The following is a 63,037-nucleotide window of genomic DNA, read 5'->3' on the forward strand; positions in this document are numbered from 1 at the left end:
CATGGTTTTTGGATTCTAGGTGTTCAAATCATATGTGTGGAGACAATGCTATGTTTTATGAGTTAAATAAAGAGTTTAGGCAGCTGGTGAAACTTGGGAACAATACACAAATGACAGTACTCGGGAAAGGAAAAGTCAAGCTGTATTTGGATGGCATACATCATGTTGTCACTGATGTGTTTTATGTACCTGAATTGAAGAATAATCTTCTAAGTGTAGGGCAGTTACAAGAAAAAGGTTTGGCGATTCTTATCAAATCAAGGACGTGCAAAATCTATCATCCTATGAGAGGTATGATTATTCAAACCATGATGACAATTAATAGAATGTTTGTATTAATGGCAAGGGCTCAAGTCAAAGACGTTTCCTGTTTTCATGCACTTGCACAAAATCTTTCACATCTATGACATTGCAGATATGGTCATCTTAGTCATAAAGGACTAAGAACCTTGTTGTCGCACGTCACCCGCGCAACGTCTGTTGGTGATTTTTCATTTGTTTGATTGTTCTTTGGTTCTTGAGAGTCACCATCTAGTATTTGGTTCAGGGCTACTAGGAAACCCGGGTATGCTAGTCTTGTCAAAGATTCACGGGTAAGGGACTAGTTGTGGTTAGGGAAGGTATTAGCACCCCTAACGCACCCTACCTAAGATAAGTTGTTTCATGGCTTGATGTGTTAAAGAAGTTTTAAAAATTTTATCTTTTCATTGGATATTAGGAATACGACTTACATGTAAGTTCATAATCCTTAACCGTGAGCAAATCAAACATTAAATTCTTCTTTTATCTTTGCGACTTTATCATAAAAAAAAAACATCCATAAAAAAAATACACACATATCTCTTTTTTATTAATTTTTTTACACCCACATTTACATGTTACAAATCCACAAAATTTAAAATAAAACAAACAGTACATTAAACAAACCAAAAAATTACAAACATAGCCCTAAAACAATCTGGAATTACAGGGAAGGCCTTTTGCACCACCGGAACAGTGCGGTCACGTGTTGTCACAAGAAAATCCAAGAAACCGAGGGGATCTGGCACGACTTCCTCCCCTCTTCCTTTTCTCGCCGGCGGTGACCTGCAGAAACAACAAAATCGCAACAACCAGTTGATTTTAGTTTTTTCTTTCCTTGTTTTCATATTTGCTTCTCTCTTTACATATCTGTTTTTTTGTTTCCCCTTCTTTGTTTAAGCTGGCGGCCTGTATGACCAAGAAGCTGTCGGCGATTGTGCTTCTGTCGTGTCTGGCCGGTGGAGATGAAGGAGAAAGGAGTGTTGTCTGGGCGTTGGTTTCAGTTGGCTTTACGGCTGTGGAAATGGGAGAGGTTGCTGGCGGTGTTAAGGCGGAGGAAAGGACAGATCGGTAGGTGTTGGTGTGGCAGCTGGAAGAGGGAAGTCTGGTGCTGAGAAGGGAAACCGTAGGTCTGTGGCCGAAGGATGAGGGAAGATATGTCGGTTACGGGCTGGAAGGCGGTGTTCTCGGTGGCTGAGAGAAGGGGAGAGTGAGGGGGGACCAGAGCAGCTGAGGGTGGCTGTCAGCCAAGGAAAAGGAAAGGATATGGCCTTGGAAAAGGAAAGAGAGTGCAGGGGCTCTCTGGTTTTTTTTTTATGCAGGGAAGTTATGGTCGGGTCAGCTGGCGACTGGAGGAGGGGAGCGGCCAAGGAAGCCAAAAATGGAAGCAGGGGGGTTGGTCTGGGTTTCTTTTTGGCAGAGGGGAAGTGAGCGGCGGTTTGGGTGAGGGGGCAGAAAGGGTTATAGTTTTTAGGGTTATTTGTGGTTTAGGGTTTCTTTGTGATTCCCCTGAATTGTGCAACATTGCCCCCCCTCTATTTGTGTGTGTTGTGGAGACCTATTTATAGGCAAAATGTTGTTTGGTCTCCACAATTGGTCCCTCAACTCTTTTTTTTATTTTTTGTAAATTTTTATTTTTTCTTATTTTTTTGTATATTTTGAAAACGAGCAATATCAACGTCACCTCGATAAGGAAAATCAATAATTTTGAAAATAACATGTTAAAAGTTGAACGCGTTCGAAAGATCCTTGAAAATTAAATTCTTTTGGGATGACATTGAAAATGCTAAAAACGACGCAAATATATCAAGAACATATTTTTTGGTCTTCTTTATTATTATTTTTGAAATTTTTGGATTTTCAAAAACACGGGGTCAAAAATTGGGTAGCAACACTTGCAATACAAGAAAATGGTTCAAAGACTACCACCGCTTCTCTCATCAACTACAATGTGTACTGCTTGGATCGTTGGTAAGCAGCATAGAGATTTCATCCTAAGGAAAAGTTAGTGGCGTGCATCACAGAGGCTACAACTCATTCATACTGACATATATGGTCCAATCACACCAATCTCAAATAGCAAGAAAAGGTATTCCTTATGCTTCATTAATGACTATAACAGAAAAGCCTAGGTTTATTTTCTAGTAAAAAAATCAGAAGCTTTCCAGTATTTCTAGTATTTTAATAAGTTCGTTGAAAAGGAAACTAGACAGTTTATTAAGTGTTTAAGAACAGATAGAGGTGGTGAATTCAACTCTATAGAATTCAATGAGTTTTGTAAGCAAAATGAAATCAAGAGGCAGCTCACCACAGCCTACAGTCCTCAGCAAAATAGAGTGGCTAAGAGGAAGAATAAGATAGTGATAAACTTGGTGAAGTCCATGCTTTCAGGAAAGAAGATTCTCAAAACCTTCTAGCTTGAGGCAGTAAAATGGACTATATATATGTTGAATTGATGTTCCACTTTTATAGTGAAAGACATAGCTCTAGAAGAGGCATGGAATGGATTGAAGCCCTCAGTTGAACAATTTAGAGTGTTTGGATGTGTAGCACATGTCCATATACCGGGCAAGACAAACCAAACTGGAAAACAAGAGCTGATGTTGTGTACTGCTAGGAGTGAGTCAAGAATCCAAAGGTTACAAGTTCTATGATCTTGTTGCAAAGAGAATTGTAATTAGCAAGGACATAATTGTAATTAGCAATGCAGTGATGAATCTTATTGTTCCTGGTTTCAAGATTAGAAAAAATGGAGAAGGTAACAGAATTGATGAGACTTATTATAAGCAAATAGTAGGTAGTCTTATGTATATCACTGCTACAATGCCAGATATGATGTTTGTTATAAGCTTTATTAGCAGGTTCATGATCAGACTAATAGAATTTCACTTACAGATTGCTAAGAGAGCATTAAGATACTTGAAGGGCACTGTTGATTATGGAATATTTGATAAGAAGAACGGGGACAAACAATTGGTTCCATTTATTGATAGTGATTATGCAGGAGACTTAGAGGATAGAAAGAGCACATCTGGCTATATCTTTATGCTAAGTGAAGGAGCAGTTTCATGGTCCTCAAAGAAATAGCTTATAGTCACTCTTTCAACAACTAAAGCCGAATTTGTGGCAGCCGCAGTTTGTGTTTGCCAAGCAGTGTGGATGAGAAAGGTTCTGGAGAAGTTAAATCATGCACAAGATGATTACACTATTGTGATGTGTGATAACAATTCAATTATCAAGCTCTTAAAAATCCTATTATGCATGGACGCAGTATACAAATTGATGTGCGTTTCCATTTTCTACGTGATTTAACTCGAGACAAAGTTATTGAACTTGTGCACTGTGGTTCTCAAGATCAAGTGGCTGATTTGCTGACTAAACCGATTAAGCTTGAGGCATTTTTTAAACTTCGAGAACAACTGGGAGTCTATATGATGCCTGGAGTAAATTAATTACTTACATAACAATTAGTTTAAGGGAGAGAATGTTGAAAAGTACTAGTACCTGTTGGTCTATTACTGTAAAATAAGTCTGCTAAGTCTGTTGTTAGTTTGTTATTGCTTAATTGTCAAACTTATTTGCTCCATGAATCACGTAGCATCAGTTGAGATATAGTTGTTATTGTTACTCATTCAGTTATGATCTTGTAAGGCTATAAGATGCCAGACATAGTTGCTTTCAACAAAGAATTATTCATTTACTATTTATCTTCAGTTCTTGATCTTCTATTCTAGACACAAATAACAATGAAAACATATAGAATATGTTCATTTCAATATTAATTATGAATACAAGTTTTGTATAACATTAATTTGTTTTTGTACAAAGTTTAGAATTCAAATATTAGATGAAATAAGATTAAATAAAGATAATTATATCAATTGACTATATGTTTCAACAAGATTATGGAACAACATATTATTACGTTACAAAACTTGTTTGATTGCATATAAACGGATTATCAAAATCAAATAACCCCATGCTTTATGGAGGAATTGTTTTTTTTATTATTAACATGGGTGTCCGGGTTAACTTGCGCGTACCTAGACTAATCCCACGTGCCCTGAAGTTAACGATCATGTAAGCCTCCAGTGACTCTGAAAAGATTCAAACTCGTGACTATTGAGAAGCAAACTCAAGGTCTGACCAAATGAGTTACGGAGGAATTGTTAAATAATATAATTGGAAGAAGGGAAGAAAACTTGACAGAAAAATAAAAAACAAACAGACAAGTGTACATTGGCAATGATTTTGAAATTGATGGAGATAAACTTTGATTATGAGATTGGTACGTAGTAAAGTAATAAAGATCACAATGGATCATATATAAGCAGTCCACGCACGAACTAGTTCTTAATTATTACGAACTAGTACTTGTGATAGAAATAAGAAACTAGTTTGTAAATAACAAAATTATCATGAGACAAAGTGCTTCGATTATCTTTGTGGCCACAAGGAAACCACTACCGTAGTGTATCTCGTGATCTCCTCTCTAGTTTTCACCTTCATGAGCCATAGGTTTGGTTCCATGTACAATACTTGAGGACAAAAATTAAGATTCTCTCTTTTGAATGCCGTTCACTTTTGGAGATACAAATTTGGCATGGCATGACATGATAAGGATTAATTCATATCGTGTGCACGAGCAATCTTTAATAATTTAAAAACCTAGGAAGGAAAAGATAATTGGGTTTTCTACTCCAACTCTTTTAAAACAATTCTCTTTTATGATATTTCAAATTTTTTTTTATTAACGTGAATGTCCAAGTCAGCTTGCACGTATCTCGACTAATTCCACGAGCCCTGAAGTTAACGACCATGTAAGTCTCCAGTGACCATCATATTAGTAACCACAGGACTAGGACTTGAGATCACATGAGTAGCAAACCCCTTAATCCCAAACTTTTACCACTGGACCACCTACTAGTTGATTATGCTATTTCAAATCATTTCTTAAATAAACTCTTTATTAATATCAAGACTACTATTATCATTAAAAAAATGAAATTGTAAAAAGAAATTAATAAATGTTATGTTTTATAAAATGGGTGTATAAAATATTTATCAATATTAGATAATAAATATTGTATTTTTTACATTAAAAAATCCCATTATATCTAATATCAGATCAAAACTCAAGATAGTTCTCCAAATGAAGTTTTTTTTTTTTTTAGTTTAACGTGGGTGTCCGGGCCAGCTTGTGCGCACCTCGACTAATCCCACGGGCCCTGAAGTTAACGACCATGTAAGCCTCCAGTGGCCATCATATGAGCAACCACAGGGCTCGAACTTGAGACCACAGAGGGAGCAAACCTCTTGATCCCAAGCTTTTACCACTGGGCCACCACCTAGATGGTTCCAAATGAAGTTGATTGGACATGAATATACCATATTCCTAGGAAGTCAGAGTTTCAACCCAATCTCTCGTATTAGCAAAGTTTTTAAACCCGGTCCGGTGGCCGGCCCGGTCTAAGGCCCGGGTTCCGGGTTTTGACCGGGTCACCGGGTTTTGACCGGGTCGGCCGGGTCAATTTCTATTTTTAAAAAAATTCAAAACGGCGTCGTTTTAGTAAAAAAGAAAAAAGTCAACGGGTTACAACTGGGTTTTTGACCGGGTTTTGCCGGGTCAGCCGGGTCACACCGGGTCATGGCTTATGCAATTTTTTCATCAACCCGGCCCGATTCCAGCCCCGGGTCGGCCCGCCGGGCCGGGCCGGGTTTCAAAACACTGCATATTAGATTTTATTCCTTGTGAACAAATTTCCATACAGAAAAAAGAAATCATTCTTAAATTAAAAAAAAAAAAAGACAATTTCTTTCTGTTTATTGAAAGGTCCAAAGAATTTTAAACTACACAATGAAATAACCATTTATTAATACAAAATTATAACAATTAAGAAATTTTGAGCTGAGTTTTATCTCACTAAACAAAATTAAAGAATACAAAAGCATGTATAAGAGAAGAAAACATAGTAAATTGCAGATAGATTTTGAAAAGTGTTAAAGAAACCACCTGCGGAGAGGAACCGAGGGAGAGTGCAAAACCAGTCCCTACCACCACAGCCAGTGCTGTTCATCGCAGCCGTGCAACACACACACACACACACGTAAACCTATGTCTGATAAAACCTGGATTCAAGCAAGAACAACACTCCATAAAACCAAATCCCTAGCTGGGAAGGAGACCTCGTAAAAATAAAAATAAAGAACAGCAACCACTGAGTAAAAGTCTATATTTTCTGCGTGTCAGAGTCACTGTAGCCCTTCTTTTCAATTTTCGTATCCTATACAGTAAAGTATATGGCGTCACAATTACACTCCCACATAATCAATCAGCGCCACAGCTACTTCAGTATTTATCACTTTCAAAGATTTGTCCTTTTTAGCATCCGTCAATCTCCTGTTCAATTCTTTCTTTCTACTGGCATGCCAAGTACCCTCTTCTTTATCTTTTTCTTTTTTTCCTCTGGTCAAAGTTGAAGGCTACTCGGGAGTGTAGTTGGTGTTATTTTTTAAAATATTTTTTATGTTAAAATATATTAAAATGATATATTTTTTATTTTTTAAAAATTATTTTTAAAATCAATGCATCAAAACGATCCAAAATATATATACAAAATTAATTTTTAACAAAAAAAATTTTAATTTTAATTGAACGCTGTTTATACCGCGTTTCCAAACGTATTCTTGGATCAGCTTGGCTATATACATATATATTTAAAAAAGAAAAAACAATACCACTCGGTATCTCACTGTACATCAAAATATATTGTAACATTATAATGATTATTTAAAAAAAACCACTGAAATTAATATTAAGGGTAATAATATTATCTCTTCATGAAAATATATTAGTCATTTATAAATTAAAAAAAAACAAATTAGTTTTTTTATATTTTTAAAATGTAGTAAAATAACTAAATTATTTTAAAAAACAAATTTATTTAACTAAAAGCTAAGAGTTTTGTCACTTTCTAAAGTAAAGTAAGATGATTAGATAACCTTTTAAAGCAAATTTCTTTAGCTAGTGTCGGAGACTTTTTTGTAATTTCATTTTGGTTTTTTTTTTTTGGTTAAAATCAAGTTGATTAAAAGGCTATTTTTTATTTTAATAAATGTTAAATATTATTTAAGACCCAAAAGTGGCTAGCGCAAGCAAGCAAATGAGAGAAACTCGTGCTTTTCGGGTTACGTGTGAGGCATCTCCCTATAGCCAAATATCTCCTTTCACGATGGTGATGAGAGTGTCCCAACATTCTCTTCACAATGCCAAGGTGCATTTATACAGTGGAGCAACGATTGAGCTTCGATAAACTTTTTTTCTCTCTTCTCGTCCCTCTTTTCTCTTTCATCATATCGAGATCCGTGCCTGTCCTTTTAAAAATTTAATGTGTCATGTTAGTTTGTATTTGTATCAGTTTTGGTCCTTATTATATTATTGTAATTTGTTTCGCATTTAATGCTTTATGAAGTTGATTTTTTATTTTTTGATTTCATTCATCATCATTTTTTATTTCATTTATTTTCTTGTATCCAATTTGGTTTTTATTCTTTTTATAGTTATTTTTTGTTTTTTTAATCTATTTTGTTTTATTCATTTTTTTGTATTTGAATGATTGAGAGTTTTGCTTTGTAATATTTCCGTGTTAGCAATTTTGATCTCATAACTTAGGTCACGAGTTTCAAAAATTAGTCGAGTTAATTTAGGTTGACTCGAGTTTTTTTTAGTTTCGTCTTTCATTATTTTGTTTGCTTGAGTGTTGACCTTCACTGTTTTATTCCATTTATTTTGTATGAAGTTATCTTAATCTAATGCTCGAGCCGCGAATTCGACATGCTAACTCGAGTTAGGTTTTTTTATCCTTTCTAAAAATTCAATTTTTTTGAGTTTGTCATTGATCATTTAATTTGTTAGTGATTGAGCTTTAAATTTGTTTTTATTTTTCTCTTTATAAGTTTATCATATTCTTATTTAATTTTTATTTTATTATTGAATAAAATAATTGAGATCTTTAAAAAATATTTAGAAAGTATCTTTTTATAATATTGGTATGAGTTTATTTTTCTAGATTAGTCATTGTCATTTATTTTTATTTTTTTTTATAATTATATTATTAAATTATCCTAGTTTATTTAACCACTCATAACGTAGCGCGCGGCTGAATATTAGTGTGTGTGTGTGTGTGTGTGTGTGTAAGATGACAGAGATGGCCCTTTTGTCCACCTTCTTTCTTTGTTTTTTGTTTTCTTTCTCTCCCTTTTCTGGGATGTTGTCTTCGTTTTATATATTCTAGAGAGAACCATGCGTGAAGTGCTAGAAATAAGAGGATGAAGTTGCAGGATTCAAGGTTAGTCAGTGAAATTAACCTTGGATAACATGATCAGATTGTCTCTCCTATGTGCTATATATTTATATTTGTTTTTGAGAGGATCAGATCTCATTATATGATATATCTATCTGAGGCAAAATTCTTTTTCTACATCAGAATATCTCTTCAGCAGAATTTGGCCGTTTCCTCATTCAACACCCTCTTGCATTTTCGTTTCTTTCGCTTCTCTTTCAATGGAAGCGGTCAATGCAAACACGTGAATTTTAATATAAATCATGGTGAATGTTAATTTGTAGGTGCAGTTTGGAGCTAATTGTGCTCCATGGCAGCATCATTTCTTGGCAGAGAATGCAATAACGGGACGATCCTCTAGAGTCCAAGGTAAACCAACTAAACCTGGGCAGCCTGATTTGATTTTTCTCTTGCTTTCCGCATTTATTCATTTGATCTATATTCTCTCCACTGCAAATTCAGATGCTCAATCGTAGAAATATTTCCCAGAACGCAAAAAAGAAAAGACCATGAAAATGCCAAGGAGTAGAATCATCAGACAAATGAACATGAAAATGCATTTTATTACAAGCCATGCCATTGGGTGGCGTCGCTCTTAACGAACACCACTCCTTTTACTGCCCAGTAGCGTCCTGGAAACCCCAGTAGATGGGGAAAATGAAATGAATAGTGAGGAGAGGTGCTTTCTAGGGTAACCTCAAACGTTCTTCCTTGGGCTTTGATCTGGTAAAACAAGGCACGTTAGAACGGGGGTTGGTGCAAAATACTCAGTCAAAACGGGAGGTGGCATGAGGTTTTCATAGGTCCTAGGTTCAGAGGTTTTACATTTGCAGGACTTAAAGGATAAAGAAACGCTAGCATGCACCACGTGGCAAGTGGAATAAATCCACACAGTTGGCCCCCCCTCCCTCCCTCTGCTAAAAGATTTGTTTTGTTTCGAGAGGAGGAGGCAAAAAGGAAAATGCCCTTTCCAATCGCTTTAGGCCCATCATAGAATGGGAGCTCAAAATCTTTTGTGGGCCAATCTATCCTTAATGTCCAGCCCACCATTTTTGACTTTTGGGCCCATGAAAGAGGGACTTCTCCACTGCGCTCTGTTTCACAAGGACTTTTCCTGTCATAGTCCATGGGACTGTCCACTTAGAAATTTAATAGCTAATAGCCAAGGACCCACCATAATATGATGGATCTGATCTCATGAAACAATAAAAAACTTAACATTAGCTCAGACTTTTTTCGAAATTCAGGAGTTTTGCTTAACTGAAAAAACTACTCAGGCTTCAACATTCTTGTCCTTTTCTTTTCTTTTCTAACCTCTATATTTCTTATTTCTATCTTTATTTCTTGTGCTAATTTGTATCTGAACTTTTTTGTGCTAGCCTGTATATTCTAATACTAACCTTATTATTATAGTCATCATGCTAGTCGTTGTTGTTGTCGTCATCGCCGTTATATATTATCATCATAATCAATACGGTAGTTGTTGTTATTATTGTTGTTGTCATTATTATTATCTTCATTTTTTGTTATAAAAAAGTTAATTAATTTCCATGTAGTTCATTGAATTGCATTTCTAACTATTTGAATAAGAAGAAAAAGTTTCTCGATTTATTGGGCAATAATAATCTGGTTGCTGATATTTTTAAATGAGTTTTTAAGAAGAAGGCGATGCTAATCAAAGAACACCCATCTGCTAGGTTATTGGAAATTGCGTGGAGATCAATGGACATGAAAATTTAGATGAAACTTTGAAAGCTGACTGAGTGATGATTGAGGTACTTGTCTTTTCCTACGTATTAGCTTTCTTGTGAAGTTCGTCAACAATCAAATCTTAAAATGCCATTGATGCTTTTAGTCGTTGCATTTAATGTTAAGAATACCTGTTTCCAACCCTAGCGTTGCTTCAGAATCATCTATAAGCTCAATATCTAAATACTCTAATTTAATTTAAAAAATTAAGTATTTTATTGGTTTTCAGAATAAATTCTAGCATAATTCAATAAATATAAAAAATACAATATAGTAATTAAATAAAACTTTTAATTAATAACTATTTTTTTTCAAAATGAACAAATATAACCTACATGGCATTGGCAAAATTATGCACATAATGATTACAAGGTAAGAAGATATAATAATTAGTTTAGAAAGAACTTTTAAAAATTAGAATTTAACAATTAAATAAAAAAATTAATAACTAATTATCTCCGAGATGAATAAATATAACCTACAAGTCATTTGCAAAATTATGCACTCACAATACAATATCTCGCTCCTTATACAGGAATAGCTTTGACTGAATATTTTATGTACCGTGAACGATATACTTTAATTATTTATGATGATCTTTTCAAACAAGCGCAAGCTTATCGCTAAATGTCTCTTTTATTACGAAGACCGCCTGGACATGAAGCTTATCCAGGAGATGTTTTTTATTTGCATTCACGTCTTTTGAAAAGAACCGCTAAACTAAGTTCTTCTTTAGGTGAAGGAAGTATGACTGCTTTACCAATAGGTGAGACCCAATCGGGAGACGTTTCGGCTTATATTCCTACTAATGTAATTTCCATTCCGTCAATATTTAGAAAAACCTTTTTAAATATATTTTGAAGTTAATTATAATATAAGTTTTAAATTGCAAATTTTTAATACCCATGCACTATTTCTAATAATAATTAAATAGACATATATGATGATATTTGTTAATAAACTATTATGTATAAAAAAGGAATTAATGTCATTAATAAAAATCCTGCAGTCCATAACAGTTTCTAAATGAAAATGTAAACGATCAAGACGTAATGAAAATGTCAACTCTTAAAAATTAATATTTTTAATAATATAAATTTCATCGTACATGACCTCTTCCCATTTTGTTTCTTTAATGACATTTTTAAAAGTAATAGGTCACAATCTACGGATAAAGAAAAATGATAAAAGGAGTGGAGATAAAAAAAATTATTTAAAGGATAAAGAAAATTGATAAAAGGAGTGGAGATAAAAAAAATTATTTAAAGGATAAAGAAAATTGATAAAAGGAGTAGAGATAAAAAAATTATTTAAAGGATAAAGAGATAATTTTTGAGCTAGAAAATAGAAGCAAGTTTAAAACGTTACTTCTTTTGGAGAAAAAACAGAAAAAAAGGTGTAACAAATTGCTTTAGAAATGAAAAATCCAGAATGTTTTTTTATACTATTAGAAAGAAATTAACAGTATTTTCAATTTTCTACTTTCCATTAAGCCATAGCCATGCGTTGTTAAATTAATTGTTTTAATTTCTTACACATACTTATGTAGCTAGTGTTAATCAAATTACCATATTTTCCTTGCTCCTACTTTGATTTCCACCGTAAATCTATCCCGATCCTGTACTGCTGCGTTGCCATGTCTGTTAAGATATTAGTTTGTTTAGATATTAGTTGAAATTATAGTCTATGGAGGAATTTTTTATAAAAAAAAGATTTGTGTTTATAATTCTTGTTTAATTAATTGATTAAAATCCCTGTTAAATTATGATAGTATGAGCTTGTAATCTTTTCATAAATATCTTCATAAATATAAGGGCTATTATATTTTGAATTTAAAAAAGTGTTAAAAATCAATCAATAAGTACTAATTGAGATGTTAAATACTTGAGTATTTAGTACTTTGAACGATTAGTATCAAAGCAAAATGAGTAAGTGGATCGTTAAATTGATCAATTCTAGTTATCTCATAATCTCTTATTCATATAGGTTTTTTTCCAACACATTATAATCTTTATTTATTAGTTGGTGCTTTGATTATCTACTGGTTGTAGTGCGTCTTTCAAAGGCTTTGTTTTTTTATTTATTAGTTTCATAATTTAAATTTCTTAAAATATTTTATTTAACATCATCATTGCTCCATATCTAAAATTCAACTTTATAAAAATTTACATCATAACTTATAATAATTTTCTTGGTAGTATAATTTAAAAGGATAAAGAGAGAACTTAAGGAATGAAGGATAAAAAAAACATCACAACTAGTGAAAAGATAGAAAGTTATTTAAAGGATAAAGAGAACTTTTGAGATAGAAAATAAAAGCAAGTTTAAACATATTACTTCTTTTGGGAGAAAAAACAGAAAAAGAGTTGGAATAAATTGCTTTAGAAATGAAGAAACTTGATGTTGAGAGAATGGAGATAAATTTGGACTGTGAGGTAGGTAGGGGATCAAGAATGGGCAATGCTGAATAAGTCCTTCGAGAGACTCAAGGGTCAGATGCACAAATTAGAGAAACAAAGGAAATTAATGTTACATGGCGAGAGAGGAGATTTATGTTCAGATTTAGCAGCTAAATGTTTTTTGATAAATTAGAACTTGCCTTGGATGATATGGAAGTGGCAAAGATGCAATAATCCAATATGGAGTCAAGCCGATAGAAACTATCTACAATAAAATGTTTGAAGCAACAAAATACTGATTTGGTTTCATGTAGTAAATTAGATATTGCCAACAATGTGGGTGGATTCAACTCTCCTGCACTGAATTGATCTTCAGAAACTTCCCTAAGAATCCATTGACGAAGAGTGAGGAATTTGGGATGTCTGGCCATGAAGATACAAGTTTGACAGCTGAAAAACTGGATTCTTCCAATGGATACCGTGGGCAAAAGCTTAAGTTAGTACAAATTTTTGACAAGAGTCAACCTATTAGATATGTTCATAATTATGATTCAAAAGTGATACTTGAAGGAGATATTTCTAAAGTGATATCATGGAAGTTGCAAATGGAAGTTGCAAATGAAAGGTTGCATTGCCAATTGCTTATCTAGCACCATAGGTTGGAAGGAAACGATGAGTCGACAACTTATTTTTAGATAATTTCATCGATTGCAGTGAGGAAAAAGTTGGTGATATATTTATAAAGCCACCTAAATCGAAATCATGTGTAAAATTACTTGGTGTTTATAGTCTAGAAAACCTTCTCTAGAGAGTCCCTCGCTCCTAAACTAAGTATTTGAGAATATTTGATACATTAGTCTTAGAAAATAATATAAATCTTAATTTAAATAGAAATCATTGATAATAAAAAGAGAGATCATGTTTAGAAATCTTGTTTTACTATTTAGTTAGAATCTTGTTGTTTAAGTTTATGATCTTCTTGCACTCAGAATTTGTTGAGAATCAATTGATAAAAAGCTTTTTTGAAAGTTAAATAGTGTTTTCAACATGGTTGCAAGACTATTTACCAGCACAAACATGGAATCCATGCGGCACTTGTTCGTTTAATCCACTACTATACCACCGTCGAGCATCTCTGGCTAAAACTGTATAGATGAATCTTTCACCGACAACAGGTACGTAGCCTTCCTCGTCATGTATTTGGGGCATAGGAACTGAAGACTTAATCGAAAGTGTTTGTCCCCATCACGAAACACAGCTATCATGGTCCTCCCTAGAGAAAAGTAGGTCCCCAGCTAAACAAAAAGACTTGAAAATATCAAAATCATAAGTGGCACAGTGGATGTTAGATAGAGTTGAAGTAGAGTGTTAGAGATTGGACGACTGACCCAAAAGGCAGGCCTGTGGTGCAGTTAATTTTCTTGCAGAAATAATGAGTTACATTGCATATCCCCGCATAAAATGAAGGGGCAGTCATTTCATTCTATCCTCTGCACGCATTGTGTACTACTTTGCGTTCCCCTTTTCTTTTTATCTCTCTTTAGTTGGTCTGATAATTGAGTCGCTCTTTTTTGGTGTTTTCCACTTCTTCAAAAATGGTCCAACCACTTAAAGAAAAAAAGAGATATCTGTCAAGACATGGCTCCGAAATTCCAACTATGATTCCTGTCATTCATGGTGCAACTCAACCTTTGCCTCCACTCAGAAATGCTTTCTTCTTCTCTCTCCTAGGGTTTTCTTTTTTCTTTTTTTCTTTTTTTCCTGGAAGTGAGGTAGCAGAATGTGATTCCCCACCCAACACTCACTCTCTCCCTCTAGGGCTTCTTTTTTTATTCAAGAATTCCTCGAATCTAAACATGTTTGATCATATCTGCAGTCTCAGTACTGAAAATCCGAATCTTTTATCAGTTTAACACTCAAGGGTTTACAAGGCGCACGCAACCTCTCTCGCTCTCGCTCTCGCTCTCGCTCTGCCTCTGTATGGGTGGAAATCATTCTGCGATAAGGGTTAATTCTTAAGTCGAGTCATGTTTTGTTGGCTTGATCAATGCTTGCGTATTTGGGTTATGCCCATCGGATTCATCTGTTTTTTAAGGACATCTTGCAGCAGATCTGCTTTCCATATAAGTTAGGGTTTTGGCTAGGTACTGGGATTTCAGAGATTTAGCTTTTCTGGGAAATTTAAAGCCATGATGAAATGGTCGAGATCTGTACTGTAGGGTATTAATAATATCTATATATACAATGAACATTTCCAACTTCAAATCTGGGCTTAATTATGATTTCCCCCCTCCATTTTTTGGTTTAGGGCTACCTAGCTCCAGTTTCCTGCCCTATTTTCCTCTTCTTTATGGCTCACGGAGCTAGATAACGATAGAGATCCTCTCTCACAATAGCTGGAAACGGGTCGTTTTAACATCTGGGTATATACAGCTGCATATGTATGCCACTTGCTTCTATCTATCGTGTTTAAGCTTTGAGAAGCCTTTTAACAAGTTTTTTGTCAAGATCAGAAATCAAACGAAGCCTCATATTTTGCGGGAGAACCTCAATTAGGTGCCTTTTCTGCCATTTAGGTCTCGTCTCAGTCATGATCTAAGTCACAGCCAAGAGATAATAAGGATTGAAGAACTTAAAATACAAGGAATGGATGGAGGACTCATTTGGAAATGACACCCTAAATAATATTTTCTGATGGCTAGTAAATGGCAGAAAAACTATGTTTAGGCTGTTGTTGTTGGTGTGTTTTAAAAATATTTTTAATAAAAATTAAATATTAAAAATATTTATTTTAATATATTAATATTAAAAATAAATTTTTAAAAATAAAAAAATATTATTTTAATATATTTCTAAATAAATAACATTTTATCCAATCACCCCCATAATTAATTCATCTTTAATTGATTAACCTGAGTAACGTTTCTAGATATGGGTAATTCGGTATCTTTAGCTGCTTAACATGGTCAGATCACACCAATTAGTTTGTATGCTTTTTCTATATATTGCTGGGATCCAATTTTTTTTTTTAAAAATCCTTATTATCATTAAATCCAAAAATATAATCACTTTGAATTTTTATTTTCATAAAGATAAATTTTTTTCTATGTATCTTTTTTATTTATCTTAGCCAACACAATATATATTTTTAACTAGAAACATTATTTCAGTTTTAAAAAAATTATTATTATTATTAAAGCAAGTTAAATAAAGAACAAAATAATATGTCCATATTTTCTGTAATTCAAATCTAAAAAAAATCATAAATGTGATAAAATCATGTTTCAAATTTATTTAAATATTTTAATAATTCAATAGAATTTTCATAAACAATTTATTATTAATATTATCATTTTTAGAACAAATATATAATAATTAAAAAATATTAAAATTAAAATTAATAATAGTATTTAAGATTTATGTTAAAATTGAAGAATAAGTGAATCCAATAAATATTTTTTAGATTATAAAAAAAAACAAAAAAAAAAACTATCAATATGTGAATACCTGCATGTCTAGCCTTGTTATATATATTTTTTTTATTAAGGAGGTGGATGACTCTGCCCTCTATTTAAAAAAAAAGAAAAAAAAAGTGATAAATTATAGTTTGTCTGTTATAATTTAGAAAATAAGCACGCCTTTGAACTCTTAAACCCATGATTTTTCACTTGTCACGTATCTAATCGACTGGGCTAAGACTTCAATTTGTTCTCAAACAATTAAAAATATATATTAAGATGTTTTACTATTTATTCGAATAACAAAGCACTAAAAGTGACGTAGTTATTATAGTGTACTGTAGATTAATGTGCACTTAATTAGGTCTTAATTAGAGCTATTTTAGTAACTAGTGAAATGCCTTTGTTACAAGTGAGGTGGTTGGATTTCAATAGTATAATTGTTCATAAATAACCAAATTTTGATATACAATTTTGAAGATGTATACGCCACATAATTAAATTACTATTTGTCAATTTGTTTCAATAATTAAAGGACTTTTGTTAAGGGTTTATTTAATTAGAGAATTTCCTTACTTTTTTTTTTAATTTATATTGAATTTAGAAAATATATTTTCTTATCTTTTTCATAGTTACCTCTTATAAAATTTTCACTATTTTTCAAATAAAAAATAAAATACAATAAAATAAGAAATACAATATTGATTTTTTATTTATTACAAACACTTTTATCAATATAAAACATTAAAATTATTTTCTTTTACATTTTCCATATTTTTTAATGTAATAATTTTATTTGTTTATAATAAATCTTATATAAATTATTTTTATGAAGTAAATAAGTCGTGATTTAAATTTGTGCATGTTACGGGCACACAATGAAAGTCTTAAAAGCATTAATGAGTGGTGTGAATTAGGTGTTTAATTAAAGGTTTGATCATTTAATACTTCAAAATATTAAAAAAAATATTTAATATGAAAATGCACAACGTAAATGAGATAGAGATTAAGAAAGACACATCAGTTTATAGTGATTTAGAAAACTATCTACTCTACTCTTTAAACTATTATTCAATTATTAACTAACAACAAAGTTTTCTTTACGACGAGGTCTTATCAATACACTAATTATTTTATAGATTCAAGATTAAAAAACCTTTCACTCTCAATCTTTCTTATCAATACATTAATTATTTTATGGTTCAAGATTAAAAAACCTTTCACTCTCAATCTTTTTCAATAATCAAGTTCTTAACCTTTCAAATGGCCCACGATCCAAACTTTTTTAAATGATTCAAATGTTACTTACACTCTTATAATAAAATATCTTTCATAATAATTTATTATAGCTCATAAAAAAAAAATTACAATGAATTTAACTCAACCCTTTATGGAAAGTAATCTAGCACAAGAATATATAAAAAAGAATTGATACAAATAAAGCTCAAAGCTCGATGAGGATTATGAAAGTAATGAGAGCTTTTCATACTACACAGATTGCAAGCATTAAGTGTATTTTCACAAGAAATAAACAAGCACTTAGCCGTACTCTAACCAGACAATTTAGGAGATCATAATTTTGAATTTTTAAAGTTGCTTATAAATTATAAACGACCATATTTGAAAGAAAATGAGTTGTTTATGATAAGATACGGGACAAACTTATCTAAGCATTTTTCCTAGACAACTCATACTAAAAAGTGAATTATTTTTACAAATAAATAAAATAAAATATTTATTTATGAAAATAAAACAAAATAATAAAATTACCTTACATCAATTATTTTTTTAAATAAATAAAATTAATTAAATATTTAAATTTATAAATAAAATTATAATTTGAAAATAAATAAATTATCATTGAAAATAATTAATAAATAAAAGAAATTTTTAAATTTTTATAAATTATTTATTTTTAAAAATAATTTTATAAACGTATTGTAAATATATTTTTATTGATAATAATGAATATTTTATCTCATTATATAAAATGAAATTTAAGTTAATATTTCCAATTCTATCATGACATTATTTAATTTTCTTAAACATTTTACAATAAATACTTTTTGTAAGCCAAACGGTTATATAGAAAGAACTTGATGCAAGAGATTTTAGACTTATGATAATGGCTATAATTTTCAATCTGATTGTTTGATTGAGCACTACAAGATTTAACAGTTTTATCGATGAAATTTTTCCGTCAGCGTAAGACATATATTTCATCGGTAATTATTTTACCAACGAAATCACCGACAAAAATGATCCGTCGATGAATCTTTCATTGGTAATTTTTTTTTTCTGTTGGTAATAAAAAACAAATACCCGCTTCATTCCGTCGGTATATCCCTCGGCAATAATATTTGTTTTATTACCAACGGATTTACCGAGGGATATACGGTAATTATTTAAAAACATTTAAAAAAATTCAATTTTTAAAATTATAAAATAATTAAATTAACATAAATCAACACTGTATAATATATACTCAAAATGCTTGGAAAAAAGAATAAGAAAATCAACTCAAACAAATTTGCAACAAATAAATAAAACAAAAAAATAAATTCAACTAAAAAAATTCATATGAAAAAAATGAAGTTGCAATTGCTAAAAATTTAAAAATCTTACAAATAAATCAACTAAAAATTGATTTCATATGAAAAAACAAATCTCACAACAACATGTATACAATTATTAAGAACAAAAACAATTAAAAATAAAATAAAAAACAAATATAGTGAAAAAAATCATGAAAAAAGAACAAAAAAGAAAAATCTTACCTTAATGTAGTTGCAACTGAAGCTAAGGAGAGAAATTTTTTTTTGTAAAGCATATTAATTAAAAAAAAAACTAAAAGGATAAAAGAAGAAAGAAGAAGAAGACATACCCGAGCATGGAGGAAAAGAGAAGGAGATGAGGAGAAAAAAGAAGAGAAAGAAATAGATATTGATGCTTTTTACATATAGTGAAGAAGAAAAAGAAGAAGAAGAAGTAGTAGAAGAAGAATAATAAGAAATGAGTCTGTCTCTAGTGAAATAAGGGGATTCAGACTTTTTATTGGGGTGCGTTAGCGATGGATTTACCGACAGATAATTGAATATTAATATTTTTTAATTATTCCGTCGGTAATTCCATCAGTAATATTTAATTTAAATTTTCAATTTCGTAAAAAGTTTTCAGAAACCGCCAACAATTACCGATGATTTTTTAATCCGTCGGTGATTCCATCTGTAATATTTAAATGAAAATTTTAAATTGTTTGAATTTTTTCAAAAAACAGCCAAATAACACTGACGACTTTTCAATCCGTCGGTGATTTTGTCCGTAAATAACAAAAATTAACAGTGTAATTGGAAAGTGAACAGCTCTATAGCTCTTTGGAAAATACCGACGGAAAATTCCGTCGGTGATTCTCTTTGTAATTGACATGATGAACAGTGTTCACAGTTTACCGACGGAATTTATTCCATCGGTAATTTCGTTGGTAAAAATGACACGTCATCATTTTTTTTGCTTTGTTTTAATTTTTTTTCCCACTGTAATTCCCTCGGTATTTCCGTTTGTATTTATTGATTTTCTGGTAGTGGAGCTAAAATTTTGTAAGAAGATTCTAAAAACCTTATTTTATATTGAGTTAACTTTTTGTAACCTTCCAATATTGGTAAGACCCCCAAATTAGGCCCAAAAATTACTATTCATGATTGATCATATTTTTCTATTTAGTTTAGAATTCTTTTATCATTTTTCTGTTCTATTTAAGCAGCCTGTAATATCATGTTTTGATTATTGAGATTAAAATTCATAATATTTTTCTCTTATTGTAAGAATTGTGTACGACTAGGGTTTCTCAAGTGGTTTTCGTTTATCCCTTCCTATTAACCTTTCAACCTTAATTTGTTGTTGTCGTCGTCTTCATCATTTGGTATCAAAATCTAATATGCTAGTGTTTTATTGTTATGTGATGTTGAAAAACTATGTCTAGAAAAAAACACAAGACACAGTGTGTTCATGTAGAAGGTGATGAGAAGGTCCCATCTCGGGAATGAGACATCCAAGAGTGCAACGCTAACAAACTAAAAATTAAGGGTCTACAAAGACAAGTTTTGAAATTAACTCATTGGCTGTAAAGAGAGACTAATAGAGGCAAGTTGTAGAATTAACTCGTTAATTGGAAGAGAGAAACAGAATTGTGAGAAGAGTGAGCATGAATTCATAGCTAGTTTTGAGAACTCGTTTCAGAGGTATAAGTAGAGGACACAGCCTCTTGATCGGGATGAATGTGATATTGAAATTGTTTTTTTTTTTTTATGATTCCAGTTCTTTTATAGATTGGAATTAACTAGCAAAATTTAATGAGAAAGAAGCTCAAGATGTCATTGAGCTTAAGAGTTGTAAAAACCTAAAAATTTCTATAAATTGAGATCTATAAGTATTCTCTCATGAAATTGAAGATTTCTTTGATACTCCAAAAGAGTTCTTTGGAGCTAACATTGAAGATCACAAAATAGTAGACATTTCCATCACTAAAGAAACTAGTGGACCAACCTTCTGTTCTTCGCTAATAATCAAATGACCAAAATTGATGCTTAAAGAATTTCAAGGTGGTTTTGGTACGGTCAACACAGCTGTGTTGCCAAAAAATAACATCCTAATTGCTATCAACGACAATAACCTCATGCTAGTTTCTAAGTTTAATGCTTGACAATGAATTTTGTTTTGGCATGTGCATTTGATAATAAGAAATCCTATAAAGAGCTAACAAGAATTTTTTTTGTAGGTCTAGAGAGACTCCTATGTTAAATTTCTCTGTCCTAATGATTCAATAGAGTTAGCGTCTTAGTGGTTGACGAGTGCTAGTGAACCTCAAAACCAATTCCACTAATGAAGCAACATCTATTCGTGATGTATGAAAAAGTGATTGTTGGCAAACCACTATATGTTACACTTTCATCATGAAAGAAAGATAAAAGAGTTAGGAGGCAAGCTCAAATTCTTTAAATGCGACTAGTTACAGGTTCAACCTTTATTAGAAATCCACAAGATCAAAGCAAAAACAATATAAATTTGAGAACGCGTTCTGTCCAACAAGTGAAGACTAATACATAGGATTTTGGTCAAGCATGCAATTTTATGATAATAGGCATAATGTTCAATCCGCCCATTGAATTGAGATAAAGTTTTTTAGGAGATTGTAGAAGCCTTGCTTTCCATATGGTTAAATTCTCATATGTTCCTATTTAATTTTTTTTTTTCATGTTCGATTTAGGATGCTTTTAACTTGTATTATTCAAGCAGCCTAGGAGAACTGTAATTTTGCATTATCCAATGAAGGCTATTACTATAAAAATTTATTGTATGAACATAATGTGACATTATTATACCAATAGAAAACTTAATAAAACATTTTTACTAGTAGAAATAAACTATATCAAAATTCTGACGATGTTTTTTATCAAACAAAAGCAAAACTGGTGTATAATGTTTTATATATCTCAAGACTTATCCATGTTATGTCCTATAACAACTCAACCAGCAAAAAAAAAAAACCAAAAGGATAAAAAAACTTTAGGTGGGACAGTGCTAGTTACTCGAAGAACAGCTATCTAAAAAGCAAAGATTGTTGCATGATACTACGTAGACAAAACAAATGAAAGAAATTCTATGTGTTTATCAAAAAAGTAAAAAGAAAAAGAAAAGAGAATAAGAAAGAAACTTCCATTTGCGTGATAGCCTATAGTAAGGCACTTCTACCAAAGAAGATTAATTTAAATAAAAAATAAATAAAAAGGAGTATCCTATGATCTTACTAGCTCGTTTTATTTTCATTAATTTCTTAAGTTATTATGAAAAATCATATTGGGCGGCTGCATTTGTCTTCTTCTTATTGAATATTGAATTTCATGTGATAAGTTGCTTTCATGTTGTGAATATAATTGCTCAATGCAAAGAATTTTCACCAGGACCATAAAAAGAAAGAAAGAAAAAGTTTAATTTTAGCTAACTCTTTTGATATGTCCATTTTATACCTAACTTAAATCATGAGAATTGCATCCACATGAGTAAATATTCTTTTTTTTTTTAGGTTTATATATATTAAGAATAAGAATTGTAGTGTATTGTCTCTTTAACAATCTAAAATGAAAGAAATTCTATATGTATATCTTTATAAGAATTGCATCCACATGTGTTGTTTTAGTATATTATTTCTTTTACACTTTAAATATTACCCTCTTTCTAATTGTTTCAATATAAAGGGAAAATATGCATTGTAATGTCAACATTTAGTTATAAAGTTGCTAACTCATAATATGATGACTGACTTAGTACATAAAAGTCATGTGCTTTCTGACATATGGTGCAAAAAGTTCTCCTTTTCCCCGCTTTCTTCTCCTATTTCAATTTTTGTTTTTCCTTTACGGTATATATGGTCGCTTGACCTATAGCTTTAACATTTGTAAAAGCACAACGTACATCTGGTGTTTTCCTTTCTGAACTGTTTTCAGCAACATAGATATAGTTCATGTAATCTATAACAAGAAAATGAAGTATTGTTCGTGTTTTGCATCTTGGCAAGATTCACACAAATTGGAAGACGCATTTCTTTAAAATTGTCTTGAAATCTTAATCACACTTTTGCAATACAAGCAAATCAATACGATTATATTCATCTAATTCTTGATCTTTTGTTTTTCCTCTTTGTTTTTTGTTCGAAATGTCATCATTAAAAAGCTCAAGATGATGTTTCCACCAAACTTCTTGACTATAAGCCAACAATCATGTTGAAGATGACTTGTTACTTACTTCTACTTAATGTTATCTATAATATTTGGCATACCCTTTCAAAAAAAAAAAAAACAACAACTAGGTTACTCAATCAAAATCTATACATGTCTAGTGTTTTTGCATCCTCACAACTTCACGGGTCAAAACCATATGGATAACCCCCTTAAGAAGTACACATGATTGGAATCTATACCTTTTTCATTAGAATTTGAGTGTCCTTTCTCATTTTTTTTTTGTTTTGTTTCTTTTAGTATTGATTTCGGCCTCAATATGAATATGCCCTGACTTTTTATGCATGGTGTTTGTCCTTTCCAAGAGCTTTATTATTTTGTATTTTTATCCTGAATCCACCATCCTCCCCTTCACCCCCATTAACTACAAAAAGATATACAATCCATACCTTCATTGATAACAATTTGACAACAACTACAGGTCTATGTGTTATTTGTCCTGTTTTGCTATCAATTTGGATTCAAAAAAAGAGAGCAAATAATGCTTTGTACCTCCCTTCCTTGAGAAATTAATGTCTTCATCCCTAACAACTTTGTTTTTATATCCCTATCTTCTTACAAGCTAATTGGAAGATTAGCATTTAGACTCACAAGTGCTTTTCTTTGTTTTGTTTCCCTTAACCATCGAATTCACTTAACGTTATCGATTTCAATTGAAAGTTTCTTATTATATATATGTTCATTTCTGATCATATCATCACCAAATGACGGCCAAAACTCTCAATAGTCTGTTGTATATACCTTGCATGGCTTTATTAGAAAAATACTATTATAGTAATCTAGAAACTAGTTGAACCTTTCTTTAAAGCGTTAATTCTCTTATCCAAACTTGCACAACATAAGCAATTATACTGGGCACCAATATGCTTAGTGCATAAATGCTAGATACCACTTTCTTATTTGTTTGATAATCTAATAAGGGTGATTGACACATATGTCTGTACATTTGTCTTGGTCAATAAAGAAAGGACAGAAACTCTAAATAGAGGCTTGAACTATAGTGATTAACCGGGCAATGTTATCATGACCATATTTACCTTCCCATTTCACATGCCAACCAATAAAACTTGAAAATGGTGGGCTTTAATCGTGGAATGATTTTTTTTTAGTCATCATGCATGATTAGAAGATAAAATTCATTTGGCAAACCATTAGTACTAAGGATAGTTCTTTAAATTTTTATTTTAATGTTTTTTAAATCATTGTAATCACATTTCACTCGCTTTACCCAATCAAATGGAAGGTTTTCTTTTTTTAGAAGAGATAAGAATCATTTAGTAAATTATGGAATATTAGTTGCAGTTATTCGAAAAAATCCATAATTATCTAATTAATTATAAATCATTGTAATCACATTTCACTTGCTTTACCCAATCAAATGGAAGGTTTTCTTTTTTTAGGAGAGATAAGAATCATTTAGTAAATTATAGAATATTAGTTGCAGTTATTCGAAAAAATCCATAATTATCTAATTAATTAATCATGTATATATATATATATATATATATATATATATATATATGGTGACACACACACACACGAGAAATTGTTTACCAAATTAATTCCACTTTTTACTAATTAATGGCATTAATTAAGAATAACGAAATGAGATAAGATTCATTTTTCTTTTTATGAATGAGACCATTATTGTTGTACTAAGAAATATACAATGTTTTTATTCAGTTTCTCCTATTATATTTCATTCATTATAGCAATAAAAAAAAAAGGTGTTTAACATTGCCTAGCATTTTGGTGCTAGAACAACTTGCTAATCTATAAAATATAATAATGTTAGTGAGATAAAATTATATACTGTCTAACTGTAATTTAAGGGTTTTTCATGAGATTATGTTTTTAATTATCGGATTTACAATTTCACAATTTCCAATTCTTAGATAGTTACATTGTAATTCATTAGTGAAAGTCATGTTCATACCGAGATGTTATTCTCTCGAATATTTTCAACTAGCAGCAGCAACATCCCTGTTAACTAGTCTAAAGAGTTTAAACATGAAGAAAATACCTTAAAAGCCTGATGTTTCTACGTTGGTCACTTTCCAAAGTAATTTTAGTTAAGGTCTTCAAACTTTTCATTCCAAAGGTTATTGGGTGTGCATGTCATAAACATTATCTAAATTGCAATATGGTTAGGTTTCACAATAGATAAAATTTAAAGTAAGATCATGTTCATTGTGATTAAATCCTTCCACAAAATGATGATGAAAGAGTTTTAGACATAGTTCAATACATGTTATGTACTTGTTTCCTTCTACTAGATACTTGTGATCACATGTAATTAGTTCATGGATACAATTAATTCTTTTTGTTTTTCTTGTTCATTTCAACTGCATGTATAACAACAACCACAAAATAAAGAAAAGGAACCCTTGAATTTAGATTTCCTTTCAAGCATCTACTTAATTTCCATTATTGTATAACAAATATATCAGGGAAGCTTGTCATCAAAATATGGTAGAAACCAATCATAATTTCTTTTGCTATGGATTACAAAAATTTTCTTGAAATTTATAAAAATCCAAATATTACAAATAAGATTCATTTGTTAATTAGTTTTAATGTTCCAACATAGGTTCAGGTAGAAAAATTCATTTTTTACCGTTTTTATTGGAAGAAAATTAGTGTGGTAGGAGTTTATGGACAATAATGCAACAAGCAAAATAAAAGAACAAGAAAAAGACTTGAGAGGAAAGAATGTTTCATTAAGTGTTTTCTTTTCAATACACATTTTCTCTTTATTACACTTATGTTTTATGCTTCTGATTATAAGTCTATCTATAGGCCTAAAGTCCTAAACAATCAATGAACTAAACTCATAAAAGGAAAACATATTCTGAACAAGAAAAGTAATTTTGTCGACTTAACTGGTTGACCATTAATTTCATTCAACTAGTAGACCAATCCATTTCATTCAACCGATCGACCTGTTTTCAACTGATAGACTAGTTTCTCTGTTTTTCAGAAAAACCAAAAATCTAATTTATTTTCAACATCCCCTATAAACTTGATTTCTTATAACCCCTAACATATCTCTTATCTTGCCAAAACATCTTGTTTAAGTGGTTTTGTGAAAATATCTGTGACTTGGTCATAGGTCTTCACATACTTAACTTCAACTTTTTTGTTTGTAATGCAATCTCATAGGTAATGAAATCTTGTGTCAATGTGCTTACTTCTGTCATAAAACACATGATTCTTTGTTAAGGCAATGAATGATGAGTTGTTTATATATATAAATTTATGTAGGCTTCTCATGTAATATTCTCAACTCTTTCAATATTCTTCTTAGTCATATAGAATGACAAACACATGATGTGGCAGCTACATATTCAGCTTCATAAATTGATAATGTGACTATAAATTGCTTATTCGAACTCCATGTGAATGTTATGTCTCCAATGTAGAAGACAAAACTTGTAATGCTCTTTCTATCATCCAAGTCTCCAGCCCAATCATAGAATAAGCCAAAATTTATGGTACCTTTGATATATCAAAGAATTCGCTTCAAAGCTTTGAGATGTGTCATAGTTAGTGTCTTCATGAACCTACTCACAAGTCCTGCTCCAAAGAGAATATATGGACATAACTCTTCTCTAACAATTGTCATAAACTCAATATATTGTTTTTTAAAGTTAGAATATAATAGACATCACCAATAAATTAATGACTACCATTTTTCAATCTAATAAGAATCGAACATTTCTCTTTGATGAAAACCTTTAAATGATCTGTGAATGTGACATTACCTCTAATTGATTCATCAAGCTCCATAAACTTGTTTTTTTTTCTCTTTTTCTACAACTAGATTGACATCCTCTTCAACCCTTTTAGTTGGATCCACCAATCCCTAGCATAATGACCCATCTTTTTAAAATTATAACTTTTAACTTTTGTTTTGTCAAACTTGGTTATCGAATTGCCACTATCAATTGAATCGGTCAACCAGTTTGTTTCATTTAGTATTCTTTTTCAAATCTGCCTTTTCCACCTATTGAGATTGTCTCGGTCTTCTCTTTCAAATTTGTCTCTTCCACCTTTTTCTCTGCCTTGTTTATGTCCTCTACTCCCTTGGGTATATCTAGAACCATCTTGCTTCTTTTTTGGATAGTGTTTTTAAAAAAGTCCTTGCACACCTATGTCATCTTAAATGTCACTAACTCATTTTTCATGGGTTGTAGTTTTCTTATGAGTCATTGAATTGTCAAAAAAACCTATATTTTATGATTTTTCTATTGGAACCACCATATAATGGCTCTTCCTTTGCAACAAGCATGGAATATTTTCTACCACACGTGTTTCCTCTATCTTCTCCTCATATCTTTTCATATGATTGTATACGACCAATACTCTAGCAAAGTGGTCTGAAATACTCTCTGATACAAGTATATGCACCTTTTTGACATTGTAGCTCATTGGTTTGCAAAACTTCTTAATGCTTACTTGGCGGTTGTTGCACTGGCCATTATCTCAAAAGTGGCATCATCTAGATATTGGTGGATGATTGTGAATGCATGTTGATCCTTCTTTTGTGCCTTTTGCAAGGCATCTTTTTAGGCTGAAGTCAACGTTACTTTTTTCATAGGCGCCTCTAAACCTTTTTCAACCATTTTCCACATCTCTTAGGAACCTAGCCAAGCTTTTACACGAATACACCAAATTTCATAATTGTCCTTTGTCAAACGAGGACACTGAAGTAGGAAGTTTGAATTGACCGTGTCAAACAATAAAAAATAAGTTTTGATACCATTTGTTGGAAGAAACTTAGTGTGGTAGGAGTTTATGGACATCAATGAAACAAGAAAAACTAAAGAACAAGAAGAAAATTTGAAAGGAATGAATGTTTTATTGAGTGTTTTCTCTTCAATACATCTTTTTCTCTCTATTACACGTATGTTTTATGCTTCTGATTACAAGTTTATTTATAGACCTAAAATTCTAGACAATCAAGAAATTAAACTAATCAAAGGAAAACCTATTTTGAACAAGTTATTCTACCGACTTAACTAGTCGACTAGTTCTCAACTAATAAACCGGTTCATTTAATTTCACCAGTTGATCGGTTTCTCTAATTTTCAAAAGACATCATAAATCTAGTTTATTTTCAACAATTTGAATCCTGTGACTAAGTTACAAAAGAGTCTATATATGAGTGTGCTTAATCTGACTCCAACATAACTTATATGCATGGTGAGGAAAACAAAACAAAACAAAGGGTAGAGAAATCTGTGATGTTTTATTAATGTGAAGTCCTCTTTTCAAGTTTCAACGAATATTTATATATATGCTTTCATACTATGTGAAGCTAAGACACAAGAAACACACAACTCTTGATTTCATTAAAATTAAACTACTTAACAATCATTGAGAAAGCACATCGCTGGAAAATCTCCAGATGCAAAGCTAAAACACATACATGATATATAAATAAATAAATATATATATGCGCGCGCACGGTCCAACCAGATAAACAAACCATACATAGTATTCTTCAAATCTTTGTCCGCTTGACAGCTCAAGGGTGGTGAGAGAGATGAATATCCATGCTAGCACATACTGCCAATGGTGCATGCCTGATCCCATGTCTTGTATTGAAAGTCTGAGAATTGATGCTGCAACCAATCATATATGGGATGGTCAGAAATCTGAATAACAAGTATTTTTTTAACATAGAGTAAGCAATACATATAGCAAATTAAATAAAAATATATATATCATCAATACCGAACATCTTGGAAAACAAAGAAACCTCTCTTTGGAGCTTACCTCCTGATCAGGAGTTCCAGTGTTGTGCAGATTATTGAGAAAAGAGGGACTCCAGTACTTGCCCATAATCACCAAGTTTTCATCAATCATGCCCTCTGGAGTACGTAATTTCTCTCGCTCGTGATAGATTGCCACATCAACTTCAGCTAGCTGAACTTCTAAGGAAGGATTAAAATTGTGAGTGCCAGATTCTTGATCACCAGTTTCTAATGGAGTATCCCAACAACCTGCGAATTGATTCAATTCATTGTTTGATGATTCTTCAGAAAACTTCAATTTGTCGATTCTTCGACTGCACAAGTACTTTTCTTTCGTTCTCTCCCTCGCTCTTGCTCTTGCCTTCTCCCTTGATTCCTTTGCAAAAGGGTTGAATGGAGTTTTACGCGATGATGCTCTCCTAGTCCTCTCTTTCTTGACACATGGTGAGGATCTACCCTTGGAAACATTCCTCCCTTTCGTGGTAGTTTCAATATTGATTTCGGTCAGCATTTCACGCTCAGAAGTAGAAGATGCACTCTTGGTGCCATCACTGCCGCTATAATTCATATGGGGGGAGCCACTGGATAGTTTCTTGATTTCATTCTTTGCCTGTATGAGTAACCATTCAACAGTCTTGCTAGCTTTATCAAAGCGTAGCTTGTCTTGCAGATCAAAGAACTCTCTGGCAACCTTTAGTGACAATCTCATTCTCCGATCTCTTGGTCCTTGAGCCGTGTTAATCTTGCTATGCCGATCTCTCTTTGAAGATCTCTTTCTTAGGATCTGATCAGTGCTGTTGTTGGATTTCTTGTTGCAGATTCCGGCTAGCTCAATAACGGCACTTTTATTGGAATCCGCCATGTTATTAACAACAGTACTCTGGGATAGATTAGTACTAGTAGCTGTAGCTCTCAAGGGTTGCTCCTGAAAAAAAAGGTCATAGTTTTGTTGGAGAAAAATAAGATGGTCTTCAAATTCTTGCTGATCACAAGGGATAAAAGGAGAGGGCAAGCAGAGAGATAAAGGAGGAGGGACATCTTGTTTGGGATAGGAAATGATATCACTGAACAAGGGCATGTTATAAGCTTGTTGATCACTACAGGAGATGGCGTCGTTGGCATTGTAGCTTAATGGAAACATTTGAGCTTTGCGATATCACCAAACAATACCTAGCTAGCCGCCGTAGAGCTCCCTTGGGAGGAATAGTCGCTTGAGAATGACATGTGCACCAATGTGTTACCTAACAATATGCCTCCTTGTGCATAGAGTATTCTCCACTTCTCTAGCTAGTTCAAGTCCATGTATCCTTTTCAAGTTCACTTTCTCTGCAAACAATGGAAATCATAAGTGAGAGACGACAACAAATTGTTACTACTGTTTACTTGTCATTTTTTTTTTCCTTCTTTTTTCTCCTTCCCTCCCTTTATCAGAGAGCGAGTTTGCATACGCGTATGTGTTTGGTGAGTTTAAGATGGAGAGAAACAGGGAATATCCATCTTCCTCCCCGACTAGAGCACGAGAAAGACAGCACAGCACAAGTACTACATGTCCATGGGGGGTGCAAGAATGGGAGATAAGGGGGAAGCTATGCAGGGATTTGAATAATGATGGTAGGAGTCAAGGCACCCTAGGAGAGGGGATTTTATGGGAGACAAGGAACTATCTTTTTTTTTCTTTTGTTTTTTTTTTCTTTTGTATAAAAAGTTGGATTAAAAAGCATGAAAGGGAAAGAGAGAAAGAAAACAGCATTGTTGTGGGAAGTGAGTGGACAGGAAACACCTAGTATTAGTGCTCCTTCACGTGGTTGCTAGCAGGTGAGACTTTGATAGTGAACTCCTCGATCCCTCCCTCCCTTGAACAACCCAAGAGAGTTTGCATGGACATCATATGTATTCAATCCAATATTGTCTTAAAATTTACAAGATGAGTGAGTTTAAATGTGGGATAGGGTTGGTTTTTCTGTCTCTCGGGACAAGATTGATCTTAAGGTATATATATAGTTGTATTTCATTTTCAATCTTGCAGCGGATGTGTGTAGCCCTAGAAAGGAAGGACAATTATTTCCTTCGCCCAAAGGGCGTGTACTACTGTGAGAGCCTGTCATGAGTCATTAGAGCCAATGCTGCTTTGACTGTGAATGTATAGAAACATGTCACTTTCAATTAAAAGAAAAAACCCCATCACTCTCTCTCTCTCTCTCTCTCTCTCTCACTCACTCAATTGTGTCTTTCTATCAAGTCTGAAAATGTTGTTAGGTTCCTTCCAAACCCATGCGTGCTTATCGGTTCAGCAGCTAAACAAGGAAGGAAAGCTCTCTCTCTCTCTCTCTCTCATTCAATAATATCACCATCACAAACTCATTGTCAAGGAGGGTTTTTTGCTGGTGCTTTATACTATGTCATCCACCATGCTATCATCAAAACTACCCTAGCCAATCCCCTCATGCCATCATAACTACAGAGCCCCATGTGTCATCTTATTTCGAAATGGTAATAGTCCTATTTACAAAACTATTTTTTCAGGCTTAATTTCATTTATCTCCCCCTCCCTTGCGTACTTTCTTTCTTTCCATTTATACATGCGCTCTCTCTCTAGCTGAGCACGACCCGTATAGGCTGGCAAGATTAGGAGGACCACATCATATGAAGAGCTACCTAGCTAGTTGTTCTAAGGTTGCTATCAAGGAGTTGATAAGTATGAATGAAAGGTGATAAAATGTACCATTTTCAAGTGTGGGTGATGAAGAGAGCATAAAACCCTCAAAAGTCTTGCTTGGACTAAGTGCTTTCATTTCCATAATGAGCTCTCCGCCAGTACAAAAATTCCATTTGTGGTTGAAATCAAAAGAACCGTGGGGGAAAAATAAAGAAAAGAGCACATTTCTGTGAGTAATTAACTCTATTGTTTTTTGGTGTTTTACTCCTTCCCAAGTTCAATCTGGAATCTATATGTTAGGGGATGAACCATATATTTTCATAAAAAGCAAATCTCGCTGCCTTCTTTGGCTATATTTTCTTTCTTATGTTGTGGCTTTATTAGTTATTAATTTCTCCTACATCAAATCATCAATTATTCAGAAATCTTTGGAAACTACCTCCTCAAATATTTAAGTTCCCTTTTTTTTCTTATCTTTTTTTTTCCTTTTTATACTGCTAGGTGAATGTTGAATTGCAGAATTTATTAGATAAAGTATATGTTCCTACTAACTAAGATATGGGAGTGCCATGATCATAGCTATCTTCAAAGCAAGACTTCTTTATTTCGAGTTTTTTTTTTTATTATTTGTTTTTCACATTTGGTGCGACAAATCCATCGTATCTATTCACTGTCGAGCCAGTAATGATGCCCTAACAGTACCCATTATTTATTTACCAACGTTTTACCACCTCCCCCCCTCCCTCCATGTTCCTATTATTGAAGTACAAAATATTGGTAGAACAGAAAATCCGAATTCGTGACATATATTGGGAGAAATGTCTTTCTTCATGTGAATGATAAGAAACAGGATAGCTTTACCGAATGCATTATTTAATCCTTTTGTTATGATTTGATTAGATATCCCATAAAGTCTTTGACATAACATGGTAACTATTTTAATCTTTTTTTAATGCCAATATTGGAGGGGCCCTTGATTTGATGCTTCGATACACGCGAGATGAATACATACTTGCCACGCACAATGTCGTTTCACTGATGTGGATGGTCCAATACGACATACGTCGATCACGAGCTATCCGATATCCTATGATGCAAGAAAAGAAAATGAATTACGACCCCTGACTGCTCGGCCATATGCGTATGCCTCCTTCCGAATCATCGGCATGCCTGCTTTCTGTGTGTGATTAGGGTCGAATAAATGTAACGGAGGAGACCTTTTGGGAGTGTTTGTTTTTTATTTTTACTAGCACAGAGCATAACATCGAGCCACCTTTTCTACAAAAGCTGGACAGGAGTGCAGGTCCAGATAATGCAAATAATTGACTCATCGTGCTAAGTTCTTGTTGAATGAGAGAAAGAATAATTAGAAAAGAACAAAAAAAATACATGTCTGTCTGCCGAATTATTTCTTCAATTTATGGTCGCCATGATGGATATATGGAGCGATGTATTTCCAGGATGTTTAAGAATATAATATTTAATAATTATTTTTTAAAATATTCTTTCTTGTGATATCTTTTCTCTTTCTCTAGCACAAGTTGTCGTTAGTTATGTAATAAGCATCCACTCTTAATTTAATTATATAAGAAACTTGAACGTGTTTACCATATTAATATTGAAAAACTACAAAGTCAGCGTCCAAGATTTTAATAAATCTTCTTCTATTTAAGCATTATGTCTTTACTTTTCTATCTGCTTCTTCATTACTTTTAATTCTTTTTTTTTTTAATTTAATAACTCCATCGGTGATGTGATGGTTATCAATAAATTAAGAAGATAATTGGAATTGAGTTTTGCTAAACCAATCTACAATATTTAATAGTTTTGAAACCGATCTAGAGCTGGAAACAGGCCGGATTAAAAAAAAAATAGAAGAAGAAAAGCCCGGCGCGACCTGGCAGGACCTGGTCAAAAACCCGGTTGCGACCCGTTGATTATATTTTTTTACTAAAACGACGTCATTTTAATTTAAAAAAAAAATTGACCTGGACAAAACCTATTAAAATTACAAAAACAAAAAAAATACCCTGATTGTATTAAAATTCAATTCAGCTAGATCATATGACACTAGATACCCGACATATAATACTGAAATTGTCATCCCTAATTATTTTGTGTAACATGGAAAAATATTGGTCCAAATTGAAATTGAAAAGGAGAGCATATTTTTAGCATCTAACCCTTTATTAAATCTGCTTTTTAAGTAAAGGTGCATTTCTATTAATATTTGAACAAGTAACGACATGGCTGTTATTTTATTTCATGTGGAAAAATAAATGGGTCTAAAAAGAAAGAATTAATATTGTCAAAAACAAATCTAATCATAAGAAATTCAAAATAAAATAAAATATAGATAAATTATGATTAATGTTAGAAATAAGATATCATTTTCAAACCTCTTTTCTCCCACCTTTTGATCAAAACCTAAATCAATACCCAATTGAGATCAATATATGACCGTAAAAATGGCGTTTAATTCATATTGATGGTGGTGGATTAGTCGTGGTATTGTGGTTCTCTATCTACTGAGATAATGATGGTCACTAGTTAATTTTGTTTCAAAACTTTTTTATTTTTTAATATTCAAAATAGAGAGAAGTATTACAAGATAAATATAGAAGTTAAATTGTTATTTTTATATTTTCAGGTCAACTTGTTTATCAACTAAGATTAAATTTGTTTCTTTTTTATTATTATTATTTTAAGAGCACATCTCCTACATTATGGTGAATCAAGAGAAATTTAACCACCAAGTTTGTACCTAGAAAATTAAAGAATTAAACACTTATTTCTTCTTAATGATTAGATAGAATATTTACTATTATTGTTAACACATTCAAATTTATTACGGGATGTCTTGTGCGTTCAAATTAATTATAAGATATGGTTTTTAATTATATATAGTTTACATCTGCTTAAGTATAGGTTTGTAGTTGTGACAGAGAGCGTTCTATATGCACTGCAGAGTCAAACAATTCATTGAAATTATCTGTAGTATTATTGATACAAAAACATGGATATAAAGATCTAGAGAATCATAAGTAAGATTGACACAATTCTAGAAAGCTAAAAATCAAATTTGATTAAAGAGTGTGACATAATAATTACCTTGAACTAAGACACCAATATTATTGGAACATAAATCCCTATCTAACAATTAGCAAATCCCGAATGAGAATTATAAGACGTCAGGAAACAATTGTTATTTAATAAGTCAAATTCAGTTCTTTCAAGAGATGAAAAACATGAGTATCCTCACACACACACAAACACAAGGTTGTGGCAAAAATAACAATATTCACTCAACTGAAATAAGTTGTTATAATGGAGTATTTATACTCCCCAAATAACCCTAACGAATCATGGATCCAAGGCCCAAAACAAAGCCCAATAAAAACTAAAACTCAAAACACTTAATAACCCTAACAATGACTAATGGACTGTCATGAACCAAAATTAAAGTAAAAGCCTAAATTCAAACTAAAATAAGTCTAAAATTCAACACATTTATTAATTCATAAAATTATTAAAAACACAAAATTAAACAAAAATAATGATAAAAAAACAAAACACAAAACACTACCAGAAAATCAATAAATACAAACGGAAATACCGAGGGAATATTTTCGTTGGTAAATTGTCGACGGATTTTACCAATGGAAATATTCCCTTGGTATTTACCTAGATAATTACTGTGGAAAAATAATAATTAAAACAAAGTAAAAAAAAAAACGATGACGTGCTATTGTTACCAACAAAATTACCAACGAAATTTATTCTGTCGGTAAAATCTGTTGGTAAATTATGAACACTGTTCATCATGTCAATTACAAAGGGAATCACCAACGAAAAATTTCGTCAGTATTTTTCAGAGAGCTCTGGAATTGTTCACTTCCCAATTACACTGTTAATTATTGTTCTTTACAGACAAAATCACCGACGGATTGAAAAGTCGTTGGTGTGATTTGACGGTTTTCTAAAAAATTTTGATTCAACAAAAATTTTAAATTAAATATTACAGACGGAATCACCAACGGATTGAAAAGTCATCGGTGATATTTGGCGGTTTATGAAAATATTTGATTAAATTGAAAATTTAAATTAAATATTACAGACGGAATAACCGACGGAATGATTAAAAATATTAATATTTAATTATCTGTCGGTACAACACCCAATAAAAAGCCTAAAATCCCTAATTTCACAACAGACGGGGCTCCTTTCTTCTTCTTCTTCTTCTTCCCCATATGTAAAAAACATCAATATCCATTTCTTTTTCTTCTCTCCTCTCCTCAACTCCTTCTCTTCTCCTCCATGCTCAGGTATGTATTCTTCTTCTTTCTTCTTTTTTCTTCTCAGTTTTTTTAAATGAATTTTTATTTATTTTTTCTCTTCTTAACTTCACTTGCAACCACATTAAGTTAAGATTTTTCTTTTTTTGTGTTTTTTTTCACTATATTTGTTTTTTTATATTGTTTTTGTTCTTAATAATTGTATGAATATTGTTGTAGGATTTTTTTTCATATGATTTTCTTCTTTTTTTTTCCAAGTGTTTTGAGTATTATAGAGTGTTGATTTATATTAATTTAATTATTTTATGGTTTTATAAAATGGATTTTTTTGTAATATTTTTAAATAATTACCGACGGAATTACATACGGTATTTTCCGAGGGAAATACTAACAGAATGAAGCGGATAATTTTTTTTTACGCACCTTTACCTTCAGTAAATCCATCAGTAATAATATTTTTTTATTATCAACGGACTTACCGACGAAAGATTCACCGACAGAGCATTTTCGTTGGTGATTTCGTTGGTAAATTAATTACCAACGGAATGATAGTACAAATACCAACAAAAAATTCCGTCTGTAAATCTAAAGATTACGGTAGTGAAACACAAAACACAAAAGAAGAAGAAAAATAAATGAAAAATTATTACCTTAATGGCGTGTTCAATTTTGGCTGATAATGTTTTTTGTTTTTAAAAAAGAAAAACAAAAGAAAATATTTAAAACAAACTGTGTTAAATTGATGGTGTGTTGACAGAATTCATCAAAAGCAACAATCATTAGCATTTCTCTTTATTAAATATTTAAAACAAACTTTTTTCTATTTTTTTAATTGTTTTTCCTCATCTTAATTAGTGGATGAATTGAGAGAACATATTCAGCATATTTGGCATGCAAACTTTTCAGATTTTTTTACTTGATTTTTTCTATTTGAGTATATATGTGAAATTTAGGAATCCTTATAATCAAGTATACATCTCTGTGAAATTATGTCAAAGAAATACTAACTTAGACGTCAAATTAACACGTCAGCTTGTTGACTTCGCTATTGCGTGCGCGTGCATGAACATTTCACTTTATTTTTTAATTAAGTGTTTGTGTTTATATATATATATATATATATTCGAGAGTTTTTATTTTGTAATCTTATATGGGTCATGCGTGTACGACCTAGCTAGTTCACTAAGGTCAAGACTTAAAACAGCATAATAATATTAATTTATTCAAATTAAAAGAACATGGTAACAAAATGTGTCTAACAAATTAACCATAGCTAATAACAAGAGGTAAGAAAATTAGAAATTAAAAAAGCAACAAAATAACCAAAAGTTGGAGGACTGATTTTTTCTTAAATTGTTTTCATTAAATTTTGTTGTTTTTAAATTTCTAATTTTATTGAACTCATGGACTACATAATTATATATGCAAAATGGATATATTTGTTAGCTTTTAAAATTACAAGTACTTAATTGATAACTACTTAAAATTGTAGATACCCAAATAGAAAGAATTAAAGTATATTAACAAAAATGCAAAATGGTGCAGTGGGCCTCTTTCTCGATTGTTTTTTTTTAAAAAAAAATTATTAAAATAATATGTTTTTATTTTTAACAAAAATAGATTGAATATGACTCTCAGATGGGCAATGATTCTGCCACACCCTACCTACTTGCTATGTCCTTTACTCTTTCCTGTTCATTGAGAGAATGGGTGGGGTTTTTTCTTTTTCTTTTTTTGGATTTGATGCTGAGTTCGATTCTGACCAGGTTGTTAGGTTAATGGTTGCCTAATCTCTCTTCTGACTTAGTATATATATAAGCTCTTAAGATTTTTATCTGTAGAAATACTGGGCTGTAAGATTATTTCCTTTCTTATGTGTTCTGTGTGCTTTTTTCCAGGGTTTATATGCCGGTACTTGTGTCCCTGCTTCTTGGTTGAAGTCTTAATTATTCCAGTTAATGTTTTATTTGGTTTCTTGCATTGCAAATATGAATCTGTTCTGCATGGTTTTTCATTCAAGACTTTCTCAAATATTCCTTCTGTTTCCGGCAAAGTATGGTGTCGGTATTTGTCTGGAATTGTTGCTGTCGACAGATAATCTGCGGAGTTGAGCTTTCGGAGCCATGTATTTGTCTTGATCACTCATGAACTGGTGACGTCTTTTCCTGCTTATGCGATGTAGAATTAATTACACTTATCAAAAGACAAGTGTTCTTACAAATATTTTCAGTCATCTTACGTTGTTGTTGTCTGGTTTTTATCTCTCTCAGGTAAGAAACTGTAATAATTACTGTGTTTTCTGTTGTTTTAGGGGTGTGTCCTCCATAGGATTTCAGCGCTGGGCTGTTTTGTTCCCCGGCCTCGCTACTTTTCATTGATCTTTCAAGGTCTTTAGAAGAATTTGTGTTGTGTTTTTTCTTCTGTTTTTTTATTTTATTTCTGCACAATTGCTTAAGTTAACATCATTCCCCTTGTTGCTCTCAAGCAGGCCCCATGCATGTATAGGTCTGTAACTTCTAGAGCAGTGATTAAAGAATTACAAGATTTTTTGCCTTAGATGGATAGTGCTTGTGCTTCTACTTCTTTTAAAGGCTTATATGAGAAAATGCATGATTTATGTTGTTAAGAATATGGTTCCTTTTGAAGCAGCTAAAACAATCAAGTAGAGTCCCTAAGAAACTCGACAAAAAACTAAACAACTCTTTGTTTATGCATGCATGTGGTTTCTGGGCTTGCCTGTTTGCATGAACTTAATTGGGATTAGCTTGGGACTTGAGGCCTCAGATTACTTTGATTATGAGAGAAAACTCTTTCTACGCAAAGCTTTTAGATAATGTATTCGCAAGATTTTTCATGGGGCATGTCTTTTCTGACCCTACATCTTAATGTTAAGCATGTTATGTTATTTTTATTACTGTTAGTATTTGGATTTGTGTATATCTTAACTAATCTCACGAGTTCTGAAATTAATGATTATGTAAACTCATTACTAAAAACAGTGGTATTAGCAACGAAATTTAGCAATGGATAATTCCGTTGCTAAATTCAGTAACGGATTTGCAACGGATTACACATATATTATTTTTTTAATATTAGCAACGGACTTTAGCAACGGATAATCCGTTGCAAAATTTACGTTGAATTTAGCAACGGATTTTCCGTTGCTAATTGAAAAAAAAATTTAAAATGTTAATATAAAACTAAAATTATGTAGACCGTTGATTACATAAAATCTGAACCGTTTATTTTCACTTTCTCCCCCCACACCGAAATACAGATCCAAAACACCAATTACGCTGAAAATTAATTTACTTCCATTCTTCCAGTATCCTTCTTCGTCCCTAATAACATTGATTCCTAACTGTTCAAAAATCACCCTCTCTTCATCTATTTCATCTTCCTTTATCCGAAACTGTTCATCATCTTCGCATTCGTCTTCAGCAACCCTATTTTGTTTTCTTTATTTTCTTCTCCTTCATTTTAACAGTTGCAATATTTCTCTGCAAACCAACAAAAACAGAGACCCATGGCAACATCGCACCAGACCCATCATCATCACCATCGAACATCCTGTTTTACCCCTTCTCTGTAAACGGGTTAGGTTTTGCACTGTTTTCTTCGATAGCTCAGGTAATTAATTTATGGTTTTTGTTTTCTTTGTTGCAATTTAAGTTACACTAAACAATTCTAACCTAACTTTCCCAATCTCAGGTGTTATTCTGTCGTGTTGATCCATCTCCCTCACTTGTAACTGAAGAACACAAGTAAGAATTTTTTTTCCCGAAACTTTGAATAATGGTTTTAGGCTATTAATTCGATAATATAAGGTTTTTGAAATGTTTTTACCATGATTTATATCCTAATTATGCACGTTTAAGTGAAAATTTATGAAAACCCCCAAATTAATTTTTAGGGTTACAGTTCATAAATTTATGAAAACCCCCAAAAATTTTAGGTAACTAGAGCTTTATGTGATTTGGGGTTTTTTATTCACCTTATTCTGAATAGGAGGTTTTTGATTATGCCCACATTCCGGGACGAGCAGTTCTTCATCGTGGTCGCCATCGGCATGGTGCAAGAGTGACTATTTCTGGGCACCGGGTCAACTTGGTTATATGGTGCAGAAGGTATCTTTTTCCTCTCCTTTGTTCTGCACTTAGCATCCCCTCTTTTGCATAAAAGGGCTCCACTTTAGGTACAACTTCTTTGTCTCAGTGGTGACATAGTTTTGAACTAGTATGGAATCTCAGAGAATTTAATTATCAGGCTTCCTTTTAACATCCATTCATGATTCCTTCCCAATACAGTTACTGCATTGACCGGGATTGAAATGCAAACCTTGAAAAGGATGGTATAATACTAGCTAATTTTCTAATTCTACCTTATGAAATAACTATAAAACAAACACTCTAAATGCCACATGTTGGGGCTTAGAGGATGAGATAATGCGCTTCATGGTTTAGATGAGCAGAAATATAGAGGAAGTTAATTTTTGTTTACAGTGTAATGCTTTCTTGCATGAGAGCTGCAAACTTTATCTTATTTTGCTCTAAGTGGTTTGGTGCTTTGGTAGCATGGAAGTTCAAGCTGTTTGCTGAATTGTCTGTCCTTAATTTTTTTCTTTGTTGTTTTTAATACTTTTCAGTTCAGTTTTTCGAGAGCTGAAGAAACATCAAAACAATTTTTCCAGCTGGTATGGAGATTGTCGACATGAGAAAAAAGAAAGACAACATCTGTCAGTTGCTGCTACCAAACTGGTATATGTTGTGATGTAAAGATGAATAGGTTGAAGAAATTGCATCGGTTGCTATGCACTAATCTTTTGATATCTGCTTTTGTAGGAATTGCTGAAGAGGGATGGTATATCTGCATCCTGAGTCATTAATTTCTCTCAAGTTTTGCTTGTGAAGCTGTAAGATAGCAAAATTCTCACCCTTGCCAAGTGGCAATTCTTTCTTTCTTCTTTCTTGTTGTTTCAGTCCTTTTGTGTTAAAATTGTCCTAGGCTTTTGTTGGTTATTAATGAAGGGTGCATCTTGTATTCTCTCTTTCCAAGTTGGATTGAAATCTGTCTAATGCAATGTTGTCTTATTTGCTTTCAAAATTGAAATATGCACTAATCTCTGTTGTAGATCCATTTCCAATCACACAAAGGATAAAGGATTAGAGAGCAAAGCACTAATTTGTTTTAAAGACTAGCAATTGTTATAACTTGATGGGTGTAACATACTGTTTATGTTTTTTATTTTTCCAGCAATATGAATGGCTTATTGGATCATAATATAATCCAATAGAGTTGGCTAAATCTGATTGGGTTGCAATAAGAAAACCTCCACCTTGTGCCATTGATTCTTGGGGCTTAGGTAAGTCTATTTTGCTCTATTTTTACATGGTTGCTTAATTATATCGTGCGTAAATTTTCTGTTGGGCATGCCTATTGTAATCTTTTCAAGTAGTTGGAACTTTGCCTTTCATTGGGACAATATTGACAGTTTGTATAAGAAAACTAATGGAATGATTTTCTTTCATTAAATCTGATATTGAGTACAATCAAACTCTCAGAAACACGATTACACATTTAGGTGTGTAGTAAATAACAATACTTACATTACAATGATGGAAAAGTTGATTCCTTTTACTATATGCACAACATAATTGATAAAATAAGAAAAAAGAAACCCCGGTAGTAAAAACAGCTTGAAATCTGTTGAATTTGATATTGAATTCTGTTGATCGGATTTTGAGGGAGAGATGGGAGAAATGGGTGAGAGATATTGATGTTTGAAAGAAATGTTTAAATTGTTATTCAACACTTTGGAAAATGCAAAACCACTTTTAGGAGTTTTACGGAAAAGTAGGTATTCTTTAAATTCGGTGATTGCAATTATAATTACGCGTGGAAAACATGTATACCCATGCAAATTAAATAATGTCGTGTGATTTTTAATTGAAATTATATTAAAATAAATTTTTTTAACATTTTTATATTAAAATTATTTAAAAATATAAAAATATTAATTTGATATTTTAAAAAAAAATATGTCATAATACAAAAACAAATCCTCATCCAAGAGACTAATAGTTAATTTACATGTTTAACTATAAACTTTGATTACACAACAAAATATAAATAATAAGTATTTCATAGAAAGAGGTTTAACATAAATATATTCACACCTCCATTACCTTAACCATAAATATAACAATAATTATTGCTCGTCCGTGTAGAACTTGTAATCAACTAAATTGGATTGTGCCTAAAGAATTTATAAAACAAATGTATTTATATTTTTATCCACCAGTATTATAATTATTATTTCACTACGACATAAAAGATAAATACAATGTATATGATAAGAGACAAAGATACAAATGTGAGTAACTATTGTAAGCCATAATAAATTATGTTTTTTTTTATATTGCATTTTCATCTTTTTGAAAAAATAAAAAAAATTCTTTAATCTTGTATTACCTTGCATGTTTCTGATTTCATTTACCATTTCTTATTTGAGCAAAAAAATATCCGAATAAAAATAAAAAGTTTGATGGATCCAATAAAAATAAAAGGATCCAAATTAAAAAAAAAAACTACTTGAGGTGGTAACAAAAGTTAGAAGGACCAATAAAAAAAATGAACTCCAAAACTATTATAAAGATAAATTTATTTAATATTTGTTCAACTAAATATTTTTTTTTTCTTTATCCATTTATTCTGTATAAAATACTAACCGAACATAATCTAAAAGTCTACTTTTGTCACTAGTTAGAAAATATAAATGAAAATATAAAATACTAACCGAACATATTTTATTTTAAAAGATTGTTTAAGTACTAGTAGTTAAAGAAGTATGCTTATTTCGAAAAATGTTTATTGGTGTTGTCATGTTAATTAGATTAACATGGATGATCGATCGTGGATGTATCGTCATCTTATGGATGGTCGCCTTCGTCCTGAATACATTACCGGTGTTAGAAGATTTATCAATTTTGCATTTTCAATTGATAAAAATATATCTGGGGGAAAAATTAGATGTCCTTGTGTGAGGTGCAAAAATCAAAAGTTTTTAAAGGAAGATGATGTTTGTAAACATCTATTGACAAAAGGTTTTTTACCTTGTTATGAAAATTGGACTGTACATGGGGAGCCTTATGTCGCAGAACCAATATTGGCTGGACCTTCATCGATTGGAATGAGTCATGTTGTGAATGATGTTTGTCTAGAGAATCCATATAGGAATCTGGTTATGGATGCAGTGGGGGTTGGTGATGCATTCTACAATGATAATGTGTCTAGTCCTGTGGTAGCAGGGGAAATTCCAAATCCGGAGGCAACTAAATTTTTTAAGCTTTTGAAAGCTGCGGAGGAGTCGTTGTGGGATGGGTGTACCAAGCAATCCAAATTATCTGCTTGTGTACAATTGCTTAATATGAAGTCAACTTTAAATTTGACTCAGAATGCCTTCAACAATTTTATTGACTTTACAAAAAGTTGCATGCCTAATGATGAAAATTTGGTTTCAAATTTTTATGATGCCAAGAAATTTATGCAGCCACTTGGACTTGGTTATGAGAAATATGATGTGTGTCCTAATTACTGTATGTTGTACTATGGGGCAGATGCAATGAAAATAAATTGTGATTTTTGTGGAAGTTCACGATACAAACATAGAAATCCCACTAGTAAAGGTTCCAATAAGGCGGAGAAGCAACTCCGATACTTTCCCTTGACACCAAGGCTTCAGAGACTGTTCATGTCTCTATATCATGCCAAAGATATGACATGGCATCATTTTCATAATTCTGTTCTGATAATGGGGTTATGGTGCACCCATCTGATGGGGAGGCATGGAAGGAGTTTAATCGTGTCCACTTAAGCTTTGCATCAGATCCGAGAAATATTCGGTTAGGGTTGTGCACTGATGGGTTTTGTCCATTTGACATGTCTTCAAATACATACTCTTGTTGGCCAGTAATTGTGACTGTTTATAATTTGCCTCCGTGGAAGTGCATGACTAGACCATTCATGTTTTTGACAATGATGATTCCTGGGCCAAAGAATCCGGGTAAAAAGCTTGATGTTTTCCTAAGACCTTTGATTGATGAGTTAAAGAATTTGTGGTCTGTTGGTGTTGAAACATATGATGTATACAGAAAGGAAAATTTTCAATTAAGGGCAGCTTTAATGTGGACTATTAGTGACTTTCCAGCATATGGCATGTTATCGGGGTGGAGTACTCATGGAAAATTGTCTTGTCCTTATTGTATGGAGCATAGCAAGGCTTTTAGATTAAAAAATGGAGGGAAAACTACATTTTTTTTTTGTCATCGACGATTCCTACCCATGAACCACCCATATAGATTTCAATCTGATAAGTTTTTGAAAGGAGTAATTGAAAGGCTCCCTCCTTTACCTCATCCATCTGGTTTGGAAATGTTAAACGAAGTGTTCAAGTATACTGAGGGACATAATGGAGGTTCATCATATAATGTTAAAATTCCTGGCTTTGGTGTTAAACACAATTGGGTGAAGAAAAGCATTTTCTAGGAGCTTCCATATTGGCATACAAATTTGATTCGTCATAATCTTGATGTCATGCATATTGAGAAAAATGTCTTTGACAATATTTTTTATACAGTAATGGATTGTCCGAATAGAAGCAAGGACAATTTAAAGGCTAGGTTGGATATTGAATTGTATTGTCAGAAGCCAAATTTACATTTGCAACAAAATATGAGTGGTCGGGTTTACAAACCTAAAGGCACTTATTGTCTACACAAGAAACAACAACAAGAAGTTTTGTCATGAATGAAGGAATTATCATTTCCTGATGGTTATGCTTCAAGCATTTCACGATGTGTGAAAGAGGCACAATGTAAGGTTTCGGGGATGAAGAGCCATGATTGTCATGTCTTCATTCAAAGACTTCTTCCAACCGCTTTCCGACCTTACTTACCTAGGCCACTGTGGGAGGCATTAACTGAACTGTCCATATTTTTTCGAGATATTTGTTCAACAAATTTAAATGCCCAGCACATGGAGTTAATGCAGATGAATATAATTGAAATAATTTGCAAACTTGAAAGGATTTTTCCTCCATCCTTCTTTGACTCCATGGAACACTTGACGATACATCTACCTTACGAGGCAAAAGTTGGTGGACCAGTTCAATATCGATGGATGTATCCATTTGAACGGTATGTTTTCATACTATGTTAATTTTATTCACTTTTTATTTTTAAAAAATAAACTAATTGACAGAAATGATATAGGTATATGTTTTATTTGAAGAAGAAAGTGACCAATAAAGCAAAAGTTGAGGGTTCCATATGTGAAGCATACTTGATTGATGAAATTACCAATTTTGCATCTCATTATTTTGGTGATGACGTGCAAACAATTTGGAATCGAGTTCCACGGAATGATGATGGTGGCCTTAGAAGTGTAGATGGATGTCTCTCTATTTTTTCCTATCCAGGGAAAAAATTATCCAAAAGATTTTATAAAAAGCAGTTGTCACATGCTGAAATGCAAATTGCGCATAACTATGTGATATTCAATTGTCAAGAATTGAAGCCTTATTTAGAGTAAGTTTGAAATATTATTTTGTACTAAATTTATAATAATTTATTATTAACTTTTACATTTTAAAATTTTAGGCAATGTCGACAAGAGCTAAAGTCACAACAACCACATGCGAGTGATGGTGAAATTGAAAAATTATGCGAAGCGATCTTTTCCAAATTGGTTAAAAAATAATGTAAGTATTTTAATAAAATTAATTTATATTTTATGTCAATTAGCTACTTTAAAAATATTATTAATCTCTTTTAAATCATTATTTCTTATGGAGTTAACTATTATGCTAGGTGGAATACCAATCTAACGGAATTGAAAATCAGCTCTTTGGACTTGCTATGGGCCCTTCAACTTCAGTGAAATGTTATAATGGGTATTATGTGAATGGTTTTAAATTTCATACTCAACGTTATGGCCGTTTTAAAAAGACAATGAATAGTGGAGTTTGTGTGAAAGGAAGTTGCTATGATGATAATGAACGTGATTATTATGGCATGCTTAAAGAAGTTGTTCGGCTAAAATACTTGGGGAGTAAGTGCAAGTTATTTATGTTTAAATGTAATTGGTATGATACAAAACGAGGGATTAGAGTGCATCCTTCGAATGGTTTGGTTGAAATCAAGCATACATCTCGACTACACGGAAATGAAGATTTTGTGTTAGCACAACAATGTCAACAAGTCTACTATACATATCCACCTGGTAATAAATCATCTGAATGGTGGACGGTTATTAAGACAACTGCTAGAAGTCGTTATAATGTTGACATGGGTGAATTTATTGAAGATGCCAACAATGTGAGATCATTTGATGTTGATCAATCAGATGAGATTTCTCAACCATGTCGTGTCCTTCCTACTCAAACACTTGATGATCCAAATATACTTGTTGAATCATCTTATTATGAAGAAATCGGGCAACATGAATTGATTCAACTTGACATGAATTGGGGAAACAAAGATGATGAAGATGATGAAGAAGAAGAAGAAGATGATGGTGATGGTGATGGTGATAAAGAAGAAGAAGATGATGATGATGATGATGATGATTGTTATGGTGGTGATAGTTAGGAATGATGATAATAATGAGTAGCACAAGTTAATTATATTTTGTAGTATATGTAATGAATTATCTTTATTATATGTATGAATGATTTCATATTATTTGACAATATTTAGGCTTTCAATGTTTTTTTTTTATTATTTTATTCAAGTGTGTGTTATGCATCACATTACATAAATCATTTTCATTCACCTTTGAAACCATTTATAACCTTTCAAGTATCAATCTTTAAATTGTGATTCTGATGTTATATTTTATTTTGTGATTCGTTTTCTTGCTTACAGATGCTGAAGCGTGAAAGAAAGGGTTCTTCCTACTCAATGTTTTGATTTATAGGACCAAACATTAAGGTAAGCATACTCATAAATTTTGATTTCTGCTTAATTAATTATTTAGATTTTTATTTTTATTATTGTTTGTGTTAATTGGCTTTTGACAATTTAAACTTCATGGCTGAGTTTTGTCATTGCAAGGAATGCTTAATGAAATTGTCTTGATGTTATTTATATATTTGGTTTTGTTACAGTAATTATTTTATTTGAAGTATAATATTTTTCGGAGTGATGACTATTAAGTGGACAATTCATACTGATTTTGAACATCATAAACTATATATTGTTTGTAATGAATTGGGAAAAAAATGAGATTTAACAGTTTGTTTTCATTCTAGTTATGGCAGTCTTGGGAAAATATCTGTGAATTTTTTGTTCCTGATAGTTTAACTATGAGCTAATTTATTGTTATGTTGTATATATTCATATTAAATGTTAGTTATTTTTTCTGGTTTTTAGCATGCCTCGACGAGGATCCATATTAGATTCTAGGAGTGACAGGTCCACATCAAGGAGTGACAAATCCACTTCATCCAAGTCATTTCAAACTACATCAAGGCATAATAACAAAGGATCCACATTTCATCAACCTGTGTATCAGAACGCAAATGAGTATTATATACCTACTTTGGGGAGTACACATCCTCCTCAACATGATTATGGGAGGGTTGATGCATATCAATATTGTGAGGGCTTTCGTTTTCAAGATTTGCTTCAAACTCAAGGAGGTTTCTCTCGAGATAACCAACTTGTTTATGGAGGACATAATTTATATGGGAGTTATGGGAGAGTTGATGGTAATGATGATGATGTGAACATTAGAAATGAAGATGAGGGAGACGGTAGTAATGAGAGAGGTGTATGTGATGAGGATCAAGAAGGTGTTCCATCATATCACGGTTCAACATCTTCTCCATACAATTATGATCAAAGTGTTAAAAGGAAGGGTTTTGACACGCCAATAGATCCAATAACAAGAAAAAAAGGGCTTTGTTTGTATGGAACAACAGAGTAAGTTCAAACTTTTAATAACTAACTTATTAAGGTTATATTTTAAAGTATGAAAAAAAATTACTTATTATTGTGTAATTATTTGTTTAATATAAGTTTGTTATTATATATTTTCAGGTTCAATAACGCATCGTGTGGCCGTGCAATCGGAGATATTTTGAGGTCCAATTTTAAGGGAGCATGGCACTCTTGGGAAAAAGTAGATCCAATGTGCAGGGATGAACTCTTTAAAGAGTTTAAGGTAAGAACCAACACTAATTGCCATAATATTCTTTTCAATTTTGATCACTTTAATGTAGAATTATGAAAATTATCAACTGAATAGTTATGACTGATTTGTGTTATAATTTGTTCTTATTTCTTGTTTACTCTTTAATATCATTTAATTTCTTTAGTTATTACATCATCTTGCAAATTCTGAACAAGATAACACAATATGATTAATTATTTATATAATTTGAAATTTTGTGCACTCTTTTTACTTGGTATATATATTATTTGGTAGAAAAAATATTCCTTTCCTGAGGAAGATGAGTCGATTGTTCGTAATATTTGGGAAGATAAGGCTAGGATAGCTTTGAATCAACAATTGACACGAGCTCGCAAGAAAGCCATGTCAAAAGAAAACACTACAAATATTATAGATTGTCTTGATAAAGGTCCTGCCTGGATAAACAATGATGACTGAAATCAAATGATCAAAGATGTTTTGGTCCACCCCTGAATTTCAAAGGAGATCTGAATCTGCTAGGAGGAATCGATTAACCAAAACAGATGGCAAAATAAGCACTCATTCTGGAGGAACAGTGTCATTTGCATCATATCGAGCTAACATGGTAAGGATTTTTTTTTTTTATGCTTAAGATAATAAATTAAAATTTGTATATTTATCTTTTATAATATTTATTAATCTTGAAAGCAAGAGGAAGTTGGTGGAAAAGAACCTCCATGGGATGATGTCTTTTCAGCTTTGCATCAAAGTACTAAGCAATCTGGTAGCTTCGTCGACAACAAGTCTAAAAAAGTGGTTGTATGTATTTTTATTTGATTATTTCTTAATATAACTTAAGTATTATTCAACATTCAAATTAATTTATTGTTGCATGTATTTTATTTGTAGGAAAATTATAAAATGGAGATGATTTCAAAGTATGGAACTGATCGGGAAAATCATCCTTCATTTGATGGAGCAGCTTGGTGTGTGGCTTCAGGAGGAGTTACAAAGGGTAGGGTATATGGTGCACCTCGTATGCCAAAATCAAAAGTTAGTACAAGCTCTTCATCACATTCCTACTCGGTGGAGTCATCATATCCCAGTTCATCGTATCGAGCATTGCAAAAGGAGATAAAGGATAAAGAAGAGGAGATAAAGAAAAAAGATGATTTTATTTATGAAATGAAACGGCAGATGGATTCCATGAAAGAATATCTTGTGAACAATCTTGGATACCATGGTGGGACATCAAATATTGATCAAGGTATGCCACCACCTTTGACTCCATCAATACCGCCACCTATGACTCCTCAGATAATGACACCTATGGGTCCCACATCTCAACCAATTTTTCGACCTACACCTCGGCCTTTATATCCTGATCAATCTCATGTCGATCCACAATATCATGGTTCGTCTTCGCAACCAGCACCATGATTGTATCTTTTGTTGTTTTTTTTTTTAGTGTATTTGAACTTAAATGTATTAATGCAAGTTTAACTAAATTTTTATAATATGAATATTATTTTTATTTTGTTTTTTTATTAATGATAGAATTATTTTTAATATTAATTAATTTATGGTGGTTATATATATTCTACAACTTTTACAATATCTATAAATAATTAAATAAATTAATTAAAAGTCATTTTAATAAATAAATAAAAATTAATTTAATAAAAACAAATGCAATCACCAACGGATTCTCCGTTGGTGATTGCAACTGACGCATGAATCAGCAACGGAGAATCCGTTGCTGATTCACAAAACTAGCAACGGATTTATCCGTTGCTGCCAAATCAGCAACGGATAAATCCGTTGCTAAAAAATCAGCAACGACAAATCTGCATCCGATTTTTGTTGTTGCTGATTTCGTTGCTAAATTGTTTTAGCAACGGATTATAGTATTATTTGCAACGGAATAGTCCGTTGCTAATTACTCCATTTTGTAGTAGTGATTTTTAGTGGCACCGAAGGAATTCAAATTCGTAATTATTAAAGATTAAACTCAAAACCTTACCGGTTAAGCTATTCTTAAGATTGCATTTCGGTTTTTTTTTAAATCTAATCAACTAGAAAATGATAACTCTTTACAAAACACGTTACTTCTTTCATCCACCTCTCTTTTAGACTGCAAGTTCTAGTGACGCTGGCTGTCAAAAAATAGGAGCTCGGGCTGGCAAAGCACCTAGACAACTACTCCATAGACATCAAACAGGTGCATTAAATGGTTATTATAACATTAGATCGTTCGAAACTGAGATATCTTATAAACAAAGTTGGAAAAAAAAGAAGAAAAAAGTTCTTGCTATGGAGATGATACGAATGTTACTGAGTCTCTTTTTTTCCAACTAAACTAGCTAGGTTGCTTCCTGGTTTAGTTGGAAAAACATTCAATTCGTGGGCTACCATTTTTTACCAGAAGTTCGTGGAGACCAATAATTATTGTTAACAAAATGATGCCTTATTTTCGACTATTAGATTAATATTGCTCATACTGAATTGCGGTTGAACCAATTTTTTAAAAAACTTAGTTCAAGTCAAGAAAAACTCTAATTTTTTATCATCTATTTATAAAAGGAAAGGCCTGTACGTATGGGCCTTTCCCTTTTTAAAAATTTTATCCACTCAAATTTTATTTTATTTTATAAGAAAATTAACAAAATTGCATTGTTTTTTTTTTTTTTGTCTAGTTCAGTCGACTACTCTCGTGATAATTACTACTACACTGTGTTGTGAAAAATCTATATATATATAAAAAGAAATTAAGGCCCGTGGTGCATGCATATATGTTTTTTGTTTTTTTTTCAAATTTTATCCATCTATTTTTTTTTAAATAAATAAATAATGTGTTGTTTTTCACTAATTCAACTAACTGGAAAGTTAGATCTCCAACTTTTCGAACTAAAAAAACCCAAACACCTCAATAAAACCTATTTGTGATATTAAATTGGCACAAAACCCTTTAAAAATAAAAAATTAAACCGAATTCAAAAATCTTTATTAGTCTCAATCTACTATTTCAAGTAAGATCAAGGTTTGAAATCACCTCAATAGAATTTTCTTTACTAAATAGAAGACATCGATATCAAAATTAGTATTTTTTATTACTGAAATATAATTAATTGATGACTTTTTTTTTCTTTGTTCTTTTTCTAGTGATTATCTTTCTCAAACTCAAGAAATGATATATAAATAATATAAAGTTTTAGATTAAAATATAAAACGTTGGTGTTAAAAGGATAAAAATAAAGTTGGCAAATCCTACATGCCATTTTGGTAGAAAAAGCATTGAATGGACAATGTTAAAAAATCTCAAGTTTTTCCTCATTATTAATTTTAAATTTTTTAATTTCAATCAAACATAATTTTTTTAAAATTAAGCATTAATTCAATATCATGATTTTTTTAACACCACAATAACTTTATAAAATAAATTATAATATTAAATTATCAAATTAATTTTCAATCAATACAATATAGTATAAAATTAAAAAAAAAAATTCAACAACAAGAACCAACAAACAAAAATTATAGAACCGAAAAAAAAGACAAGCACCGTAAAAATAATAACAAAAGGGAAAACCATTATTTTTGCCGCCAGCGGCGAAACCAGGGGAGGGCAAGCAGGACCCGGGCCCCTACAAAACATTTTAAATTTTTTTATTATTTAATATTTTTTAATTTAAATAAATAAATTTTTAATAATATATATTATTATATTAATTTTGATATTCCCTGTAAAATGCACCTAGCTCCGTCCCTATTCTCAATTCTGGTCTTTTTATTCTCAGTTTTTTTGTAAAAGTAAAACTTTTGTTTATTAATATAAACTTAAACAAACTATCAAAATCTAATCCTTAATCAATGTGTAAAGATAAATTTTTTAAAAAATCAATTAAAAAAAAACAATGTTTCAATCTAATCTTAAATGTTGTGTGTTTATGAAACCGTGTTTTCCCACGCTTTTAAGGTTCTTGTTAATTAATGTTTGGAAGACGAAACAAAATTAGAGCCAATTCCGAGCGTGATTTATACGCGCCCACAAAAGCCCGCCAGTTTGCCCCTTCCTCTCCCGCCATTACAACACCAGATTATATAAGGCCACACTTCAGTTTCTTGAGCTTTTAGAAACCCCAACAACGAAACCCTAATTTTTTGATAATCAAATGGGTGAAAATAAAAATTTTGAAGAACAGAACAAGCTCCCTGAGCTCAAGCTAGGTAAAATAATCAATGTTTTCGTTTTTTTTTTTTGCGGGGCTGAGAAATGATTTGATTTCTTGAAATTTTTGTATCAGATGCTAAGCAGGCTCAAGGGTTTCTCTCTTTCTTCAAAACCCTACCCCATGTAAGTCCTAATTAATCTCTTAATTGCTTGGAAAATCAAGCATTTCTTAAAGAAAATAATTTTGAGTTCTGGGTTATTTATTTATAGTTTTGTTTTAGTGTTTTGAATTTATTTATGAATTACTTATTTTATTTGGGCGTGTTTCGTTTTTGCGTTTGATGTTGCAGGACCCTAGGGCGGTTCGGGTCTTTGATAGGCGGGTCAGTTCATGTTTGGCCTCTTATTGAACAACTGAATTATTTCTATCTTGATCTGATGTGGAATGAGTTCATCTCCATTTGGCATTAAGTGTTGGATTTTCATCTTTAATTGTGAAACTTTACTGTTTTAGTACGGAATTAGTAGTATGATTTAGGGAATACTTTAAAGGGATCAATGAACACTGTTTCCTTTTGAGGAATTCAGTATTCTTACAATCCAATGACGATACTGCTTTTATAGGAAATTTATCTTTGTTGTTTCTTGCATTCTATTACCTATTCAATTTTGTTTTGCCATCAATATTTCAACACCAAGTCATTCACAAGGAAAACAATATGCCTGTGTTAGAAATGATCTTGATGTCCACCACTGGTGGCATCTCCGAAGAAGTTTGTTTCCTAAGTAAGGATGCTATTTCAAACTAGCTCAGATACACACATGTATAGATTATTAAAATGCAAGCCAGAATTATAAGGTTTTCTGTAAATGCTACCCCTTTTCTTATAACATGCATGTTTTTTTTTTGGTTATTGTGATGACTATGATCTCACAAATTACCAGCTATTGTTCTTCATAAGTAGAATTTATAAGTATTTCATTTTGGTTTCTTTGTTTGTCTTAACAATTGTCAACTTTGTTATTAATCTTGTTTAGATATGCAGGACTATTATACAGTTCATGCTGAAAATGCGACCTTCATTGCAAAGACATACTACCACACTACGACTGCTTTGCGCCAGTTGGGGAGTGGATCTAATGGTCTTTCTAGTGTGAGCATTAGTAAGAACATGTTTGAAACAATTGCCCGGGATCTTCTTTTGGAGAGAACAGACCATACTCTTGAGCTCTATGAAGGGAGTGGATCCAATTGGAAACTAGTGAAAAGTGGGACTCCTGGAAATCTTGGCAGTTTTGAAGATGTTTTGTTTGCAAACAATGACATGCAGGATTCTCCTGTGGTTGTTGCACTCTTGTTAAACTTCCGTGAAAAAGGGTGCACTGTTGGGTTGAGTTATGTTGATTTAACAAAAAGAGTTCTTGGGCTGGCTGAATTTCTAGATGATAGCCACTTTACAAATGTGGAGTCAGCTTTAGTTGCCCTCAGTTGCAAGGAATGCCTTTTGCCCATGGAGAGTGGCAAGTCCAATGACTGTAGAACTCTGCATGATGTTTTGACCAAATGCGGTGTGATGTTAACTGAGAGAAAGAAAAATGAATTCAAAACAAGAGATTTGGTGCAGGATCTTGGTAGGCTTGTCAAAGGTCCCCTTGAACCAGTCCGAGATCTAGTTTCTGGTTTTGAATTTGCACCTGGTGCTTTGGGAGCATTATTGTCCTATGCAGAATTACTTGCAGACGAGAGCAATTATGGTAATTATAGAATTAGAAAGTACAATCTTGACAGCTACATGAGACTTGATTCTGCTGCCACGAGGGCACTGAATGTCCTTGAAAGCAAAACTGATGCAAACAAAAATTTTAGTTTATTTGGTCTCATGAATAGAACTTGTACAGCTGGAATGGGAAAAAGATTGCTTCATATGTGGCTAAAACAGCCTTTATTGGAAGTAGATGCAATCAACTCCAGGCTAGATTTGGTGCAGGCATTTGTGGACGATACCGGGCTTCGCCAAGATCTAAGACAGCATCTGAAAAGAATCTCAGATATTGAACGACTGATGCACATTGTTGAGAAAGGAAGAGCTGGCTTGCACCATATTGTGAAACTTTATCAGGTGAAATTCAATTTTCTGTTTCCTGTACTCATTCCTTAATGCATGTGCTTGATGTAGGATGGTCGGGTTATTGATTATTTGACTAGACAATCAGTTAAAACGGCGACTCTTCTCCATTTTCTACCAAGCTGGTTAATATTTCATGCCTATTTCTGCTTATTCTCACTCTCCATCTTTGGTTGAGGAGAATTATATGGTACTTTTAGAGTAGAGTAGCTCCTGGTATGGAAAGTGTAGGTTGTTTTCAGCTGAAAAGCTCGCTAGTGTTTGTATTCTTCCTTTTTTTAGCACTCTCTTTCCCTTGATGCTACGGAGAAGTAGTATCGAAGGTGGCCTAGTGTTACATAGAACTTGTAGAGTGGAGTTGCAACCTGTTATGGAACTGAAATGCTGATCAATCTTCAGAAAAGAACTTGCTGGTGTCATCTGCAGTTGTACTTTTTGTTTGTTTTCTTTCTTTCTCGGCTTTTTTTGCTCTTTTCTTCTATGCTATGTAGTAGTGTCCATGCTGCGAAGTTCATACTATCCTTTAAATAATTATTCATGTTGCTTTTTTTAACTAATTAATTATCACATGCACTGTGTTCTACGCTATTTTTATACAATAATTGTATTTTAATCTCTCAGTTATTGTGCCTCTGTTTTTCTTTTTAACTTGATACATTTTTGGGATGCAGTCCATCATAAGACTGCCATACATTAAAGGTGCTCTGGAACGATATGATGGCCAATTTTCATCCCTTATCAAGGAAAAGTATTTGGAGTCCCTTGAGGTGTGGACTGATGATAACCACTTGAATAAGTTCATTGCTCTTGTGGAAACTGCTGTTGACCTAGATCAACTTGACAATGGGGAATACATGATTTCACCTGGTTATGAAGCTGCCTTAGGTGCACTAAAAGCTGAACAGGAGTCATTGGAGCACCAGATACACAATTTGCATAAACAAACTGCTTCCGATCTTGACCTTCCTCTAGATAAGGGATTGAAGTTAGATAAGGGAACGCAATACGGTCATGTCTTCCGAATTACAAAGAAGGAAGAGCCAAAAATACGGAAAAAGCTGACCACCCAGTTTATTGTCCTTGAAACTCGTAAGGATGGGGTAAAATTCACAAACACGAAACTTAAAAAATTAGGTGACCAGTACCAAAAGATAGTTGAGAACTATAAGAGTCGTCAGAAGGAGCTTGTCAGTCGAGTGGTTCAAATTACAGCAACTTTCTCTGAGGTATTCATCCTTTATCATGTACTGACTTCGACAGAGCTCTTATTCTTGATTAATGCAAGTTCTATGCTGCAGGTGTTTGAGAAATTATCTGGCTTGCTTTCTGAAATGGATGTCTTACTTAGTTTTGCTGATTTGGCTTCTAGTTGTCCTACTCCATACACAAGGCCTGACATCACTCCATCTGTAATTATTTGCTTCATTCACTTCCTTCCTTTAATCTATCTTCTTGTTTTGGAAAAGCTTTGTGGTATGATATTTACCCTCTTTGCTGTTATAGGATGTGGGAGATATTATATTAGAAGGGAGTAGACATCCATGTGTGGAAGCTCAGGATTGGGTGAATTTTATTCCAAATGATTGTAAACTTGTGAGTATTCAATTGATGAAGGAGAGCATGCTCCTTCTGGACTTCCAATATCCAAGTGCCCCATTAATGTTTCTTTGTTATCTTTCCATGAATCAGGTCAGGGGAAAGAGTTGGTTCCAAATAATCACAGGGCCTAATATGGGTGGGAAATCCACATTTATTCGGCAAGTATGGATGTTTTTATGATTTGGTTTGATGCCTCTATTCGTTACTTATTTTGTCTTTCATTATTTCACTCTCACCTCTAGAATTTTTAGATCTTATTGATATTTCAGTCTGTCAATGCATTTGACTCAACACAAATTGAGTTGATGTTCATCAATGGGAGACACCGAAGTCCCTCTCAATTTCTTGTTTCACAAGATCTTCAATCTATCAAGTTAATCGACAATTTTCCAGGATTGCTATATCTGTATATTTTGGTTTCATTTGCAGATAGGTGTGAATATTCTCATGGCCCAAGTTGGTTCTTTCATTCCCTGTGACAAGGCTACCATTTCTGTACGTGATTGCATTTTTGCACGTGTGGGTGCTGGTGATTGTCAAGTGAGTCAGTGAAATAGCCTTTTAAAGTTCAAACTCTTGAAAATGAATGTCATAGATGCAACGAATTTGGAAGTTATCTGCTTTTGCTTTCTAATCCCCTTTTGCTCTTTTCTGCATATTTATTATCTTGATTTTTACTCCAGGATTGTAAAGTTCTATGCTCAATAATCACCAATTTCAAAGTTCCTACACGCTTCATGTCTGCTGTTGAAATGCTCATGTACTCATCCTATTATGCCTTAGGAAAGGTCACCTTTGCAGGATGTAGCTGTGAACCTATGTTATGTTGTATCAATGCACAAGATTAAATCTAGCTGCTTTACCCTGCTCTGCTATTTTAAAATGTAATATGTTTGTGTGTTTTGATAGGGAAATGTTTGATAACGAGATACAATTGGAAACATCAGCTGTAGCATGATGTATGTGTTGCATTGAGTTTTAACTACCTGTAGAAATAAATTAGAGTGCATCACAGGAAGAGCAGAAAAAAATAAATACCTGAATTGTTGATACCATTTACATCCAAATGCTAAGGTACAGAGCAAATAGATCTGCTTTCCTTTTGTGCTTCTGAGGATGTAAAAAATAAGATTTCAATCTCAAATAGCAGTCTATTAATGCATCGACAGCAAAAAATTCAATTTGAAATATGTTTGGTATAAAACTGTCTTAGTTCAATATTTTTATTGAGCCACTAATTTGATTCTCATCCCCTCATCCAACTAAATCTATATTCATCCTAGACTAGTTGAAAAACTTGAGCTAAACCCTCTTACTCTTTAGATCTTTTTTTCTGGCATTAGTCATTAATTTGAACATGTAAAGTATTTGTAATACCATTAGATATTGGATTATTTTAGCAGCTTAGACTTCAAGATATATAAAATCTTTGGACCTAATCAAAACATGCTACAAAATGCCTGTCAGATAATAGATGTAGTTGATAACGACTTAATTCCAAAAAAAAGTCATTCTGTTGTCATATGCTGATAGTATCAGGAAACTTCTACTAGTATATTTGCTAGTACACTTAAAGTAGTTTAACCATGTGACAAGCATGGACCAATTTGATTTATGCCTGTAAAATTTACCTGATTAGTTTTTGTGCTGTTTGCTTTTTTTTTTTACCTGTAAAATGTGTCCAGAGAGTTTGAAACTGAACAACATATTTTAGTGATTACTTGGTGTCCCCTGTAATTAGCTCCAATTAGATCTCACTTCTGTATGGTGCTGTGTCTTGAGTATCACATTCACTACTCGACTGTTTGACTGTTTTGTTTCTGTAAAGTAGATTATATTACTTGCTTACAATGAAAGGATGGATGTTACATGTTTCCTTGCTATTGAAGTTTATGCATCTGTTTCCTTTCTTTTAGATGCGTGGAGTTTCTACTTTTATGCAAGAAATGCTTGAAACTGCTTCAATCCTTAAAGGAGCTACAGATAGGTCATTGATAATCATTGATGAGTTAGGCCGCGGGACATCAACTTATGATGGATTTGGTAGGTTTCAACAATTTCCAGAGCCTCGGGATAGTTGGTTTTTATGGGTTTTTTATTTGAAGTTGTGGTTGAAGCTCTCTAAAATCATCTAACCTAAAAAAGTATCAGTTAAAGTTTTTTAAAACTGTTAAATGGATGTTATGAAATTTTCTATCTTTTTTTTCCCTTTTCATTCCTGTTATTTGAAAGGCATGAACTATGTCTGCTCTCCTTACTTAAATCAGTATGGTTTAAAGAATTGTTCTCCTATTGAAGTTACAAGCATCCAATTAGACTTCTTTGGGGTTTGAGAGTTTCTGAAAATTAACCGTGTCTGCTCTCCTTTTTCTTGATGAGTTCGGGGAAACTACTTTTCTTCATTTATTTGTAGTTTTGACTGTGGAGTTTTCTGCTTTTAAACATTGCTTAGAGCCTCTTTTCACCTTTGGTTGGAAGTGATGAAGTAGCTTTATTGTTTGATCCATATTGGAATTTATTGTTGGTTTGGTTAAACCTCATAGATAAACATAATTTTGTTTATCATGTTTTGTTCTGTTTCCCAGGCTTGGCATGGGCCATATGTGAACACCTGGTTCGAGAGTTAAAAGCACCTACTTTATTTGCAACCCACTTTCACGAACTGACTGCATTAGCTCATCAAAAACCTGACCAGGAGCCACATGCGAAGCAAATTGTTGGTGTTGCAAACTATCATGTCAGTGCACACATCGACTCATCAAATCACAAGTTGACCATGCTGTACAAGGTAAATGCATTGAGGCATGGCCTAAGCACTTAGAATTACAGGTGCTTGATTGTATGCCTTTTGTTTTTTTATTTTTTCAAAGACTAGCTTATATCATAATTTTGTAGCTGTTGTTTCTGCCTTACCTTTGATCTTTGTAATTAACTGATTGGATTAGTGTAAGAGTAATAGGACTATAAATGACGTGAAGGAGAAAAGACCTTTGAGGGAGAGGGTTTTAGAGTTTTCCTTTGCCTCGCTCCTTTCAATTACTCTCTTTGTCGTTTAGCAAGCTTTGCTTACATAATGAAAAAACAAGTGGAGAAAAAGGAAAGAAATGAGGAACTTCAATTTTTATTTTATTTAATTTTTTTGGGTTTTGTATTTTCTATTATGATATGAGTTCTATTTGACACAGAAACAACAGTCTTCAATCATTATTCTTAATAATGGGGCATATATCATTGTTGGACTAGCAATTTTAGGATTAGTTTCTGACTAGATGCGATTCTTCTGCTTTTGAGTGACTGGGTTAGCAAAAATAAGTTTAAAATGCTTACACTAATGACCTTACAACCTTGAATTCCAGGTTGAGCCAGGGGCTTGTGATCAAAGTTTTGGTATTCATGTTGCAGAATTTGCAAACTTTCCTGAAAGTGTTGTCACCCTTGCCCGAGAAAAGGCAGCTGAATTGGAAGATTTCTCACCTACTGCAATCATTTCAGATGATGCTAGAGAAGAGGTTTGTCTTTAATGAATCCAAAAGCTTCTAGCTCAGCATTGGCTCTATGCCATCTGTATAGCCTTCTAGTTATATGAGCTTTCTGATCATTTCTGTTGATAAGCCTTAGATTGATACAGTGGTATGTAGGCCAATGTTATACAAGCCTTGACGTTTCAGTTAGTGTCAACATTTGAAGGGATGTGCCACTCTGGTTTGACTTCTCCTTCTTACTAAGCAAGCCATCCAGAGTTTACATGCTAGAGTATCAAGACCTTTGGCTTGATGCTCCACTACTGTAGTGTGAAAAACAACTTCGAATTCAAGTTGATTGACTGAGATAGCACTATGGAGTATAGATTTCCCGTTAGTAATCTCCAGTGTTTGAGCCAGTCTTGAGGGGAACATCATGTCACTCTTTGGCAGTCACAAAACTTTCATGCTGTATAGCATTCTCGAAACATTTTTCTGTTTCTGATAGCAAAGTTTTCACGCGAACTGAACTTGTTAAAATGATACCATACTATCACAAAGCATTCTATTAGGTTGGAATATTGACTTATTCATTTATGATTTGTAGGTCGGATCCAAACGAAAGAGAGAGTGCAATATGGATGATATGTCAAAAGGTGCAGCTCGGGCTCACCGGTTTCTGAAGGACTTCTCTGATTTGCCATTAGACACAATGGACTTGAAGCAGGCTCTGCTACAGATAGGCAAACTGAAAGATGACTTGGAGAAAGATGCAGTGAATTGCCATTGGCTCCAGCAATTCTTCTAGTTGTCCTTGGATGGAGCAATATTTGAATTAGACATTGCAAAGTCTCAACGAGTACAATATTTGAACATTATGCTTGACGCAGGTATTGGGTTTTGTAATCATTTCTTGGCTGGATGAGTGGTCTCTTAAAATCTTGTTGGGGCTCAGATCAATTTTAGGTCATGTAGGGGATTGGTCTCTTGTATCTGAGCTTGTGTAATTTATCCTTGTTGGGGCTCAAACCAATTTCTTTTATTTACGTATATAATATATGAGCTATTCTAAGAAAAATGGAAAACGATTTCTTTCATCTGCATTTAGCAATCCAACCAAGTTTATGCATTGCCTCAAACAATATAGCTTTTGAGTAGTTTTTCTCATGTAGGATTAAAATCTGAGCTTCCCCTTCCCCACCCCTTTTTTTTTTGGCTGAAGTGCTTTTCTCACTCCTTAAGAGGTGATTGTTTATCTCTTTTGTCTTCAAAACGTGTTTTATGTTACCATTACCATGACCTTGCCAACGGCATCAAGCTTTTCTGAATGACCCATTAGTTTAAAATCATACTTGTGTGGGAGAATTCCTAAACTGATTCATCCTTGTCCCAATTTCTTTCATTGATAGAAATTATGGCAAAACTTTTATGGCCATTGAATCATTGCTCGTACTTCTTGCAATCAGCTACGGAGATTTGTGCCACAAAATGCATCGTTTTTTCTGATTTAATGTCTGGAAATGAAGCGAGGAGGGGTTTGTGCCTGAGCTGATTGCAAGGGCCAAGTTTGTTGAGGAAAAGAAAGAGACGGTGAAGATAAGTTACAGAGTTCTTTTTTTGAGAAAACAAAGATGAGTATTTTTGGAATAATATTTTTTATTTGAAATTATTGTAGCAAATCAAAAGTCTCTCTTATGTGCTTTTGCTTATTTTTATGATTTTGATTCCATGCATAATTCAAATTAATACCATTAAAAGAATTCTAAACACAATAATTGATTTAACTATTGGAATTGAATTCAATTCCAAGAGTTCCAAACATCCTCTAAAGCAAACAAGCTTATTGATTTGGTCGAAATTTGTTTTGACAAAAAAAAAAAAAAAGTGTTGTTTGAACTTTTTCTTAATGCTTTTTGAAGAAATAATGTTTTAGATCAATACATAACAATATGTCAAACCTGTTAAAAGAGCCATAGATCTATTTAGGTTAATTAACTTTGTTTTTTGGAATCATTTTATTCTAATTATACAATGTTAAAAATAAACATATATGCATTATATTTAAGAGGAAAAAAAATACCATGAAGAGTTGTATACAAAAAAGTATTTGCTAATAAAAAAGCTAGATATAGTCTTATTCAAAAACATGTAAAAAATAAAAGATATTTTATCAAATAACACTCCAAAAAGTTATCTAAATTAATTTATTTTAATGAATACCCACCAGACGAACATCTCAAACATATTGTTAACTAATTTATTGTAATTAATCTTAATTTGAATTGAATGGAGAAAAAAGAGTAAAAAGAGGTCATGTGGTTAGCTTGGGTATCATCAACCCCTTTATTTTTTTCTAAAAAATTACAGATGGTGGGTTGAAAAGCTAACTTGTGGTAAAAAAAAATGTTCTTCAACCTATTTTAACATAAAAACATCTCAAAAACACCCTTAGAATCTCATAAGAACAATTTCTCAACCTAACACAACTCTGAATCAGTCCAAAAACACACAAAATTGAACTAAAAAAATCCTTTTTGAGTGAAAAAAACGGTTGGCACTCGAAGTGAAAAACAATTGGTTGGGCCTTCAATGGGTCTGGATGGGATGAAATTTGTGACTAAATTGAAGAATTATTAGAGAATCAAGGGTTGAATTGAATGAAGAGAGAAAGAAATTTATGGCGCATGTAACACACATGCTAATGTGTGAGGAAGGTTGTCGTATTAGGAGGCCACGTACAACTTCCTCTAAGCTCTGATGAAGGTTGTAATTGATATCGTTGGAATCATCTCAGTGAGGGCTTTCTTCTACGGCGACGTGTGTTGATGTTTTACCTCTAGTGTGGCTCTAATGACCCAATTATCGTTTCTTTCTTTTAATATCTTTTTCCTCTCTTGTCTTCTTATTTTTTGCCTTTGATTTCTTCATTTTTTTTCCCTTTAGGGACAAAAATGTCAAAGGTGGTTGTCATTTTTATAATTTTCAATTCTAGTTCCATAATTTGAATCTTTTAGAAAACAAAAATTCTAAATATTTTTCTACAAAATCAAGCGCTTTTCAAATGTCAAGATTTTTTTAACATCTTGAGAACCTAAGATCAAATTCATCGAAACAAACTATCAAGTCCAATGTTGAATTCATTCAATGTAAAACAATAAAATTAAAAAAAGAAACCAAAAACTTCATGACTAAAAAAAAAAGAAGCAAAAAAAAAAAATACTATGCGAATCCATAATGTCATTAGATATGGGCGTGTAATAAAAGGAATATAAAAAATCCAAACTCTTTTAGTGTTTTGTTAATAAAATTAAAAAAACATCATCATTGAAAAAAAAACAAAAAAATGGCACTAAGTGAATCCACAATATCATTGACATACTTTTTGTGCATCAATTCAAAATCATTTTTGTTTTTTTTGTCAATTTGAAAAAGTTATAATTTTTATTGTGGATGTTGTGGTTGTAAAAGCGTAAATTATAAGTTAGTACTCATAGCTTCAAGAAATGAATTAATTAGTACATAACTTAGTCTTTTTGTCAAAATTACCATTACTTATCAGATCACTTGTTGCTAATATTTCTATCCTTGAGGTATATTTCTTGTAAACCCCCGCATAAACCGTATGTGATCATACATTATAAACTAGTAGAACACCATTATAATAGCGTTGATTGTTTTTTATTTAACCCTAGTGAATACATATCCACCTTTATCCCTAGCTATACCTGACTATGGAATT

At 32.4% G+C, this 63,037-nt stretch overlaps 2 protein-coding genes, 1 long non-coding RNA gene and 1 other non-coding gene across 6 annotated transcripts; 3 read left to right on the forward strand and 1 right to left on the reverse strand.

Annotated features, from left to right (window-relative positions):
- Positions 1-8,499: 8,499 nt before the first annotated feature.
- On the forward strand, positions 8,500-38,305 carry LOC112323554 (uncharacterized). Of its 3 annotated transcripts, none has more exons than XR_002976981.2 (4): positions 8,500-8,648; positions 8,927-9,011; positions 10,340-10,417; positions 37,648-38,305. It is a non-coding gene; the product is annotated as an uncharacterized LOC112323554 (long non-coding RNA). The 3 variants fall into 3 exon arrangements; XR_008056870.1 differs by lacking the exon at positions 37,648-38,305 and adding an exon at positions 32,422-32,907; XR_002976980.2 differs by lacking the exon at positions 37,648-38,305 and adding an exon at positions 29,617-30,383.
- Positions 28,373-29,939, reverse strand: LOC7487090 (uncharacterized). The gene is made up of 2 exons (XM_024582136.2): positions 28,821-29,939; positions 28,373-28,666 (listed from the first exon to the last, which is right to left on the reverse strand). The coding sequence occupies exons 1-2, from the start codon at positions 29,937-29,939 to the stop codon at positions 28,601-28,603; spliced, it is 1,185 nt and encodes a 394-aa protein (XP_024437904.1). The 3' UTR covers positions 28,373-28,600.
- A 727-nt stretch (positions 38,306-39,032) lies between the features above and the next one.
- LOC7497586 (uncharacterized) lies at positions 39,033-40,852 on the forward strand. Its single transcript, XR_002982403.2, has 5 exons — positions 39,033-39,379; positions 39,461-39,513; positions 39,758-39,876; positions 40,395-40,506; positions 40,591-40,852. It is a non-coding gene; the product is annotated as an uncharacterized LOC7497586 (transcript).
- Positions 40,853-51,922: 11,070 nt separating this feature from the next.
- On the forward strand, positions 51,923-60,395 carry LOC7484706 (DNA mismatch repair protein MSH2). The gene is made up of 13 exons (XM_002317895.4): positions 51,923-52,168; positions 52,246-52,295; positions 52,463-52,495; positions 53,159-54,232; positions 54,910-55,464; positions 55,537-55,647; positions 55,742-55,831; positions 55,928-55,999; positions 56,267-56,377; positions 57,754-57,880; positions 58,423-58,625; positions 59,194-59,346; positions 59,906-60,395. Exons 1-13 carry the CDS (start codon positions 52,114-52,116, stop codon positions 60,104-60,106), a joined length of 2,835 nt encoding a protein of 944 aa, XP_002317931.1. The 5' UTR covers positions 51,923-52,113; the 3' UTR covers positions 60,107-60,395.
- The last annotated feature ends 2,642 nt before the right edge of the window (positions 60,396-63,037 follow it).

The sequence above is a fragment of the Populus trichocarpa genome, chromosome 12, assembly GCF_000002775.5.
Source record: "Populus trichocarpa isolate Nisqually-1 chromosome 12, P.trichocarpa_v4.1, whole genome shotgun sequence".
NCBI classification, from domain to species: domain Eukaryota; kingdom Viridiplantae; phylum Streptophyta; class Magnoliopsida; order Malpighiales; family Salicaceae; genus Populus; species Populus trichocarpa.

Bases quoted from the DNA above. Each gene is read 5' to 3' on its own strand.
- LOC7487090 (XM_024582136.2), bottom strand. From the start codon at position 29,939: ATGTTTCCATTAAGCTACAATGCCAACGACGCCATCTCCTGTAGTGAT. The intron at 28,667-28,820 runs GTAAGCTCCAAA...GATTGGTTGCAG, and splicing joins CTGGAACTCCTGATCAGGAG to CATCAATTCTCAGACTTTCA.
- LOC7484706 (XM_002317895.4), top strand. From the start codon at position 52,114: ATGGGTGAAAATAAAAATTTTGAAGAACAGAACAAGCTCCCTGAGCTC. The intron at 52,296-52,462 runs GTAAGTCCTAAT...TTGATGTTGCAG, and splicing joins TCTTCAAAACCCTACCCCAT to GACCCTAGGGCGGTTCGGGT. The intron at 56,000-56,266 runs GTATGGATGTTT...TTTCATTTGCAG, and splicing joins AATCCACATTTATTCGGCAA to ATAGGTGTGAATATTCTCAT.